General features: G+C 42.9%; 6 protein-coding genes across 6 annotated transcripts; 3 read left to right on the forward strand and 3 right to left on the reverse strand.

Annotated features, from left to right (window-relative positions):
- Positions 1-7,483: 7,483 nt before the first annotated feature.
- MELLADRAFT_105266 (uncharacterized protein) lies at positions 7,484-9,457 on the forward strand (the record flags this gene model as incomplete). The annotated part of the gene is made up of 6 exons (XM_007408383.1): positions 7,484-7,635; positions 7,993-8,122; positions 8,234-8,314; positions 8,361-8,584; positions 8,647-8,658; positions 9,202-9,457. 6 exons carry the CDS (start codon positions 7,484-7,486, stop codon positions 9,455-9,457), a joined length of 855 nt encoding a protein of 284 aa, XP_007408445.1.
- Positions 9,458-10,000: 543 nt separating this feature from the next.
- MELLADRAFT_71536 (uncharacterized protein) lies at positions 10,001-10,933 on the forward strand (the record flags this gene model as incomplete). The annotated part of the gene is made up of 3 exons (XM_007408384.1): positions 10,001-10,027; positions 10,102-10,157; positions 10,237-10,933. 3 exons carry the CDS (start codon positions 10,025-10,027, stop codon positions 10,517-10,519), a joined length of 342 nt encoding a protein of 113 aa, XP_007408446.1.
- Positions 10,934-22,304: 11,371 nt separating this feature from the next.
- Positions 22,305-23,688, reverse strand: MELLADRAFT_34988 (uncharacterized protein; the record flags this gene model as incomplete). The annotated part of the gene is made up of 5 exons (XM_007408396.1): positions 22,305-22,399; positions 22,458-22,532; positions 22,622-22,765; positions 22,832-22,955; positions 23,074-23,688. The coding sequence occupies 5 exons, from the start codon at positions 23,686-23,688 to the stop codon at positions 22,305-22,307; spliced, it is 1,053 nt and encodes a 350-aa protein (XP_007408458.1).
- A 6,564-nt stretch (positions 23,689-30,252) lies between these two features.
- On the reverse strand, positions 30,253-30,833 carry MELLADRAFT_123247 (Hypothetical protein; the record flags this gene model as incomplete). The annotated part of the gene is made up of 4 exons (XM_007408395.1): positions 30,253-30,333; positions 30,399-30,551; positions 30,616-30,766; positions 30,814-30,833. The coding sequence occupies 4 exons, from the start codon at positions 30,831-30,833 to the stop codon at positions 30,253-30,255; spliced, it is 405 nt and encodes a 134-aa protein (XP_007408457.1).
- Positions 30,834-37,914: 7,081 nt separating this feature from the next.
- Positions 37,915-38,777, forward strand: MELLADRAFT_85081 (uncharacterized protein; the record flags this gene model as incomplete). Its single annotated transcript, XM_007408385.1, has 2 exons — positions 37,915-38,714; positions 38,762-38,777. 2 exons carry the CDS (start codon positions 37,915-37,917, stop codon positions 38,775-38,777), a joined length of 816 nt encoding a protein of 271 aa, XP_007408447.1.
- Positions 38,778-56,411: 17,634 nt separating this feature from the next.
- On the reverse strand, positions 56,412-57,280 carry MELLADRAFT_62097 (uncharacterized protein; the record flags this gene model as incomplete). The annotated part of the gene is made up of 5 exons (XM_007408394.1): positions 56,412-56,420; positions 56,475-56,537; positions 56,595-56,654; positions 56,716-57,021; positions 57,089-57,280. 5 exons carry the CDS (start codon positions 57,278-57,280, stop codon positions 56,412-56,414), a joined length of 630 nt encoding a protein of 209 aa, XP_007408456.1.
- Between the last annotated feature and the right edge of the window lie 6,218 nt (positions 57,281-63,498).

A 63,498-nucleotide genomic window follows, 5' to 3' on the forward strand; every position in this document is an offset into this window, starting at 1 on the left:
ACCCATAGGCTATCAGGCACTTAACTACTTGTGCTCCGCTCCAGTAAAAACCCCAGTGGGGAAAAGGTCACGTGCTGGCTGTTTGAATAGTTACAAGTGTTATTTGGGTACATGTGGTGGCGCTAAAGGATGGTGTTATGAGTTTTAGATGGAAGGATTTGGAATGTTTTGAGGAATGGCCTTGTCAGTAATGTTTGCCCATATCCAGCGGCCTTTGAGCCTCCAGGTTGAGTTACAGAATTTGGCGATGTGTTCAAAAACCCTTGGGTCATTGAGGATGTCTGATGTTTCATTTAGTTGGAGTTCGTGAATGGCGTTCGTGAGCTTTGCGCGTTGTTTTACGTATCTGTTACATATGAAGAGATAATGATCAATTGTTTCCATACCCTCTTGGCATTCGCACAAGGGGTCGAAACGTCGCTGATGTTTGAATAGATAGGAATTGAGATAGATGTGATTTGATCTCAGCTGTGTGATGGTGGCGCATTCGTGTTTGTGAAGTTGGCTCAAAGCTTTGAGATGCTTCTTTGGCGATGGTTTGTGTCCCAAGCGTTTGATGTCTTGGGGGCTGAAATTGTTGTCGTCTAGTTTGGACCAGGCCTTGACGGCAGTGATAAAACCTGCGAGAGATGGAGTAGACGTAAAAGTACTTGGCAAGTCCTTTTTTGCCAACGTGTTAGCTATCTTGTCAACGGTGTCATTCCCCTTTACCCCACAGTGACCCGGGCACCACCGAATTGTCACGTTCGTGTTAGTAAAGGCCGCTGCTAGGTATTTGAGTATCTTGAAGGTTTCCTTTCGGTCGCTTAAAGATGCAACGTTGATCGGGCAATTCGTGAGATCCTTGATAACCGATTGGTTGTCGAGTATGATTGATATTCTTCTTGTGTATTGGGTTGCTGATCGTAATGCAAGCGTAAGGCCCAGCTGGACCCCTTTGTACTCGGCTTTGTATATACCGTGTAATCAAGCTTTGCCTAAGTATTGGGCTAATGATTTGTTAGTATTCTGACACCACACTGCAGCTGTGGTGTTCTTTGTTGGTATTCTCGAGCCATCTGTGTATATCACCAGGTGTTCTCTTGAAAGTTTTAGTCGATTCGTTCCTAACTTGGCTAGTTTGTCGTCCTCTTGAATCAGGGTTGAAAGATTCTCAGGTTTCGTGAGTATTGCGGTTGTGTCCACTGGGAGTTGCGTAGTGTATTCATCAAATTCTTTTCCTAAGTCGTGTTGGAAGAATTGATGGAATATGTTTCGATGGTTCTTGGGACTAGACGTCTGGGCCTGTTGGATGATAGCAAAAAGAGGATGATGGTTGGGTTTAGTGAGGGCTTTAGCTATGAAGTTCATCACCTTTGACTTCAGTCGAGTCTCTGGCCTGATTAGGTTCATATCATGTTGTAAGAAAGGTTTTGGGGTCGATTGGAGGGCACCAAGTGCTGCTCGTGCACTGGTGTTGTCGATAGTGGTGAGGTGCGTTAGGAAGTATTTTGGTGGATCCAGAGGCATCCACGCAGCCAACCCGTAGTTGGTTGCAGTGTGGACTGTGGTCAAGAGCAATGTCCGCATGAGGTGAGGAGTTACACCCCACTCCGATTTTGCGAGTGATGCAATGAAACCGGAGCGTTGTTTTCCTTTGGTTAATACATCTTGACGATGTTGGTTGAATCTAAGTTGACTGTCCAAGGTGACTCCGAGCCACTTGGCGCTATCTTGGGGTATGAGATTTTTCCTTGACCCAAAGTCGATGGTGGGTGGGTTCTCGTGTTTTGAAGTACTGAAGATCATCCAGTTGCTTTTTTTCACATCAAAGATTGCTCCGTGGCGTTCGGCCCATCGAGTTTGTCTGAATGTGAGTGTCATCATCTTGGACCGTAATTGATGCGGATCTGGTGCTGTGGCTAATAAAATAACATCATCAATAAATCCTAATGCCTCTGCCCATGGAAGTGGCTTAGCAATGTCAAGTAAAGAAGAATTGTAAATGAGATAGAGAAGCGGAGAGAGTGGGGACCCTTGTGGTAAACCATGTGATACAGCTGTTCCAACAAAGATTGTTTTTTTTTGAAAATCTCGCCAATGTGCAAAACCCGGGTTTTGTCCCTCACTTGATTTTGTCTCTCCGCTAATTGGAAGAATATAGGAAATAATAAACCTGTAATCAAGTTTTGTCTTTGGTTTTAGCCGCTGCGGAGACAACTTTCTCCAAAAAACAGTTGTCAACCTTTCTTGGAACGGCTGTAGTTCAAAAGGGTTTGATTCGAAGCCATTAAAGGCAAGTCGTGTTGATCTGTTGAAGAGGAAATCGTTGATGATGTTCACTGAGGTCGAGTGTAGTCCCATCTTCTCGAGGGTATCAAGAAGTCGTGGGTGGTGGACTGATGGAAACGCTGATTTTACGTCAGCAAACATTGCACCTACAATGTTCCCTTTGCCCCATTCTGCTCGAATGAATGCTACTAGATGAACTAGTGCTTCATGGCTAGATCGGTTTGGACGTCCGCCGTAGTGGCCGTTGTTCAGGAGTTGAAGTTTTTCTACTTGCTGCGAGAGGTGAATAGTGACGAGTTTTTTGTATATCTTGCTGATGGTGTTAAGTAGGGCGATTGGGCGAAAAGCTGAAGGAGCTGTGTAGTCGGATTTCCCAGGTTTGGGAATCATCACCGTCTTTGCTTCTTTCCACCTGGTTGGGAAAATGCCTGTAACTGTTACACATTGGAATAAGGCTAGTATATGTCTACTTACTATAGGCCACAGAGTTTGCCAGATCCAATTCTGGATACCATCGTTTCCTGGTGCTTGGTATGGTGGGCTCTCATTGACAATTGTCTTGAGGGAGTCCTTAGTGAGGGCTGTGAGGATACTTGGCATAGTTGAGCTGGTGGTTTTCGTTTCCTCTGTGAGCGGGAAAGGGATGGGTGTGGTGTCATGTAGATCACACGGTGCTGTTGCTACGCACGTGGCGTAGAACAGTGCTTCAGCTTTTTCTGGATTAGACGTACATGTGATTCCCGAAGTTGTAATCAACGTGTTAATCACCAAAGAGTCTTTTCCTCCAGAGGCGAATTTTTTTGCCTGGAAAAGTGTTTCATGTGTTAGTGTGGACAAGTATTCACGCCAGCTGTTTATCTTAGCTTTATCAACTGCGTGTTTGAATTGGTTCCTGGCCTTCTTGTATGCCATCCGATCCTCGTCACTTCTGGTCTTTTTCATTTTCCTTTCTGTTAGTAGAGCTTCTTTACGCAGGGGTTCTAGTGTGATCGGGTTCCACCACTTCTTGTGTTTGTCGAGTGGAGGTTTCCACGGTGAGTTATTGTCTAATGCTGTAATGATTGTTTCGATAATATGTCGGTCGAATCGTTCAATCTGTTCTCGTGTTGTGAGAGGTTCGATTTTTGGTAGGTTTTGTTGGACTTCGGTCTTGAGTGCAATCTTCTCAACCTTCCTCCAATTCTTCCGAGTTCTAGCACCTCCTACTGGAACGTTTGGTGAGTCGTGTTTTGTGGTTAAGGTCGTGATGATTGCTTGATGGTCGGAAAAGTGGCTGGATAGGCTGTCTTCATCGATGATACATTGTTGTATCACGGCGTCCAGGGGGTCATTCACCCAGGTTTGGTCTATTGATGTACCTAGAGTTGTTCGGGATCCTACCCCAAAAGTAGGGATTCCTCGTGGAGATCTGAGGTGCATATCTCTCCCTGCCATGACATCCACGAGCCTTTTGGCGTCACGGTCTTGAGTGTCTATGTGGGGTGGATTCCATAAGGACGAGTGTAGATTGCTGTTGGTGTTGAGTATGGTCGGTAGGTGTTGGATGTCTGACGGGAGGTTGTTCATGAGGGACTCGTAGGCTGTAAATCCCGAGAAGATTGCTGGATCGTTGTACACGCTTATAGCAAGCAGCGTGAAGCCGGATGCTAAAGTGAGTGTACAAGCGGCAATGTCTCTGTCCATTACGAATTATAACTTCATCATATATTACACAAGAAGAAAACGCCTTCCCTTGCCTAGTTTATTACTAGGTGAGGGAAGGTCTGGTATGGGAGGTGGGGCATCTGTCGCGTAGAGTTCTCTTTATGAGGACTTCTCCGCGTGATGCCCTGTTAGAGGATACGGTAAGAGAGGGAAGTCTCTTTTTTAGAGTTCTCCCTTATGGGTTTACTTACTCGTTCCCTCCCTCTCTTACCATTTCCGTTTTGTTGGTTGTCGATATGCTAGATCTTGATTTACTGTTGGGGTGGGTGGGAGGACAAAAGTTTTATTAGCGAATATTAGTTGTGAATATATATGCTATAATTCAGAGGACGTTTGTTATGAAGTGAGGAATAAGGAAACTAAGATAGATGGAGACTTCTTCCGAAAAGAAAGGAGACAACTAATTCTTGGATTAGTATCCTTTGCCTTCTGGCATTACGATGTCTCTCTTTTTTCTGGAAATTCATTAAGTCTTAATTGGGAAATTTCCAATCTCAGTTTCCCTTTCGGGTTTTTATTACACACGACGTTACTCACTTCATGGACATGTCTTGCATGTCGTGCCTCGTGCAAGAGGCTAGAAACAGATGTGAGTGGGTTGATTTGAGCATTGAGGTTTTTCCTGATATAGAGGCACGCTCTGGGTCGAGCTCCTGAATTTCGTGCTGTGGGTGTTGGGCTGATTAGTGCCCAGTCCTTGTGCTCCTGAGGTAGGTAGTCAACATTGTTGACTGCGGGTTCTTGTAGTGATAGAATAGAAAATAAATTAGTAAACTCCAAATTAAAAAGGGAGTTAGCTGTGTCTGATGAATGGCGACAATTCAATTGGAGAATTGACGTGGTGTCCGGTAAGTTAAGTTTTTTCCTAAGATTTTCTAACATTATAAGTTAGATTCATCGGCTTCTTGGGCGATGATTACAATCTTGGGTGATGAGCTTGGGTTAAAAGGAGGGAGCCCATCTGCAATGCGTGTTGCACATTGGGGATGGAAAGGTGAGTGATTAAGGTCCTGATTATTAGATTCAAACAGGCGCTTGGTTGTTTTAGTTGGATCTAGCTTGATAAGCGATCTCACACATGCGGTACACTTCATAGGTGTTGTTCCTTTTTTTGGGCACGCGTGGGCGTGGTGTGATTCTCCACAATAAGGGCACATAGCTGGTGAGGGGCACGACGGAGCGGTGTGTCCTGTTTTTCTGCAGTTGTAACACCTTTTCGGTGGTTCTCTGCCAGCCTCGGTTTTATGAAGACCTCGACCGAACCAAATTTTTTCCTTTACACATTTCTCAGCTTGCGCTTGTGTCTCAAGGCCAATAAGGATGGTAGAATATCTCTTTGTTGGGTCATCTTTCAGTTTTGGGTTAAGCCAACGTACAAAAGCTGCACCTTGGAGCAAAGTAGGGTTCGAGGCTACAAGTTCCTCCTTATGGCTAACAATGTCCGGATCGAACGTTGTTGGGATAGCGTGTACAAGTACAGTGAAGTGTTCTTGCTTCATTTGTAGGTCTTTTGAAACAGACGGTAGCCACACTTTTTTGGTGGCCCTGACCTTCTCAGCGTTAAGCGCGTTTTCGAGGTGCAGTACTAGGTCATTAGACGGATGTCGTTGGACCGTCTTAACCGTGATGAAGGTTTCAGACGAGTCGTCAATCTTAATGTTGCTGGCTTTAAATGCAGCGTTGAAGCCTTGAATGAGCTGTGTGGTTGACAAAGAACCTAGGGCAACTTGATTCTTGTCAGTTTGGGTGAGTGTCACCGTGTTGGTGAGGCGTTTTCGTGCCTTGGGTGCTTCTTTGTGGCCCGTTTTGGGACCTGACTGGTTGTTACGGTGTTCTTGGATGCAGCAGCTGCGTATGAGCCAGCATTTGCTGAGTTGGCCTGCTTCTGAGTTGACTTTGCAGGTATGATGTGGGAAGTCAATAAAGAGACTTGCTCTGAAAGCACTTCAAGCTTCTTGGTGAGCGAGCTAGCTTGGAAATCGAAGGTCTGGTTAGGACTCATCGATGGGGGGTTCAGCATCGGCGCCGCCGCTCTGTTGGAGCCTGCAAGGGCAGACGCCGGTCTCTGGAAGAGGTTTCTCTTCGTTTGTTCGAATTGATGTTGATCAAAGGCGGCATTGATCAAAACCAAGATATCGGCGCACGAATCGACGTCGATGTGTACCTGTTTGGCTAACCTGCCTTTAGCAGGTAGCTGCATGGTATGATTGGCAACTGTTACCAGCTTAGCCAACAGGACTGTGAGGGAACAATCCTCCTCACAGCCTGGTACGAGCCGAGCCATCCTCTCGGTTCGAGGGGTTCCAGTTATTGACTGGATGTGATCCTGAGCCGAGATTCCGGGGGTGCTTGCTCGAGCTCGTTTCCTTGCGAACTCGGTCAGGAGGGGGACCTCTGATCTTTTTGGAGTCGATCCAAGGATGTCGGAGGTGATCTCGATTTGGGGAAGACCCTGATCCGAGCCTTTGAGGAACGCGGCCACCGCGTCATCATTGTGACTAGACGTGGTCGGGTTCGTCCATCCTGAGGTCGAATTGGAGCTGGGGTCGTCCTCGTTCATTTGACTCGCGTCGGACGCGTCCGGAGCCATCGAGCGCGTGGTGATGAGTGAAAGAAGGTGCTTGATGATGATGAAAAACTTAGGATAATGAAGTGGACGAGGCAAATTTCGGGTCACGTGACCTTAGAAAAAACCTGTACAAAGTCAGAATTCCCCGTACATATTTGTCTTTTGGTCAGCCAGGCCAGAGTGAAATCTTGATGAAGTTAACTTACTTGTTCAACCAGCCCGCTGTTCTGGCATTTAAGCCGGCTAAAATGTCTGGACCCGACCATAGGCAAACACCTAAGAAGAAGAGAAGATTACTTCACTGATAAATCATACGCATTGTCTGAGAGCAGAGACGTGTTCACCCATATCATTTTTTGTGTAATTTCTACAAACCTAGTGGTGTGAATTTCATCAGCTATGTACTGGGTGCTCGCAATCCTCCCAAAAACTTGACACGCACCCCTTTTCCGCCACCGATCGTGAAAGCCTCCAGTGCCGACATCGTCCAGAAAAGGTAAACAAACATGAACCACCATCTCTTTGTACGCGCTTCATGTTGTAGAGGGGAATCGCGGGCAACAACTAGCTTTGGTATTGATCTACCGAAACATGAGAGAAATGTGACAAGAGTAAAAGCTAAACAACTAGTGATTGAAACATACGTTATGTGTGAAACAAGTTTGATCAAGGCGTTACAACTGTGACGTATCAGGAATGAAGTGAAACCGTTCTAATCCCAAACTTCCTACACATTCCATCTGGTCCAAACCGAAAGAAGGTGAGGATAGGCTTGGCGCCTGGTCATCTCCGATGCCCAGCCAGGCCGAGCCGTAACACATGTCTCGACAGACGTACAGGTCGGGTATTTTCGTATCTTTTCACACGTCTGCTATCCGGGTATACCTCTTTAAATGCCGGTTGGCTGAGGCTTTTTGATGAAACACTCCCAGGAATCGGATGACCTTTTATCTGGCCTTCTTCTGCCTTTCCTGTCATGGTTTCATGATTTTTGTCACCTTCGCGATCCGCATGGTGAGGTTTGAACTGAATGAATGGGCAGATAGAGGCGAGATCAGATTATCTTACATTCTTCATGAGTGTCCTGAAGAGTAAGCTGAAGGCGGTGGCACTTACAACTTGAACTCCGATCGGCGTCTTGTGTGTGGTGTTGCAGTTGTGCGCATTGGAGACCCTTATGTGAGTAATCACTGAAGTGAGCTTGATAGGCAATGAAGACAGATGGCGACGAGCTACAATGTTGAGGAAAAATGATTGATGTGCTATCTATGACCAAGAGAAGTGCGATATGAACAGTAATGCCAGGAAGTTTGTCTTGCGCAAAGAAAAAAAGAAGCAGCGATATAGACATTGGCGAGAAGGCCTGAAGTCTAAGATGAGCGCACCTCGGCATTACTAGAAAAGGGCTTGTTCTGCAACCGAGAGGTTTGATCCTTTTAGAAAAATAGCTTTCGGTATCTTGATCATCCTGTCTTTCAAGGTGTTGTAAATCCAATTCAACCAGTCATTAACCACTGCGACAAATTTTCATCAGAGCGAAAGAGAACGCTGATAGGAGAAGGTTTCTTGGAAGAGTTTGTGAGCTCGAGACCCTAGCTGCTAAAAACCCTGAAAAACACATGATCCATAGCGCCATGATCAGTGATTGCAGAACGCTAAATGAATATATCGAACGCTGATCGATTAGAGAGTCTGAGGAAATCTTCAGATCCGAAACAATTGGCGGCCCTCGGTATATGTAAGACTCCTTCTCGAAGCAGTTCTGATTTGGTCAGGGCCTAGCTATATATTAGAAATTCATTTTACTGTAGGCTAGCGACTCGGAGAGAATGTGCATGTGTCAAAAGCCGCTTTCAAGTGGCTCAGTTCCATGGACCTCTTTGGAAGGCTCAAATTGTCGAATGCTACAAAGGTGAAGCGTAGTACTAGTACTTCATACTGGAACAGCATACCTCGTGTGGAGTCTGCAGAAAGTGCGTATGACATCAGATATGTCATAAGGAATTCATGTCAAGTCCAATATTTGTTTGTGGTGGCAGAGTGAGCTCACAAATGCACCCATCTTGTGATGAAATCGGTAAAAATTGGATCTCTTCTCACAGGCGCAAGCGAAAGTATGTATCTAATTCTTACTCCAAGGAATGATAGGGAGTAATTCACTGAGCTGGCTGATCAAAGTGCGGGCATTTTAGCAGACCATGCCCTTCCATTTCTTCTTGTCTTGAGTGGACACTAATTGGGCAATTTGATTCCAGAGGAGGAAAGTAGAATCCAACCGAGGCTGCGTGCACATGCGCTATGTTCCGGTCATGCTTTCGACATCTAATCAAAGCAAAAAAATAGACAAATCATGATGCTATCGACGACCGGACCCCCATGCTGAAAGAAGAGTTCTTCCAGTCACGATAAATGTCTGACCCACAGTGTCTCATGGCTGGCGCAGTGACAAGCTCGTCACATAGGTCCCTGCGAACCAAAACTGCCTGCTGCTGTGACTCGATCATCGCACCTAGGACAAGGACCCTGTTGCAAAGTGGACGCAGAGCAAAAATATAGATGACTCGTACCTGGGTTATGACTCCGGTCATCAATGCGCACAGCTTGCCCCAAATCTAGCTTGGTCCGACCGCAGGGGAGGTATATTTCCCCCCGGTTAGTTACGAGTACCATGATAACGAACGATCAGTGTCGAGTTCAGACAAACCTGGGGAGCATAAAGTGGCGGTGCACTCTTATGGAGCTCCGGTCGCCGATACAACTGCGCTATTCCCGCATAATGTGATAGAGCTTCGGTCTCCCGGGGGGGTTTCTGATGGTCTGGATCTTGCAAAGCCCAGAACATCAGCCTCGTTTCGAAGACTTGAATGTTGGACCATGGTTGTGGTTGAGCACTTGGCGAATGACGCAATGTGATGACTGAACAGCATCGCATGCTTCCGTCACATGTTTCACCCAGCGGTGGTTGCGATAGTTCCTATATGTATGTACTACAACGAATTTCACAAGCTGTCTGGGCGAAGTACATTCTCTGGGATCTGGGCGGTCCCTTCAAGCAACTTGGGGTTATAAAAATTCTCTAGTGGTCCAACTGGGCCCATCCATCATTGATCTGCGGGGGCTCACACAATTTCAATTTGCTCGACATCATCAATCTTGCGAGGGACTGCCGACCTTCACCTCGTCGTACTTTTTGCACAAGCAGTTCACGTATCCATTTGGACCTAACTGTTTTTTACTCGTGCACGGCACCCAGCTCTTCTTCAAAGTGATCGTGCGATCAACAAATTTTCATACCATAGCGTATCTATCAGGCCTGTGGTCCAGCTTACGCCCGAGGGTCATCTGCTTTAGTGCCTTTTCATTCCCATTGTTCTCAAACCCTGACATAGGGTGGGCCTATATAATACGGGCTCTCACCAACAGGACGATTCCACATCACGCCACCAAGACGCGCAATCCCCTCATTCTCTACCCAAAGAAATGGTACATGTCTTTTTGCTTCGTGTTTAAGATTCATTTTGACTGATCGTCTCCATTAATCCAATACTTCAATGCAGACTCAATCTCTTCACTCATCCGTCTGCTCAGACGATAGCCGGTCCACCTGTTCAAGGTGCTTTAATTTCTTAACAGGCTGCGTACCCTCTCGGTTTGAATGCTAACTTACTCTTATCATTGTAATTCTTACGCAGCTCTGGACCGCTTTCGACTACGTCTTCTGAGGGACGCTCTCGACTACACATTCATTACACCCGCGATACGCTCCTGGCTCTCCAAGCGAGTTCACCTGGAAAATATTGCCCCAAGGCCCGAGCGGCCCATGGACGAGGCGAAATCAGCGTCGAACAAAGTACTACATCAGAACCGTCTACCGGCGGCGTCTTTCACGCCAGTTCTACTGCTCGTACAGCCCCTACCTGTGCTGCTTTAACCAGCTCTGCCACCAGTGCTCGTTTCCTTGACATCAAGGCTTGAACTCTATCTGTTTTGATCCCCATCGTCACCTGTAACCCATGTACAACTTTTGGACACTCGTTTTCTCCGTACTTTCCAACACTTGTCCGAACGACGCCTTTTGCTTTTACCTAGAAAAGTTTTATCCGTATGATTACTTTACTTATTTGTATACCAGCTTGATCTGAGTGGATACTAGGGTGGTACTGGAAATCCTTTTTTCTTCATGTCGTCCCGGGCTTTGGAGTCCTCATCTAATGGAAGCTCCAAAAAATTACTTCCTGATCGATTTTATGAATTATATTGTAACTTGTTGCTATCTGATATCTTGTTGCATCTATTCACCAAACTATCAAACTAAACATGTATACCGTCGATCTACTTGCATGGCCATAGATTGCAAATAAATCAGCATTTGAGGAAGCATTCAAACACAGTCCTGCTCCGGCCTTCAGGTTTACATCGCACGCCACGAAGTTGGTATGACGAAACATTTTGTATAGTCTGGCCCCATAATCGGCATTGCTTTGTCAGTCGTATCCGTGAGTAAAAATGCAGCAATTGGAGTGTGCTCTACAGCGAAAGAACAGTCAATGGCAAGACGTCCGTATCTCGTGGCACTCGCACGGTGCACCCCTCTCACAAGCAGGTTAGTTCACCCAGAGAACAGGTTTAGAGCATTAATGATCAACCAGGAATAGTCTAAGGCATGTTGGAGCTTTTGTAAGACTCTGAGAGTTTTGTCCACAATCACTAAGATTAACACATGACGGCCCTGGAGGGTCTGACTCGAAACTGCAACAACCGGAAGCCCAATGGGGCGGCTACTACAACTAAGATAAAATAATACCCCATGGAAAAATGGGAGGGATGGTGGGTACCAAAAATTTGTATCTTAAGTTTAACTTTGTAGGAGGATAGAGTAGAGAAACAGAGAGGATAGAGTAGAGAAACAGATAGCTAAAACCCTGTGAAAAAAGTTGGAGAACAAAATAAGATAACAAATGTGAGCAAAGAGAAAGAAGATTACAACAAAGACAGGTTTTTGTATAACAAGGTAAAGAGCTACAAGTAACTACTGCTGTGCTAAAAACCGTGAGTTAGTAAGATCTTCTCTGGTATTTTTTGGCCGCGCTTTCAACAAACTCAGATCATCTTCAAAAGCCACTTTGCCTGGCCCCGATTCCTGTAAGTTAAAACAAGTTCCAACTACCAGGACCAACCCGGGTGCCCTTTAGTGTCTGCCGAGGTCATGAGGCGGGCTGGAATCTGATGCAACGTTTGGACCACCACATCTCTGGATCATGAAGGACCTACACCACCAGAAGGTTTGGACCAACTTTTGACCAGCCGTACAGGCAGTCAAAAGATGGCCAATGACTCTGCACTGAAAAACTGTCTTCAGGTGGACCTCATGTTGACCGCCCTCAAAGGGTCATTTCCAGTCAGCCTGGCTCCGGCTGTCAGATAGCTGCAGTCTGCCTATGGGCCACAAAAAGTTGCCAACGGCCAAAATCCTTGGTTGAGAGGATCTTCTTTTCCTCCTTTTGGCAAGCATACCAAGGATTTCTGCCAACTGCTCAGCCATGTATGCGCTTGCTGTGCCTACACATTGTACAATCAAAAGCATCCTTATATGTTGCTTCCTCACTGAGCTACATCAAGTTACATTTGTGTAGTTTTGACATGTAGCTTGAATAAGGTCAAGGACTTCCTTGGGTCTATAGTGAGCAGTCCCCTGACTTAGTTGAGCTACATGTGGAAATTCCGTCAGTGGAATTCAATGATTCCAGTTGTACAATATGAGTAAAGACCCACCGTGTATGTGAGTGGATGGTTGGCTGAAAATCTTTGGTGTGCTTGAGGAAAGGAGGAAAACAATATTGTCTCCACCAAGAAGAGCTTAAGCCTTCAGGCCAAAAAGCGGACCTTGGGGGTAAGTCCCTCTGGTGAAGACATACTGATTTGACTTGTTGATTGATAGGTGTTGAGCTTCAAGGGACTTTGTTAAGTTAGCCTTCAATACATCTAGTAGAGCTTCTACTTCAACCCATAAACTTATCAAAGTCCCACACGCACCTCACGAGGCTGAAGCAAGCAAGAGACTTATGCCAAAGTTGTACAAACTCATTGCTCAGGGTTGAAGCTTTTTGCAGGAGAGAACCTTAAAACTCCTCTACAGCCTTTTCCTTCAAGAAATGGATCTCTGGACCAAAGAAAAAGATTGCTTGCCGTTCTTTTCCACACATTGTACATGTCTTTTTCCCGAGGAAGTTGCTCCCCTCATTCCTTAAACACATCTCAAAGTTTGCAAAAAACATTCAGCTGCAACATGTAGCATTATAGTCACACTGCTGCAAGTTCTAAGTCACATTTGTTTTTTCTGTTTGTTCCAAGCAAGGCAGGTTCAGTCAAGCTTGCCTCGTAATTGGACTTCACGACCAATCAAGATCTACTTTCAGCTGTTGCTCTTCCAGAAGATGATTCAAGAACATGGTAGGTTTTAAGAAATGGTAGTTGTCTTGAACAGAGTGGTCCAATGAATCTATTCCTTCAGTTTGTGTATGTTTTCAAGCCTCTAGATACAAGATTGATCACAATCAGAGTATTGAATCATCAAAAAGAGTTTGAAGATTACCATAAAAAGAAATTAAAACCATCAATGAAAATCATCATCTATATACCACAATAAATAAACCATCTACTCCTCTCTTGGAGTCTCTTGGTGTATGTGTGTTTGAGCTTGAAGCTCACACAGGGTGGGGACCGCTGTGTTGGTCCTCCATTCAAGTCCCTCCACTTGCCATTCCTACTAGGCTATGTCAATTAGTCTGGAAGGGAGGTGAGTGGTTGTGGGGACCTAGCGGATTGATGGGAGGTCCTAAGGGGGGAGTCACACCAAATGATTGAGGAAGGGTTCTGTCAGACCCCTCTCTCTGGGTATGGGAAACATGTTCAGAGCTATGATAAGCTCCCCTAACTGCAAATTTGGTGGCTGTGCCCCCAATGGATAAACTCAAAATTTGTTTGAATTGAACCCTTTTTCACATTTAATCAAATCACATGTATGCTATGCGGGCGTTAATCCCAGATGTTTTTATACACTATCTGTTTATATAAGGTTCAGCATACACAGGGAATAGTTTTGGCTCAAGTTGACAGTTTTTAGTCTACTGCAAAATGATTTAAATAAATAGATTCCCCACAATACAATCCTGAGATCTGAATTTTTTCTTGCAACCCTGACTGAGAGGAAAGTAACTAATAGACTACCTAAAAAACTCCAACCCTGAGGGGTGGCTATATAAATAAATACATTATAATATTGCTTGATTAAGCTTCTGGGAGGAATGGTGGGCAGTTTTTTTTGTTTTACAACAACACTATTAAGACTCACAAGGGCCAAAATGGAAGCTCACATAATTTCCTGAATTCTCCAAAAAAGGTTCTTTTTCTTTCAGATTCTTTCAGTTGGACACTTTGGTCATGTTCAGGTGATCAGCCTGTTTTGCTCATGTTTTGCTTCACATTTCTGGAGGAGACTCATTTCCATCTTGGATGAGCATTATTTGACCCCAGATGAGTACTCAGGATTGGCTCATGAGTCGCTGAAAACTCAGAAATTGCTTCAAATTGAAAATGGGCAGATAAACTATACCTTCCACAGGCTTTATTTCTTGGTGAAGGAGCCTGCACAGGGGTTGTTCCATCTCAGCTGCTCAAACAATACTCAGTAGCATCCATTTGCTGCATCACATATGGGCCAGCCTTTCCTCAGACTTTCCTGCTAAGGAATGAAGCCTGACAAAGGAGCCAGCCCAACTGCTCAGTTTATCTCAGCTGCTCAGCTAACCCTAAGTGGCGTCCCCTGGATTAAGCTGTTCACACAATCAACAGGAACTCACCATACAAACTAGGTCTTCCTCAGGCTTCATTCCTCAGCAAAGAAGCCTGAGGAAGGGCTGGCCTATCTTCTTGGCTAATCCTGAGTGACATCCCCCTGTTGGGAAGGGTCCAAGGAATTCCACTGAGGATTAGCTGAGGGGCTGAGATGAACTGAGCAGCCTCTCAGTTAAGCACCAGTGACATCCTTTGAATCCTTCTTACCCCCAGTATGCCACTGAGGTTTAGCTTAGTAGCTGGGATGAACTGAGTATAAGATGGCCCTTGGGCTTTATTCCTGAGCTGAGAAGCCTGAGGCAGGGCTGATCACCCTCCGTGATCCGTCCAAAGGATTCTGCACAGGATTAGCGGATGAATTTAGTTCATCTAAGCCTTTAAGCAAATCCTCAGTGGCATCCCTTGGAGCCCACTCAACAGGGGATACTGCTCAGGATTAGCTGAGCAGATGGATTGGCCCTTCCTCAGGCTCTGTTCCTTAGCAAAGAAGCCTGAGGAAGGCTCAGTTCCTTTTCTCAGTTCCTGTTGGTCATGTAATCAGCTGACAAGGACGAAGAAATAGGAATGAAAAGGGAAAGCATTTGGTAGTAAATTTGAACAAATGTTGGAAAAAATGTTGAGATAGTTGACGTTATTCATGTCCTGTGTGACAAGCAAAGTCTAGTCATCTGTCCTGCGCGACATATTGAATTAACAATATGTCTACTACAGTCCTGTGAGACTAACTCATTTGATTTGTGCTGTGCTTACCAACATGTCAGTTGTCAGTTGTGTGATATTTCTCTTGTCAAGTTTCACTATATGACTCTCCTGGAGCAGCAGTAGGAAAGGTGGTCTTTTTCCTCACCTTTCCTCTGTCTCATTCTCGTGCTGCTCCAGGTAGGTTTTTCTTTTTCTCTCTTTCTTAGTCTCTCTTTGTTCTTGTATGAAATATATACTCAAACCTTTCCTCTGTCTCACTCTTGTGCTGCTCCAGAACTCAAGAGGTTATGAGCCCGGCTACCGCCTGAAACTACTACCTCGTTTCTGTATAAACCTTACTAAATCTCGTTCATCGCTCTATTCAATACATTCCTCTTTCCTCTGTGTTCTTCGATTGTGAAAGGTCCGAAGAACTGCAGCGGATCAAACCTTCTTCATCATGTCATCTACCGATGACAAAGAAATCCGGATCACCGGCATCACCCAGCTACGACCTCCCGGAGACGACTCAAACTACCTTGACTGGGAATTCAAAGTTGAGCTTGCGTTGGAGGCTGCAAAAATTGTCTACACTCTACAACCTATCGCAGTTAAAGACCGTGCTGTCAACTGGGCCAATGATAACACCAAATCTTGCACCATCATCTCGAGAGCCATCAAAGACGGTAATCTCAAGTACATCAAACCTCATCAGAGAGACACTGCTGGGATGTGGGCAGCGTTGAAACTTGCTCACAAGGACTCTACCTTGGGAGGAAGGATGCACTTACTTCATCGTCTAATCACGACTCGTATGGATGGAGACAATATCATATCTCACATCGACAAACTCCATCATGTTTACGAACGGCTGGATTCTCTAATCACGTCTGAAGCTCCTCTTACTGTAGATGAAATCTTTACTACTTCTATTCTTACCTCTCTGCCACTCGATTGGCTACCTGTTGTCACTCCTCTTATGCAGCGAACTTCTGTCAATTCGGCCACTGTGATTCATGCCATCAAAAACAAAGTCACCCGTCGTAAAACTTCCTCCGACCAAGTTATGTCATCTGATGCCATCGCAGCGAAGGCTCTGGCCTCTCAACACTCTTGAGTTAGCAATGCCTCGAGCTCATCCATTCCGAAGCGTAACAGCAAGTACTGTACCTACTGTAAACACCAAAATCACAAGGTCTCGACCTGCTGCACTGCCAGCATAGATGCCTCGGGTTGAGAAATCCGAGGCATCATCGGAGGCAAATCCTCGGACAAACCTTGTCCAAGGTATTTGCCCGAGGTATTTTTTTGCCCTGAGAATTACCTCGGATCAAAACCTCGGGAAGCTTCTGTCCGAGGTTTTGCATCCGAGGATACCTCGGATTTTGTAATCCGAGGTAAACATGTTGGTGGTGCTGGATCAAGGATTCAGATGAGGGACGTTCTTCGTCATCGTCCAGGCAAGGTGGTAGAAACTCGTCCAACAGTTCTCGCTTTACCACTAGAGCCGGTAAAACTTCGGTAGTTACCTTGGAGTTCAGTGATGATGAGCAACACCCAGGAAATGAAGATACAGTTCTAGTTCAAGCCAAGTCAGCGAAGGTGATGTCTGTTACATCCAAACCAATATCGGACTGGAATATCGACTCAGGTTGTTCTCTTACCATGACGCCTTATGAGTCAAGTCTATCTGATCTTCACGACTCGAAGAAAATCATTCAATTAGCGGATTCGTCCTTGATCAAAGCAACTCACTCTGGATCCGCTATTCTTCCGTTCACTGGTTACCAACATCTTCATCAATCTCTTCTGGTTCCAGCTCTTCAAGAACCGTTGTTGTCTGTATCTGCTCTATGTGATGAGGGTTTTGTAGTTGTCTTCAATAAAGACTCCTGCTCGTTCTTTAAACCTGAGGATGTTTCTGTTCAATCGTCTCCTGCTGGGAAAGGCTACTGAAAAGGAAATTTGTACTATCTTCCATCTAAGGTAGAGGTCTCTCAGTCAGACTCAGCTTCAATTGAAGGTTCTGATTTGTCACTTCTTGCTTGGCACCGCAAACTAGGTCATATCGGATTGAAACCCCCCAAAGCCTTCCTCAAATCGATCAACATCAAACCCAGCATCATGAACAAGATTGATGTTCAGAGGTGCAGTACATGTGTTGAATCGAAGATGTCTCGTCATTCTTTCAAGTCTCGAGTTGGTTATCAAGCAACTTCTCCTGGACAACTTATTCACTCTGATGTCTGCAGTTTTGAGGTAGCTTCACGGGAAGGATTCAGATATTTTGTAACCTTCATTGATGGCTACTCAAAGTTCACTATAATGTATCCCATGAAATTAAAGAGTGATACTTTTTCTTGCTTCAAAGTTTTTCGCGCCAAGTTTGAGCTTCAACTTTCCACTACCATCAAAAAGTTTAGAACAGATAATGGAGGAGAATACATCTCTAATGAGTTTAAGTCCTACCTCTCACAATCTGGGATTGCTCATGACCCTGGTCCGCCACATCCGCCTCAGCTGAATGGTGTATCGGAAAGAACCAACCGGACCATCAGTAATCACATTAGATGTTCTCTTTCGAGCTCTGGGTTACCCAAGTCTTACTGGGTTGACGCTTTGTGTTACCTGGCCCACTCTCTCAATTCCATTCCGTGCTATACCCCTGCGGGTTTTGTCTCACCTTGTTCTCTTGTCTCTATTCCTCCTGTTATTCCCTCTCGCTGCCATCCATTTGGATGTGAAGTCTACTTTAAAATCCCTGAAGCTGATCAACGCAAACTTGATCCCAAGGGTTCTTGTGCAGTTTTTCTCTCCTACCTCACAGATGGTAATGGCTACACAGTGTTAGATTTAAAGACAAACAAAATTGTTAAAACTCAAGATGTTGTTTTCGACAATAGTATTTTTCTGTCACATGAGAAGAAACCTCGACCTACACCTACGAGGGATGTAGAAATCCCTTGGCCGGTGCAGGAACCCCCTCGGCCATCTCAAAGGCATTGACGTCTGTCGACTTCAATCTAAAATCCGGCTAGGCGTCCAATTTCCCCCTCTATGTTCAAGGATGTATCACCTTCGCCTCCTGTCCCTTCTCCTGTGCCCAAAAATCTTCCTACAACGACATCTCCCCTTTCATCTCCCAAACACCCTGAGGTAACATCTTCAAGTGTTCCTCCAGCTCCAACTAGACCCTCTCCTCCTACTAGTCTAATCCCCTCTAGACGCCCTTCTACACCCCCTCGAAGGAATCCTTCTTGGTCAAAAGTTCCTTGTGTACAACCGTTGCCCACTCGGACGCCTCCGTCCTTGGCAACTCTGCGGCTTGATCCTATAGTTATGGAGTCAGAAATCAGTACCCAGCCCCAAACACCTCCGTCCCAACCTACACAACCTCAGCCTCCTCGCTCACCATCTCCTCCTCCTGATCCTCCCCCTCCACATCGTTCAACAAGGAATCGTGCCCCTCCTAATCGACTGGGTAATTTCGTGAATTCTGCGTCACTGGCCGGAGAAGATGTTTCCGACACGCCAAAAACATGGAAACAGCTCTTACGTTCACCAAATAAAGATAAATGGTTGAAGGCAGCTGATGAGGAGTTCTTGTCTCTCATAGGAATGGGGACCTGGAAACTGGTACCTCAACCTGCCAAGCGTAACATTATCAAGTCAAAATGGGTTTTCAAGGTTAAAAGGCAAGTTGGCAATACTATTCTGAAACTGAAGGCTCGTCTGGTTGCTATGGGATATGCTCAGGTTGAAGGAGTTGATTACACCGAGGTTTTCGCACCTACGACTCGATTAGAAACTCTTCGCCTTGCTCTATCATTAATGGCCACAAAACGATGGTCTGGTCGTCAGGTTGACATCAAGACGACATTCCTCAACGGGTTCCTCGATGAACCTGTTTACACGTCTCAGCCTCCAGGCTATGAAGATCCTTCTCACCCGGATTGGGTATGTGAAGTCACCAGATCAATTTACGGCCTAAAGCAATCACCTAGGCAGTGGAGTTGTTTTGAAATGCTTTTTGATCACAAAGGAATTTACTGATGAGATTCTTTTCTTTTGCCTAGGGTTTAATAAATTGTGAATTACTTGGAATGTTCCGTCACCCTTGATGGTACTACCCATTTGGCTTGACCTGAAGAAAGGGAAGTACTGTATTATTTGTTTGTGAGAGAAAGGTCCGTATCTCTGTCCCTCTCTTTTCACTTTTTCTAACATGTTCCTTATCTTCTGTCATACTTCTGATGCTGATTTGTGGTTATCTAGTGTGAACCAAGGAAGTTTTCCTATCCTATGATCTAAGATACCTTGAAGGAAACCATATTCAAACCCTTCAACTATGTGAAAACCAAACAGCCCAGGCTCTCAAACAACCTGTGAGGCAGACATCATCAACCTCCGCCTGCGCAAGTAGACACTTGCAAAGCCTACACCTGCCAGGTTGACCCAAATGTGGCTTTAGTAGATACCTGAGTACCCAAGTTGACAGTCAAATGGGGCTGCCAGGTTGCAACCTGGCGGCCCTAGACATAATGAAATTACACAGAATTCAAAAACAACAAGATCTCAAAGGAATCAATATTTTGATTTGTCTTTTTTAACTTCCACAAACAATCTTGCTTTGATTCTTACAACCAAAATCAATGAAGCGTTGAGACTTTGGGGTAAATCTTGAGCTTGGAAAAGTCTTTCTGTTGTCTCTTTACAAGTTTCTATTGAAGGGTAATTGAATAGGTTGGCATCTGTTGGTACACCATTGAACTATTGATGAAGCAAAATACATTATTTAGATTCAGCAACAAATCACCCACTTGAGTCCTAATGAGCTTTGGCGTAATGAATCTTGCCTCAGCTCATCTGGACCAAGTGTCCACAGTGACATTGTAGACATTGATCTGGTCTGTCCTTTGTGAAGACACACATTGGGCAGATTTGACTGCTGTCCGTTTTCAAACCTTGCTCCATTTTGCATCTTTATTGGTAGCTCTCTGGGCCAATAATCTATCTTTGGCAGTGTTCAGGATTGATGATTTCAAGACAGTAGAGGGGTCATTTGCAGGTGTTGACATTGTTTGATCAAACTGATAGAATGTGTTTATCAAGAAGAACATTGAAAAACTAAATATGTTCAAAAACTAAGAACATCCCATAACATGAATTCATGTCAAACAGCCCTGGTAAGTCTTGGTAGTTCTCTTCTGATTGGCTATTGACCATCTCTTGCTCAATGGATTCTGCCTTCCAAATTGTGGCCCATCTTGGCATTTTACACAGTTTTGCATTTCCAGCTACTTCAAGTTTCAGCTTTCATGTTGGAATTTACACGCACAGACAAGCACCTGTCAAAGGTTGACAGGGATGGCCGAAACCAGCAATATTGGAGAGCAGGAATGGGCAGAATCAAGTGAGCTTTGTATAATCCCATAGAGTTTAACTCCACGGCAGTTCCAAACAGACCTTTCCAGATCAGTACCCCTTATAGGGGCATTCCAGGGTCCTTGCTTGACCCAGTCACTTGCTATGCATAGCTTTCTTTCCAAATCCAATCACAGGTGTTTCTGTTTGTGTTTTTTTAATAAATCAATGTTTTTGCTCAAATGTCAACATTTTGAGCATTTGAGAACAGATTCATGAACCTGCCATTGGATTTGAAACAAAGCTATGTATAGAAAGCAACTGGGTCAAGCATCATGAATCTGTTCTCAAATGCTCCAAATGTTGGAATTTGAGCAAGAACATTGGATTTGAAAAACAGTGCTGAAATTCCAAAGGCTTTGACACTAGCCACTAGTTTTCCTCAGGCCAACACCCAAGTATGTCTGCTGGGAATCAATAAGGGTGGGTAAGCTCAGTCTTCTTTTAATCTGGAGAGAATCTGGACAGTTTTTGCAACACTTGAAAGAGATTGATAGGCCCACAATATTGGTGGACTCCCCCACAAGCACTGTGTCTAATGCAGACCAAGATCATACTTTTGGTCTACTTGGATTCTGCCCTCAAGTAAGAAATAGTAGAAACCATTTGAAGTTGACTGAATCAGATTTACAGTAACTTAAGTCACCTCATCAGGCCTCTTGAGAGGTATAGTTTGGATTCAGCCTCTTTCAAAGTATGCACAACACATGATCCACTATGTGGCACAAAGATACAGTTTCACTTACCTTTTCAACTTTGAAGCGCTATGACTCATGATTCATCCGATTCACTACCAGGTACTGGATAATTCATCCCTGCGTGTTCACTCTTTGGAGTTCAGGATCGGGCCCATAGTTAGTATTGACCATGAATGGTTCGAGATATCTATGTAAGTTGAACAAGGTCAGTGGCTCTTTCAGGTAAGCTGTGATGCATACTACAATATCGATTTGAACAGATCATTTCCCAATACAGAATCCGCGAAATCTATTACCAAGAAGATGACCCAAGTGATATGAGTAATGAGAAGAAGTAAAATGTTACCCAACGAGATTTGTAAGTTCACCATATCGATCTAGTCAGAAAAACTGAATAACAAAAAGACAGGAGAGAAAGGAAGCACACGTACATTTCTCCTAGAACTTCTTCAACTTCTACTTCATCTTTTCCATCGCCCATCAATCTTCCTATAATCCAAGCGGCTTCTCGTAATTCTTCGGTTGCAATTACTAAATCTTGCTCTCCATCTTCGTCCTCTCGAGATTTCAAGAAACGATCCAGATGATCTAGGACCTTTTGGAGATTAGTTCTCTGGATAGTCGATGTGAGGATTGGATTTGAACGATTACTCCTGCCCAGTCCGTAGCTAAAAAACTCATACGAAAAACGATGAAGATCAGTCACTCGAGGTACAGAATGACAGAAGTTGAAGATCTTGTCAGTTTGGTACGCACTTGGTTTCGAGTAAGGTTTTCAGATGATCAAGAAATGGGGAAGACCCTGATGAGGTTTTTACACTGATTGGACAAATTGGGATGTCGGGAAATTGAGTTGAATGATTCTTGATAGATTTACTGAGTAGATTTGATTCAACTAAATCGGTTTTGGTGACAAGGATCAAGGAAGGCGTGCAAGCTGTTTGTAAGAAAGTTCGGATTGACTCAAGGTTGGTTTCGTGCGAGGAGTTGATAAAGACAGGTGCAGGAATCAGGTAGAATCTTAGGTCTGCTTTTGAGATACTATGAATTCACCGCGTAATCAGATAGGTTTCTAATTTTTATCTGATAATTGGTGATGTTGCTTACTTTGATTTAGCTCGATCGATTCCAATCTCTTCGATAGGATCTTGAGTATCTCTCAGACCAGCAGTGTCCGATACGATGATTGGAAAACCATCTAAAATTTCAAAGTGAGCGGTTGCTATTTCAGATGGAAGAGATTGGGAGTATCTCACGAAAATCTAAAGAAATTTCTATCACATCCCGTGTTGTACCAGGATGAGGAGATACAATTGAAGCTTCTCTGTTGACTACAGTTGCAGTATGTTCTTGTCAGCTAGGATAGTGTGCCGTAGTTGAGGATTTGAGGTGAAGGAAACAGGGAGGATAAATCTCGAACCTAACCAATTCAATAAAGTGCTTTTGCCAACATTTGGAGCTCCAAAAAGCGTCAGGCGAATGCCGTTCAAAACCTTTTCATGTCGATTTGAATCGTTGAGATGAGATCGAATAATTGATCTTAAGCTTTGAACTTTGTGCGAAACTGGTGTGAAGAAAAGAGAAATTAGATGAAAAAACACATTATAATTTTTTGTCCTTATCACTATACCTTGTTTCCATACTGATTCATCGTCTATTGACCCATCTTCACTAAAATCTATAATAGCTTCACATAAAGCCATAGACTCCAATAAAGTTTTGCGCATAGATTGGTAGACTTGTTTGAATGGTCCCTGTGGCGATCGGATGGGAGATGAATCAGATCAGGCTGATTATAGTTGCAAGGTAAGGGTTCATGTTGATGAAAAGTTGCGACTGTTGAGGGAAGGAATTGCAGTCAATATCACATACATCGAACTGGTGGATTGCCAACTTTCTTTGCTCGTCAGTCTCAGCGTCAATTAAGTTCTTGAGTGCTAATAACTGATTTAAATCGAATTCGGGTTGATCTCGAATCATGCTACGCTCATATCGACGTTGAGTGAATTCGCCAGGTTGAGCAAGTCTAAAGTTAGATAGCCGAGAAAGTGAAAGTATGACAGATTTAGTGATTGCTGGTGATCCATGAAGATGAAATTCAAAAGTTGAAGTTGTCGAAGTTGATTGATGAGGAAAGTTGATCACTATTGCCTCGGGGTCTAATGTCTCTTTTGTTGATGGATCGACAATTCTCCGCAGTTTAGCCGTACGAGGTGGTAATTTCGATTGATGTAGAGGTGCGTTTGAATGTTTTTTGGGGCTTATAGTACTAGTCATCTGATGATAAAGTCCGGCTGCCTGAGGCCCATCAACCCTGATGATCGAAAGTGCTGATTTTGAATTTGTTGGAGTCGCAGCAGCGAAGATATTTTGAGTGTTTGGATCAGAACTCGTATTCCAGATCCCTCTCCTCAGATTCCGAGGAGTTGTTCTGTTCAGATTGAGAGTGTTCTGATTTCGACACAAACCCAGTTGTAAGCTCTTCATCTTTCAAGATGGAATAGTTTAAGGAATCAGTTTGGCTCATCTCTTTGCGGTAGAGATTACGTGTGCTACAGAAGAGGGCTCGGTCAAGGTGAGATCCGGTCGATATCCGGTGGTTCTACACCACCGGAGGCTCCTGTGCCCGGAAATGGTCTCATGCAGCCGAATTCGGGTCGGGCCAAGAAGTCGCCTGCAGACTCAGACGTGTGGCCCCAGATCCACATGTCAGACGACACCTTCGTGATCACTGTAAGTTGCCTTACAGGCCTACGCCACACTCCGCATAGTCGCCGCTGAGCCGCCGCATGAGAAATGACCACATCTGCCGCTGTTTGCCCTTCTGCCCTTGTTGCTCGATCCACAAACGTTGGATTGCTCACGTTCGTAACCAATAACGAAATAACAATCCCTTTTTTTTTATTGCATTGTTTTAAGTGTTTTTTGAGCCGCTAGGCAATCAAACACTATGTAATATGTCCAGCACCGGTAAAACCCCTCTGGCTGTGTCAGGGGAAAGGTAGCTGTTGGCTGTTTCATCTAAGTATACATGTATGAGAGCGGGGAATCATGAGAGAGGCGGTGAAGTATGGGGAGAGGATCAATCCTGGGGTTCAGAGATGTTGGCAGGGCGGGTTTCTTCAGTGATTCTCGCCCATGTCCATCTGTTGGCAAATCGCCAAGTCTTGTTGCAATACTTGATGGTGGCCTTGAAAGCGGAGGGTGTTGAGAGGAGTGTCTTGTTCATCCTGAGTGTTCGTTGTTCATTGAAACCCTGCTGCTCAACGTCGCGCTCAAAAGCGACTCTGGCCTGTGCGTGGAGCTGGCAGATGAAGAGAAAGTGGTCAACGGTTTCTAGACCCTCCTGGCATCTGCAGGTAGGATCAGGCACTTGTGCAAAACGGTGGAGGTATGAGTTCAGGGGAATGTGGCCTGAACGTAGCTGAGTCAAAGTAGCCACTTCGTGCTTCTTGAGGACACCAATACCATCGAGGTGATGCCGACTATTGGGTTTGTGGCCTAGCCGTTTGATCTCCACTTTGGTGAAGGTCTCTGTCTGGGTCGTTCTCCATTCTTTGATTGCAGAGAGAAACGCAGCAGTGTTTGGTGTGTTTGTGAAGGTGCTCGGGAGGTCTTTCTTCGCAAGGCCATTGGTGATCTTGTTGACCGTCTCGTTGCCTGGGATGCCCTTGTGGCCAGGGCACCAGCGGATCGTAATTCGAAGTTGTGGGTAGCTTTGAAAAATGCACTGGAGTTGTTTGTAAGTAGCGTGTCGGTTGTCTAAAGACGACACAGAAGACGAGTTGGACTTGAGATCCTTGACAACACCCTGGTTGTCGAGGATGATGGATGCACGGTGAGTGTGTGGTGTAGCGGTTTCTGATACAAGATTGAGACCAAGTTGAACACCTTGGTACTCAGCTTGGTAGATCCCCTGTGTACGAGCTCGGCCTAGTTGCACACCTGCACTTCGTCTGGTGTTTGCACACCAGGCCGCCGCGGCCGTGTTCTTGGTGGGTATCCTGTAGCCGTCCGTGTAGATGACAAGATGTTGGGGCGACGGTGTGAGGCGAAGCATGTCCTTGATGGCAAGTCTTTCGTCTTCTTGCAATACCGTTGAGTAGTTTGGCGGTCTGATTAAAGACGATGCTGGGTCAACCGGGAGTTGGACTGCATGCTCCTCAAATTGTTGGTAGAGGGGGTGCTGGAAGAAATGATGGAAGGGATTTTTGTGGCTTTTGGGAATCGATAGCTGGGCTTGTTGGATGATCGTGAAGAGGGGGTGCTTCTGTGTTTTTGTCAGCAAACAAGCCATGAAACTCAGAATCTTACTCTGATGTCTAATCTTCGGTGGGGTGAGGTTGAAGTCGTGTCGAAGGAACACTGCCGGTGTCGTCCGTATTGCACCTAGCGCTGCGCGCGCAGATGTTGTCAATAACCGTCAGCTGTTCGATGAAATACTTTGGCGGCTCTGTTGGTGTCCATGCCATTGCGCCGTAGTCGATGGCAGCATGGACCGTTGTTGTCAAAAGTATCTTGAGTAGTTTTGGCGGGATTCCCCAGCCCTGTTTCGAGAGGCCTGCCAGGAATCCTGCCCGTTGTTTGCCCTTGGCTATTACGTCGAGTCTGTGCTGAGCAAAAGTGAGGGACTTATCAATTTTTATCCCTAGCCACTTAGCTGTGGGAGCTGGTTTCAGGCCTTTCCAATTGGCGAAGTCGATTGTTGGGGCATTGTCGAGGTCCAGGTTTTGTTGGGTGAAAAGAACCCAAAAAGTCTTTTTGGTGTCGAAGATGGCGCCGTGGCGTTTTGCCCACTGTTGCTGTCTGAACAAAAGTGTCTGCATCTGCGAACGTAGTTGGTGGGTGTCCAGAACCGAGGATAGAAGTACGACATCGTCTACAAAACCTAGTGCTGATGCTGTTGGTATACTGTCAGTGATGCCTAAAAACGAGGAATTGTAGAGGAGATAGAGGAGGGGGGATAGGGGAGAGCCTTGTGGAAGGCCATGGTCAAGAGCAAAATTGCAGGATTCGAAACCGTTGAAATTGAGGGTTGTCGTCCTAGAGGATAGGAAGTCATGAATTATGTCGAGGGTTTGTGTGTGGATCCCCATCCTCTCGAGAGTGTGAAGAAGACGGGGATGGTGGACCGATGGGAAGGCAGATTTCACATCTGCGAAGAGTGCACCAACTACCTTACCCTTTGCCCACTCGCCCCGAATCCACAATGTAAGGTGAACCAAGGCCTCTTGGCTCAACCTATCAGGTCTGCCTCCATAGTGACCCTGGTGCAAAAGATTCAGTTGTTCAGCCTGGGCTGAAAGGTGTATTGTCAGCAACTTCTCGTAGAATTTCCCGAGGGTCGTAAGAAGTGCAATTGGTTGGTATGAGTTTGCTTGTGTGTAGTCTGATTTGCCGGGCTTCGGTATCATAATTGTTGTCGCACGTTTCCATCCCCGAGGTATGATTCCCGTGATGGTGACACACTGGAAGAGGAAGCAGATGTGGGACTTGACTACATCCCACACCATCCTCCAGACCCAGTTCTGGATCTTGTCTGGGCCTGGAGCTTTCGTTGGTGGGCTGTCATTGATGACCGCGCCCACTGACTCGTTAGTGATGAACTGGAGAAAGGGGGGTGTGATTTCAGCTGACGCTCTATGAGATGACTTCAGAGGGAACTCAAGATGTTCGGTGTCGTCCAAGTTGCATGGCGCCGTCGCCACACAGGTGGCAGCTAAGAGTGCCTTGGCTTTTTCGGTGTTTGAAGTGCATGTTAGGCCATCCGGTGTAATGATGGTGCTGACTAGAGAAGATGGCTTCCGGCCGGAGGCGATCCTCTTGGCTTGGAAGAGGTTCTGGTGGTCGACCTCTGAGAGGAACCTTCGCCAGGAGTTCTCCTTAGCCTGGTCAATGGCTCTGTTGAAAGCGTTACGCGCTTTGGCGTAAGACGTGCGGAGTTCCGTCAAAGGGTTCTTTTTCAGGTCGCGATGTGCCTTTGCCGTGGCTTTCCGTAGTGGCTCAAGGATCTCTGGACGCCACCAAGCCTTGTGCTTCATGTTGGAGGATTTGTGTGGCGAGTGTTTGTTGAGGGCATCCGTGACTGACTGCCAAAGGGACTCGTCGAAGGCCTCTATCGCGTTGTGGTGATCAGAACCCACCATCACCCTCACCTTTATATACACGAAGAAGGGATTGAGAGGCTCAAAGTCTTACTCACTGAGAGCAGATTTCAAGCTCGAGTCAGGTTGATAGGCAACAAAGAGTACCAAAATCTTAATCATGTTCATTTCATTTTTTAGGAGATACTAGCACAACTGTGCGGCAGGCGCCGCATCATTGAATCAAATTTCATTCATGCAGCAATTTGGCAACATTTACTTGTGAGCATTTATGGCATCAACCAATCACTCTGCAGTCTTTCCATGCAAGCTTTTAAACATTCCCAGGTGTGCACACATTGCACATTCAACTTCTTATATATGCCATACTAAACACCCCATTCAATAATCAGAGCTCACAAATAAGCTCAAGAATTTTGACAGACAAAACAAAAGACACTTAAAACAGATTACTACAAACCCCAAACCTGAAATCATATCCTTGTGAAGAAACTCAATAATGTGTACAGGTCAATTGGGTTAAAGAATGTTACATTCACAATCAACAATAACCATGGAGTCTGTCTTCTGTTTTTGTAACTTCACCAACAATACATTTAAGACTTGATTTATCTATGTTTCTTTTGTTTGATACATTTTCTTCTTCTTCTTCCTCAACTCAGGTATATAATATGTATGAAGCCCATCTAATAACAAACCCAAAGAGAAACCCAATAAAATCTTTCAAACTTTGCAAGAAAACCAACAATCATACATAGAAAAAAATCGTGTCATCTCCAACACTCAGGTCTTCTTCTCAAAACAGCACAAACTTCATCTTTTCTCAACTCATTCTTGTCAATCCCCAACTTGTTTCTCACAATTTTATATTCTTTGTTTTATTCTTCATCAAAATGAACTTCACAAACTTTAATAATATACCTTTCTTCTCACCTTGATTATTAAACTATTTTCTAAAGACAAAAGTTCAATAGCATCAAATAATCTGTTTGAATCGACTTCACAAATTTTTAAATTTTCTTTCATTTATGGGATACAAAGTTAGATCTGGGCGTTTTTTCCTAGTTTCCCAGTTTCCCAAATACAGCCAAAAATGCAAACTGGGAAGCTGGGACACCATGGGAAAGTTCCAAACACAGCCAAAAACAAAAACTGGGAAACTGGGAAAAAATCCCAGATTTAACTTTGTATCCCATAATTGTATTGATCTAACCATGCTCAACATCAAGTTTTAAATTTGAACCTCCATTTAAAGTTATAGATCTGATACCAATCCCTTAACAAAAAGAAAAAATTGTTCAAAAAAATTTACATTTTTTCTGCTTCAAATCAAATCTCAGACCAAGTTTCATTTCCTAAAACCACCACGAGTACCAATCTAATTTCCATTTTTAGGAGGATCAGGTGAAAATTGAAAAATAGGTTGAACTACTTTTTCTTTGATAAATATATTGTATTCAATAGACCTACAAATTGTATGTGCTAAAATTGGCTTAATTTCTAATACTTGTGATATAATTTGTTTTAATTTCTTTCAATCATTACAATAACAAAGTTGAAAATTCAGTCTAAGAGAAAAAACTGCAATTCTTTCCTTCCGTTTATTTTTTGTTGTGGGTTTGGTGATGAACTGACCATTGCATCTGACTGATCATATCCATTTGTATTCATTAGGCTTTGGAGGTATCTTTTTATAAAACTTTCATATTCTTCTAGTCAATGAAGTATATGATCAATACCATTGAGACTATTCCAAAAAACCAAAGAGTTAAATGAATAAAACATAAACCAAGTGAAAACATTGATATTTACCTTGTCTAATCAACTTGTAGATCTTCAACTATCAAAATGATACCTAAACCTAAGTCCAATAGACTTAGCATTGCTTGCATTCAAATTAGGTAATGGAAACAAAACCATTCCATAATTCAAATCAATCTTTTTTATATGAAAAATTCATCATTTCATGTCCAAATCTATACATACACAGACAAAAATAAAATGAATGTTAGTCATTGAGTATATTCGAGAAAGAGGGAAGAAAGATCAAATGACCTGCTTTAAAATTGACAAATTGTTTGAAATGCTTTTGAAGATTCAAGTCAATTTTGGATGAGTTGGATTTATGGGATATCTTACTGGTTATGGCCATTGAATTTGTTCTTCAAAGGCTGAAATTACATGACTTTAGACAAAGAACAACTTCAAAATAAGTATTTTGATTTGCTACCCAAAAAAACTTGAGAAAGTGTTTTTGAGTGAGTACCTTGAAATGATTTTGATTATGATTATGATTTAGATTGAATCAATTAACTTTTTGAATTGATTCTAATATATTATTATCATTTACGTTTGATTTATATTCAAAGTCAATCAATTTAAAAACTCTATATTGTTTGATAAGCTCCACCAAATCATTTATAACACATTCAATCTTTCTGTCATGACAATCATCTTTTTTTTTGTATTTCTGAGAATACCTTTGGCTTGGGTTTGATTATCTAATGATACTGAATGATATCATGGTTTAAGGGCTGGAGCTGGTTTAACCATTCAATTGGGGTGGTCAATGTGTTGGTTGATGGTATTGATGTAGGGTCTTGAAGTTGATTTATAGAACCTCTGATCTAAAATGACTTTCTCGGGTTGTGTTGTTTTCGTTTTCAGGTTCTGGACGGATTGTTCACTTGAATCTATTAAACTGATCCGAACCGATCGAGATCTTGTAAACTGTAGTTATGATCCAATCAGTGAATTGTTCGTGAAGCGGACTCAGAACTTGTTCCCAATCCACATCATGTCTAACTTCTAATCGATCGATTGGACCGATCAATTATTTAAATCACTCATTGATGGTATCAATTTTGCTGCTTTTAATAATTAGCCTGGTTGTTCTTCTAATGGAATCGCTCGTCTTGGACAAAGTGGATCGATGTAAAATAATGAATCAGATTGAAATCCACAGAAAGAGCGATTGTGATGGTCTTCCTCCTGCTATTCCTACTGATTGTGGGAATGTGAACGTAGCCTGACATTTAAAGCAGGATTAGAGTCGAGGAAAGTTGTGTGTCGTAAAGTTTCAGATTGACTTACCTCAATGGTTTTGCAATATGATGGACTGATATTGACTTGATCTAAACCTGATTGAACATTCATAAGTACAAGTACAGGTCTACGCCATCTAACTGATTTAGTTGGATCTGATTTCAGTTCAGATAGGTGGTGTGGTACCAGGTAGAATTGAAGCTGGAAAAACATCAAATCAATAATTATTTCCATCAATATCAGAGTGGGATTGAAATAACTTAACTTGTTCATGAAGTGTATCAAGTTCAATTTGAGTTTGGATTTGATAATCGGTCAAGTTGGATGATATCGAATAAAGGTCATTGGAGCTTGAAGTTGATGATTTGTTCCGTTGAAAGTTTGAATGATTTGTTTTTGAATGTATTGATGATGGACTTGGTTTGTTTGTTTTTGAAATGGTGTAAAAAGTGTTGATACATACTTGGATTCTGGCAGGTACATGTGGAAAGTGGGAGGATAGGGTGGTAGGTTGGTGACAAATTAAGTTGATGAGAGGAATGGGGAACAAATTGGGGGTGAGTCGCGTGGAAATCAGGTTAAATCCGGTGAGCGTGTAAACCTTCAATTTTGGAGTACTGATTGGGAGTTTAATTGGGTTTTGCCGGCGAACGCGGTTTCCCTTTAACATTAATGATCTTATTTGATAAAGTTAAAGCATGATAACGAGATATAACACGGAACGAGAATTGGGGGTTGAAGTAACAGACAAGACAGCAAATTTGAAAAAAGGGGATCGAACAGATTCGAGTCCGAGAAAGGGGTAATAGAAAAGTCACCTTTCAGGTTTAAAGTTACAACTAGATCAAAACTGCATCTCGAGATCGAAATAGAGTAGAGTAGGATGATGATAGAAGACTGAGTCTTAGGGAACATACAGAACAATAAGTTGAAAGTATCAAAAGAAGCCTAATAATCGAAAAGGTGGTGATAGTCTAAAAATCAGAGATAAAGGATCAATAAGAAAGTTTGAAAGAGGAAGTTAGAAAGAGGTTAGAATCGAATGGATTATAGTCACATATCTGAAGAGATCAAGTTAAGACTCACCTCTTGGCATGCAAGATCATAACTTGAGATCGAAAATAGGGTAGGACAGTCAGATTGCAAGTGAGACGAGAGGCTTGAGGTGAAAGTTTGAAGGCTGCAGTTGAAAGAGGCTGGGATCGAAGATGGAGAGTAAAACTAGAAGGGGATAGAGGATAAGAAAAGAGAAATGAGTTTGAAATGATGAGCGATATAAGAGAACAGATAAGAGAAAGAAAGAAAAACACTTACATATTGCATAAGCGATAAAACAAGTTTGAGACTGATCGGTCGGAAGAACACGTTAAGGTTGAAGACTGAGGACGCGTAATGAGCTGAAATCAGGTGAGTGAAAGGTATAAGAGGGGGTTGCTCAAAAGGGAAAAGAGAAGGGGGGGCATCCAATTTTAGGCATCCGATAATTGTGTATCGAATTTTTTGTGTCCGATTTGTGTGCGAGTCTGGTTGTGTGTACGAATCAATTAGATTCAAATCAAAGTGTGTTGTCTTCTTTCTTTGTTGATCTGAACAGTCGAAGAGAAATCGCGCTAAGTGTCCAAGTCGTGCTAGTATATTTGTGTAATTGAAAGACCTATAAAATAAAGTGTTAGCGTGTTGTTATTGTAAAGGATACTTATTACTTTTTATTATTAAAAGTCAAATTGAGATATTGTGTAGAAAAGAAGGAAGTGAAGTTACCTTTTATTGTCCTTGAATTAGTTAAAAGGGTTGTTATTGTTGTAGACCGGTAGAGTTTCTTTTGAAGATTGGTGGATGCTGAGTTGGTTACAATCCAGTCGTCAAGAAGTCGAAGTTTTAAAACATCAATTCAATAAACCCGCCTCTTGATACAAGTCGAGGCCGGGTCGAGTCGGGCTCTGGAATTCATTCCAGTCCTGTACAATTGTGTTACAACCTTGCAAAAATCAACAAACTTGAGTTTACATATCTCTATACTACGAACTTGTGAAAAGTTGTGTGTAATAGTGTTAGACTCCGCTCTGTGCTGCGCATCCAACCGTGTGGTGTAAATTAGGTTTTGGGAAACCTTAAAAAGACAAAGAAGTGAGAGTAGAGACGCCTCATCTCAAATTTTGAAATCATTTTTGAAGGACGAGGGCAGCTTCACAGCGCCTGTAGTTTCATCCGCTCTCACGAGTGGTGATTCTTCCCCTCTCCGGCTCAGCCTACGCTACACTGCGTAGGAGTTCTACAGCGTCGCGCGTAAGGAGAGGCTGGAGCTGTGGGAGAGTGGTCATAAGTTCAGTTTTGAGCAAAATTGGCTCTACCTTACGCCAGTTCTTCAGTCGTTTGGTGCTGGACTGCGGCGGTAAGGATGGAGATGTAGCTGTCGAGAAGCATGTCACCAGTGCTTGGTGGTCTGACTGGTGGTTCAGCACATCATTGTTGTCAATGAAGCACGCGACAATGGCGTCGTCAAGGTCCTCATTGACCCAGACCAGGTCAATCGAGGTCCCAAGCGTGTTGTCACAGTGCAGGCCGAAGGTGGGCTGGCCTTTTGGGGATCGTAAAGTGAGGCCCCATTCCATCATCAGCTCGATGAGGTGGTCCGCTTCTTTGTCAATGGTCTTGCTGTGATCGGGATTCCACAGCGGGGAGTGGAGGTTGGAGTCAGCTGTGCAGATGATGGGGAGAAGTTGTGTTTTGAGGGACATTGTTCTCAGGATTTCGTCGGATGCGAGGAATCCGTCAAGCGTCTTGTGTGGATTGTAAACACTTGCCACCAAGACCTTGAAACCGTCGATTGTCAGAACGCCGGCGGCGACATTTCGTGATGGGTGATGGATTGGGTTCAGTTCGGGGTATAAGTCTTGCCTTATGTAACACCTCGTATACACTAAAACTTCGGCCCTGACCCGAAGATAGAGAAGGCTGTATCATCCAAGTCTCTCTGTTATCACTGCCAGATGTAACTCAGATGCATTCCATGCATCTGGGGTCACTCAACTACTATAAGTTTCCCCACAACTTCACGCTCACAAACTGCTCACAATCGAATCACAAGCTCACAATGGCCTGGACTCGGTATCCAAATTCAGATTGATATACTCAGGATCACAACTTCACACATCCATCCACACAACCTCACAACTTCACAAAATCTATACCTGTATAATCGCAAGCATAGAGCTACATAATCATCCCTACCCAACAATCCTCAATCTTATGAAGTCGACTCACAACTTCACACTCACACACCTTCCTCCCTTCCAACACTCTACATACAGCAAACGACTTCGATCCCACTTCTTCAACTCTGCGCCAACCTAATCTCATACCAAAATCATGCCTCGCCCTCGCAAAGGTGGAAACTCGCCTTCAAATCGTCCTAGTGGTCCAAAATCAGCACGAAACACACGCAGCTCAGCACCCGCCACTACCTCATCAAAGCCTCGCCAGACCCGCAAGAAGGCTCCAGGCAAGAAGGCTACGATTCCAAGGAAGAAGGCCAGGATTCAAAGCTCCAAGGGTCAATCGGACTCTTCATCTGATGAGTCATCCGAAGCCAACGCAAATGAAGGTGAATGGGAGAACGACGACGAGGCCCAGGAACACGCACCTGATACCACCATTCCCCAATCAGGTGTTCCTCACACTCCTACACCTCAATCCAACCCAACCAAGAAAACAAAACAAGAAGCCGAAGCCTCACATCAAAATCACTCTTGAAAATTATCAAGACTGTGACTTAGATGTCGCTACTATCGATGCACTCCTTCATGACAGAGCTTGTAAGACACGGAACCGAATTGCATCCAACATTCAAAAAGAACTGAGGAACCTTCAATTCCTTTATCACCGAGCCAAGAAGCTTTTGGCCCTAGCTGCACACTGCAGTGAACGGACAATCAACAAATTTCTGTTAGTGACTCCCCCCGTCTGTAATGTACCGTTTGGTTCCACCGACGTTTATCCCTTACAATCACCAGGCACGAAGTGAGCGTGCGAACCAAGCACACATTCTACCGATGTTATTTAAAGTATAGCAAAAAAAGCTCAAGTGCTCAAAGTTGGTTTTTTTCCCAACAAGCCTCATCTGCCACACATGTACTAACCCTCCAAGCTCCACCTCCTGATAGTGCCAGCAAGGAATGAGACAAATGGATTCAAAGAGCAAAACAGTCACCTTGGCAACACATGGTCCTCATACGACAACGACAAGAAAGACATCTTTCATGATCGAATTTTCTTTCCACTTGGATATTTGTCATGCGGGTGGGAATTACCACCAGCTGAACCACAATCTGAACCCCTAACAGCCGAAGATATTGAAAAGTACCTACCGATATATAGACGCCTAGTTAATAATGACAAAGTAGCAAAAGATCTGGGCCAACAAAATTTGGGCCTCACCTACCCACAGCTCGCCAAAATAAGGGAATCACCGAGGTCCAAAGGATTGATCACGAGGTACGACTTGTACTTGTACTATTCACATACAAACTTCAGCTGACAGTATGTCCTCCCACCAGCTCCAGATTCTGAAAATACGCTATGGCATGGATTACTCCCTTATGGCTTCCTCGTGGTCACCGGACACCAAAAACCGCAAGGCGCAGTGGAGTCACAAGAGTTCATCATGCAATGACTGGATTGTACTCAGTAATGGCACCTGGCACCTCCTTGAAAAATTTGTGCGCCAGGTCACACAGTCTGACTCAGACATCCGTCCCAAAAAAGCCAAGAAGGTCCAGCCTAGCAATGAGATAAAAGGACAGCTCATTGCTGCATTGAACTCGCAAGTTGGTACGTTTATTTTCACTCAACTTAACTACATCATCACAAAGGAGTATTACTAACAAGGTATCATCACAGAAAAATACCTTCAACCACCCTTATCCCACCTGGACTGCCACCCCAAGACCGCAAACCCCCACGTTGCACTTGAGAATAGGGTATTCAAAGGTGGCATCAAGCTTCGCGTGGTACGAGCACCACAGAGTCAAATGACTGATCTTATCCTATCAACCAAGTTGCAGAAGATGACGCTTTCAACTCATAAGCTATGGTTGGCCGATATTCAGGCTGGACATTACACGGTTGTCCGAGCAGCGGCTTCAGGACTTACGGCGGCAGAAGCAGCGCTTGATGATGAACCTATTGAAGATGGCAAACATTCAATCACCACGCAGTCATTAGAAAGTAAGGTCAGAAGGGTTGTCAAACCAGCGGCTTCAGGTCTTACGGCGGCAGAAGCGGCGCTTGATGATGAACCTGTTGAAACAGAAGAAGGTGCCATCATGACTCAATCCTTATCCTTAGGAATCACTGAAGCATAACACTCAGCTAGCTGACTCAATCATCAAAGACGAGACATTCCTGAAAATTTTTCACTTTTGTTCAAAAATTGCTCTCTGTGACTTGCGGCAGAGATAGCAATTTCCTTGCTATCTCTGCCGCTCTTGTATTGTATTGTCTGCTTTTCTAGAGTGAAATTCAATGATGATTGAGTCCCCTCCAATGTGAGCAAAAATGAGTCTTACAAGATTGGCATCAAATCTCAAGGAGACACAAATCTTCTGCTTCACAAAGCTCATTACAGGTGCAACATGATGAAACAAACATGTGCAACTTCACCCCAACATTTACCTTACCAAGTTCACAAAATTATTTGTGAATTTTGTGAACCGTGCTCTAATTACCAAAATATAAGTAGAGAAAGTCACAAGGACTTCACAAAGCTTCCACTACAAGCTTCACAAGTGTACTTTTGTACTTTTCATAGTTCACAGTCAGTGACAAAGTTCATCACAAACTTCACAATCATGCATCACCATTTCACAAATAAGAGACCACGCTTGATTGTGATCTGTGTGAACCTGCAGCTTCACAATGTTCACACCCCTGCTTCACAATTTAAACAAAGTTCACAACCAAGCTAGAAAATTTTGTGACAAAGTTTACCTCACAGGTGAACTTCACATCCAACTTCACAACTTCACAAAGTTCACAACCACAACTAGACCAACATCCACAAACAATTCACAATTCATTGTGAACTGCGTGAAGCGTTCACAATTTTTACTTCACAACTTCACAAAGCTCACAATCACAATTTGATCAAGATCTACAGTCAAAAGTTCACAAAAAGTTCACAATTAATTGTGACTGTGTGAAACCCGCACTTCACATTGTTCACAATGTTCACAATGCTCACAATCAAGCGTCAGAATTTTTACCAAATTTACAAGACTTCACAAGTGATGAAGAGGTGTGAACCCACAACTTCACAAAGTCACAAAGTTCACAATCAGGCTTCTCAATTTGTACAAGTTCAACAGTTTAAGTTTGAAAGACATCAATTGTGACGTTTGTGACGTTTGTGAACCTTCCTTCAATTCACATTCCTCGTTCACAATCACCAACCGCACAACAGATGTACCTCTGGGCTGGGCAAAGGTGTGAAGCGAAGTTCAATTGGATTGCATATCTTCGTCTTGGTCAATATTGAGAGCATCATCAGCATCTTCATCAGCATCATCATCCCCCTGCTCATCATGGTGGACTTCTAGTACACCTCGTAAACCATAGAAACTCGGAGCGGTACCGAGGAAAACGAGTACTTTATCCTTGGAGCGGCTCCCTACAATGGCAGCAGATGTGTTTCAGATGGCTCAGATGCCTCTGAGGTCACCTCAGAGACATCACAAGTCCCTCGTCACGCATAATCTAATCACTCAAAGACTCAACTAACCCATCATCAACATCTCATGAGAGCCCCCCAGGCTCTCTTAAGCTTCGTGTGACATATGTACATACAGAAACAGTAAAAAACAAAAGTCCCAACCTCCACGCAGCTGGGTCACACAGTCACACAATCATCACCCTCAGGCCACCCATTCATGTCACACATGTTACTCAATCACTCACGAGACACATATTTCATACTCACCTCACGCATCTCATTCACGGCAATTCACATCAATCACACAGTATCTCCACGCAGCTTATCAAACACCCGTACACTCATAAGGCAAACATATGTGATATTTTCATACCCAACCCACGAATTTCACTCATGGACTCCCACATGAATCAAGCAGTGGCTGCACAAACCCTATCAAACTACACTTGTAGAACAGAGATACGTAACTTGTACTCACCTCACGCAGGTCACTCACGCAGGTCACTCATGCAAACACACATGCATCACGCATCACCACGCACCTTATGAGACCACCATGTAACTACACTTCATACCCACAACAGTGGGATCACTCACTACCACTCAGGTCCTTACGCCCTGTCCTCACGCATATCACACATAAATATCACGCAGCATACATATGCGGAAACACACACATATTCAGACATGTTGTGTATATGTAGGGTATTAGGTTTACTAACCTAATACCCTCATATTGTATCACCACTCACTCGGAGAATCAAAACACATCATCACCCATCATCTCAAGATCTCAAGAACTCAAATTACATACATCGACAAAGTAGTTACCACAATCTAAAAACAAACTCACCAATGCCTCCTCGTCGATCCAACAAACCTGCCGATGGCTCCACGAAGCAAACAGACAAGAACACTCTGTCTTCTAGACGGCCACCCCCACGGAACACCTCACCTGCACCTGCAGCTCCTCCTACGCGACCTAATCGAGGTAGAGGTCGAGGCGGAGTACCACGTACCAACAGGAGGCGACCAAGCTTGACCGCTAGCGAAAAGGCCCTTGACGATGTCAAACCATCACCGAATGAGGAAGAAGACGACCATAAGACCTCTGTCCAAACATCTAAACGGCCACGTCGACGGGAAAAATCACCTGAAGCACCTGCTGAGCGATCTGACCAGGCCTTGCTCCGTTTGTCTAAGCGTCTACGTCAAAGTGAACAAAAACACAATTCCCCAGATTCACCAGACTCAGATTCCGAGGAAGATAGCTCTCAAGAAGAGGATGAAGAAGAAACTGAGCCATCTGACTCTGACCCCGACTCTGAATTTGATGAACCCAAAATACCAATCACAAAAGTCAAAAAACCTGTCAACAAGAAAAGTCCTGCACCAGTTAAACCCACGAAATTTGACAAACCCACGAACACATCGAAAGATGATCCTCATCGTGTCACCCTACAGAACTACACGCAATGCGACCTTGACGAAGCAGCCATTGATGAACTACTTGCAGATAAAGACCACAAAACATCTAACCGTCTCCCACCCGACATGCAAACTGAGCTCAAAAATGTCCAGATGCAATACCGAAGAACAAAGAAACTGTTTGAACTGATGGCCCATTGTAGCGAGAAAACTGTGAATGAATTTTTGTAAGTCACCCCTTCAATTACATCAATTCATTGCGTTATTTGAATAGCACCAATCAAGTATAATTCTTTTTAGGCATGAAGCAAGTGTGCGTACAAAAAGGACTATCTACCAAACCTTTCTGAAGTACAGTATTGAGAGCACAACAATCACAGAGAGTAAGCTGTCATTCTCATACTACGCCAAAATCAAAACTAATAAAATTTCATGTTTCTCAAGTGCCTGCACGCAATCAAAGTGAGGGATTTGGTGACCGCAACCAGCACCTAGGTTCTTTTTGGACCAATCTCTAACCTCACCAAAAGGACATATACAATAAAGAAGTCTTCTACATCCTTGGTGCTATGGCATGTGGACCCTCAATTCCAGCTCAGCACGACGGCTCAGTAAAGCTGACAGATGAAGAAATCCAGCGCTACTTACCCATCTTCAAGGAGAATGTTAATCTGGGAAAGGTAGCCAAGGATCTGGGACAGGGAAAATTCGGACCTGATCTTCCTACCACCAACCAGAACAAAGGGATCAAGGAGCTTGATAAAATTGATAATGAGGTGCGCCCTTTCCTTTGCAGTCACATTAATACCGTCACACAATTCATTTTTGGCCTTTGTGCAGTTACAAATACTCAACATACGGTATGGAGTTCAGTACCACCTTATGGCTTGCTCTTGGAATCCTCGTACCCGTAATGACAAGGCACATTACAAAAATGAAATCTCCTCTTGTGATGATTGGCTTCACATCTCCGGAAAAAAGCACCTCCTCAAAATTTTTGTGCGTGAGACTATCAAGGCTGAGAAACCTCGAGCTATAGCAAAGATCCCACAACCAAGTGACCTTATTAAGATGCGCTTGACCTCATCCCTCAATCAGCTTGTTAGTAAGTACGGGTCCACCTCTGAACTCCAAATTTCTATATGATTGACAATAGATTCCTTATCCCCTAGCTCAACACTTACAGCCTCCTTTTGGACTCCGCGATTGCCACCCAAAAACTGCGAATTCACATCTCACCATTGCAGCAAGAACATTCTCAGGTGGCGTAAATCTTATGGTTCAGCGCACATTGCAGAGCAAGATGACGGATCAGATACTGGAGAAACCTTTTGAGAAGATGACACTTGCCACTTACAAGATGTGGAGTGAAGACATATTGGCTGGAAATTATAAGATAGTAAAAGTACAGAATGAATCACCACCTGATCTTAACTTAGCAGAAGATGTTCAAGATGATGAGACTGATCTCCCTTCACATGAGGATGGCAACTTACGGAATGTTGACCTACCTAGTGATACTGTGGACTTCACGCAATGATAGCCAATTTTACTTCTGTTTTCCAAAATTCATTGGTTAAATTTTCTTTCTTTTTGTTTTTGTTTTGTAATGTAATTTAATTTGCCAAGAAACACACTAAAATTATTTCAATGTGCTATGAGTTCCCTATCCTTGTTTTTTACACAAAAATCATGTTCACGCATGCAACACACTCATGAGTACTGGATGTATCACACATGCGTAGTAGCTGTATCACACAAGTGTTACTCATGCGTGCTACATCTAGTCCCCATGCGTGCTACATGTATCACACATGCGTGCTACATGTATCACACATGCGTGCTACATGTATCACACATGCGTACTAGATGTAGCACACATGAGTAACACATGGCTATGACTCAAGATACTGATGTGTCCTACCACTAGTACTCATGTGTGATACATGTACCACACATGCGTACTAGATGTATCACACATGTGTAACACCTAGCTATCACTCAAGACACACATATGTGACACATCTAGTACTCATGCGTGCATACATGTATCACACATGTGTAACAACTAGCTATCACTCATGACACTCATGCGTGACTCATCTAGTACTCATGCGTGCATACACGTATCACACATGTGTAACAACTAGCTATCACTCATGACACTCATGCGTGGCATATCTACTACTCATGCGTGCATACATTTTTCACACATGTGTGACACCCCCTCAAATTATGATTACATGACAACATCGGCACCTTCATCTTCGTCAGATGAAGGATCATCTGAATCTTCCATGAAAGGCAAACCTGCCTCACCTTCCCCCTCTCCATCACCTGCCATACCAGGCTCATCAACTGCAACTAGAGTTCTGCCTACAAGAACTTCCCACCGCCGGATGCAGCCAGCCATCATCTCCTGCCATTGCTGAAACAGCGTCTCATCAGCCACTGAATTCTGTACAAATCCTTCTGGGGCAGCTGTACGACTTAGCAGACACCTTATGTTGGGGGCCCAGTGCAGCCATAGTCGACAGGCCTGCCGCAAACACCCATGATGCAATGAACACATCATGTCTATGTGAGTTGCCCACGGTGCAAGTTCTACAGTGGAAAAAAGCCAATATATCAACTACACACAACAGCAATCTTCAGCATTCGAAGAAAGAAACCTCACTTCCTTGTTCAATATCTTTTTCAAAACGGTCCACACGGCCTTGATATTCAACTGCCCACCTCACAATCTGCCTAGCCTCCTTGCTCAACCTGCGAAGCTCCTCTTTGCATCGATTCATTAGGAGGAAAGCTTGAATACCTTCTTTAGTATCTTCATCTATGGCCCAAGGCTCTTGTGGGTGAGTAAGGTCCCCACAATCTAGAAAGGGGTCCCCAAACTCCATCCGCTCCACTTCCTTGAAAGTAGGAGTTGCTATTGGGTGGTTAGGATCATATTCTTCATTGTAGCTATTGGCAAGACGTAAATAGGTACCGAGCTTCTTGCGCAAATCTGCATTCTTGTTCTTCCGTATCCTGATCAGGTATTGTTGCGCCCTGGTACCTACATCATTTGGGCCGTATAATGAAATGTTATATATATATACATATAGTCTCGAAACCTAAAGTGACTCACCTGACCTGTCACTAGACCTCCTGCAATGCTCCATCACTGTAACTTTAGCATTATACAGGTTGGTCTTTGCCAAAATAATCTTGATTAGACATTGTGCTCGAACATCTGGCCAAATTTGGAATACATGGTCAGTTTCAACAAACTCGCATAAAATAAATCTATATTGATTTCAGACTAACCTTTTGGTCTAACTGCACAAAAATAAGGTGAGCCAAATTTTTCTATAACCATGGCTATGGATTCCTCAAGGAGCACCAAAGTACTTGGCAGTGCAAGCATCTGTTTCCTATTTTTGGGGTCTCGGATAGTCTTATTCTTCCGCTGCAATGCTTTAAACCTCGCCCTGAATCATACAATGGGATTGTATTGTCAAAAGTTTATTAATTATTATCCGTCTGGATTAAGTGTGGTACTCACTGTGCCTCAACAAGTCTTTCTTCAAGATCAAGAAGTTCACCAAGTTCGTCCAAAAAGGACTGTCGCTTTTTACTCATGGCCTCAAGCTGTAGGTGCTTTTTCCTATCCCATTGCTCTTTGAAGTACAGTAGATCCCAATTGCGCTTCTTCTGAATCCGGTTGAGCTGAGTTTCAACCTCAAACAGTTGCTTATTAGTTTTGTCAAGTCTACCAAGGAGTTTTTTGACTGTAACACACAATAAAACTTCAGATAAGTAATACTAGCCAAATTGGCGGCGGGCGCCGCACTTGTAAGAAGGGCTCATCTTAGATGTATTTGCAAAGAATGCTGGAGGATATTTTGGCTCAAATATCTCCCAAAAAGGCAAGCTTCAATGTCAGGGGCAATTGGTTGGATGACAGTTTAGAAGAATCTAGATCATAAAACAATGTTGCTCAATGGTTACAGTGTGAGTAACACAGTGCTAGCCTAAGTATATTACATAGTCAAGGCAACTAAAATAAAGCAAGCCAATCTGAGAGGGCTTTTACTTTAGATCTTTACGGCAGGCAGCAAGCAACAGGATGGGGATGAGGCAAGGGGTATAGAGGCCATGCTGCTTGTGAGTCTTAAATGTGGTGGGATCAAGTTTTGCAAGGAAGGATGGTCATTGTGAGCAAAGTCAATGTCACATACCCCTGGGACAGGGTGATGATATCCTTGTCCTAAGCCTAACCCCTGTCACTGACCCCCTAACAATTTCAATATCAGAGTACCTCAAGTATTGTTTTGTCTCAGTATATGACATGTTATAGAATATTTTTCACTTGGGGGTTTTTGGGTTTACTTACAACCACATTTGCTTAAATTTACATTCTTTTACTCTTGCTTCATCTGGTGTTATTGTTGCACATTTGACTCCTACTGCAGGTTTGAAGATAGATCCTTCTGTGCACATTCTGACTTTATCATCTGGTTTGTGTTGATTTTAAATTGACAAATTGTAATCATTAATTGGTAAATCTATGCACAGTATAAGTAAACCAATTAAAAATCAAGCCTTCCAAAATTTTGAGTTACATTAGGGCAGTCCAAGAAGAGAAATGTGAGCCAAGTGGTTGCCGAGTTGCAATCAGTCTTTTTAGGGTTGCTCAATCCTTAAAAGTCCTGATTGCAAAGTGGCAAATGCTCTAATTTTATATTTTACGGCTTTGTAAAGTCAGAAACACTGTCCCAACAGTTTTTTTTGGCTTCTTTTTCTTCTCTTTGGTTTTGTACAGATTTTTTGTTAATGAAAGAAAAAAACCTGGAGAAAAAAAATAAGGAAAGAAAAGGTTCTTTTTTGACCACAAATCATTAGAATCCAGGAACAAAAAATACAAAGAATGGAGGTACATTTTTTGGCTCAATTGTCCCTGTCTTTTGAAAATTCAGGTACATGATTTAAAAGTTTTAAGGCTGATTACAAGATCGCAAGACTGTGAACCAACTCTAAAGATGGTTCATGACCTTAAAGTTTTACTTAAAATTTACAGAGCCCAAACAAAATGTAAAATATAAAAAAGGGCTGTAGAAGCCCTTCTTGAACAGCCCCATCATAATTTGACAAAAAAAGTCAGATTGAGATATCATTAAACCTCTTTATTTTGTTTTGTTGCCAAGGGGTAATGATCCACCTTATAGATTTTTTATGGTCAAGGAAAAGGAAGAAAATAGTCTACATTTCATCAGCATTGATTTCCATCAACTTATTCTTGACTTGCATCTCTGGAAACTGAATTGGAAAATAATTATATATGAATAACATGAACCCAACTAATCCTACATGAACCACAAAACCCAAATCCAGAAACATTCCCAAAAGCCTTCAATCACACCAATTCTCACACAATCTTTTTAAGTGTAAAGCAGAATCTAATCTATTTTCAATTAGTCCATATAATTCAGTTAAAAAGACCCAATATTCTGACACAATCAAGTTGCTTTCCAAATAATACATCATTATTAGTTTCAAAATTTGATTTTTGTTCTTGTGAGTAAGTTTCAAGTGGCAATGAGATTTCTAAATTTGTCAATTTTGCCCACCATTGTATTGATCAACGGAAAGAAATCCAATCAGTATCAAGATCAAAGGAAACCACAGCATGGATTCTACTTACCATTTCAAGCACACCAAGACCATAAACTTAAGACCTACCAGACCCAATGTTTAAAGCAGAAACCTTACCTAACCTACCATTTTTCAAACTTTTTCCAATCACATCTTCATTGAGTATACTCATTTTTAAATGTCTTATATAAAAATTCCAATACAATTCTCAATGAAACATTTGATTTTCATATGATGAAATTAAATATTTAGAAGGAATTAAAATTTTTAATTCAATTGTACTTGATAAATTCAAGTGATTCCACCAATGTTTTGTTGGTTGTGATAATGGTTTTCTCAAGTTTGAAGGTAAAGCTGTCAAGGTTTTGAATGAGGATGATTTGGCTAGGAGTCAAGATTCTATTGTGACTTTGGTTCTATTTATAAGAAATCATACTAATTGATTTACTCTGATCAAACAAATAGCAAAATTGAAATCAACACTTCTTTATGAAAATAACAAATTGCTTTATAAAGAATGGATGAACTCAACTGATTCTTCTAAAATCTTTGGTATTCCATCCAATATTAACCCAAGCACATTCTCTAACCAGACCTTAACACAATCCAATTCTAAACAAACATCAAGTTCATCATTCCATTGATTTATAAAACTTGCACTTTCTCTGTTTTCATTCTTGACTCGATTCTTAGTGAATTGATTGATTCTTTTCTTTCAATTGACATTTTAGGTGAAAATGAATATTAAATTCTAGATTTACATCTAGAGTTATTTTTTTAATCTAACTAAACAACCATGCTACAAAACAAAAAAGAAAATCATCCCACTCAAAACTCTCTTTCTCTTTTCAAGATCAATTGAAGTGATTCCTTTGATCACATTTGCTCTGGAGTATGATGATTGAATTAAAATAAGAAAAAAGATGGATCATTCTCTTGTTGTGTTTGACAACTTGATGCATCAGAACAATTTTATTATGCATGTTGATTGGTTTCTGAGAAGTTAGGTTGACATGAGATCTTCGGCTGTGGTTAGCAAGTATTGGAGTGTGTCAGGGGTACTTAAACTTGTTGATTACTAAATCTACATTCAAGAGTGTGATACAATTGGCTTCGGGTTGAGATTGAGAGGATCTGAAAGAAGTAGTTAGCGGGCGCCCGACTGATCCGAGGGCTTTCTTCATAAAGAGCTCGGCTGCAGTCCATGTTTTTGTATGAGGTGGATCAATTAAACTCAATGTTGACCGATTATAGATAACACATGATTTTGGAACATATTTGTTCAGTCGTGTACTCATTCCGATTGGCGTGCTTGCATCTGAGGCTGAGGAGGATAAGGTACAGGGTGATAATTTGACTCGATTAAGGAAGTTGTCTCCATTTGATCGGCGATGATGCCGATGTTTGATCTTGACAATGAGTTTTGTTATTGAGTACATCAATCAAATCAAAAAAACTCAGAATGCAATGTTGGTGTCATTGAATAGACTGATCAATTTGATATTTGTTTGTATATCAAGTTTGATTTTGTTTGAAATACGAGATCAAAAAGATTTGTTTATAATATCATTAGCGGGTTTGTGAACATTGATGTTTGATTAGAGTTACGATTCTTTTGAACCATCTTAATTAGACCGAGATAACATTTGGAGTCATATTGATATATTGTCTATAGTTTGAGTAATTAGTAGATCAAGGTTGAAGTGCGAAATGATATGAGGTTTCAGCTTTGTTTTGATTGTCTTTTGATGAGCTTTTTCTACAAAAGTGAAATGAATAATGGTCAGCTTTTTGAACAAAAGCTAGCAAACAAAGTTGAGGAAAATACCTTCCTAATTTAGATTGTCCACTCAATGAGCGCAAGATCACCACCTATGATACGTGACCAAGAACTGAAGGAAGAAAGGTTTATTGGTCAACTGTTATTTGAAAAACTGACTGTGCAAAAAAACTGGATATCAACAAACCCTTCTCAATGAACTTGAAGGATCAGTCATCAATTGATCACATTCAAGTCCTAAGTTAGGAACGACTTCAAGTATGGAAGTTAAAGATCAACGAATCAAAAATCGAGTCTGATCAAAAAGTGGTGGATTGATTTGAGCGTAAGATTGCTAATGCATTGATTGATGTAGTTAATGAAGCTACTGATAAGATTAGATCATGTATAATTTTTTGAATTTTCTGAATCAGTTGGATGGTCTCTGATAGATTGTAATGGTAAAATTTAATTGGATCCTTTATTGCTTTGATTGTTTGTCATCTTTTAAATTCCAAAGTCGAAGATCCTAGAAACACAATAGAGGGAGTCAGTAAGATTGATCAAGAATCTTTCAAGATTTGCTATTGATTGGTTTCACTTGCTTTACTTGAGAAGATCGTTCTGGAGATAAGTTCTAGTGAGACTAATTCTGGAATCACACTTCTATCTGGCATACGACGGTTTTTCATGAATAGTGAGATCAAGAAAATCGATTGATAGTAAGATTACATATGGGTATACAGGGAAGGCTATGACCCCTCTAGCTTCGACTTCAGTCAATGGTGATTTGGGGAGTTATTGACGGATATGATGTGTTGAAAAGATTGAAGTTGATTTAGGAGAGTTTGGTAATGCTTGGATCGGTTTGGTGGGCGAGGTCGTTGAGCGAGTAAGATGAGAGATGGCTTTGAATGGTGTTGCTAGAAAAATGAATATGTATGGCTCCTGTCAGTGAACGAGACTGATATAAACTTCAAACTTGAATGTGAGTATGATATCGAGACGGATAAGATAGGCCTGAAGGTTGAATGAATTACCTCAGTGTTAGAAGTCTGAGTGTCAATTTGAGCACTGGCTGATCCAGATTGGATGACCTATTTTGATTAGGATTGAAAGGAAGTTGGGAGGGCATTTTGTTGATGTTGTTGATGTTAATGACTTAAAAATAAAAAAGTGAAAAGGTTGAAATAACTTACTTGAGGATTGTTAATGAAGTTTTCAAAAGTTGAACTTCAATTAAAATGCAATCAACAAATTTGTGCCATTGCTGATATTATTGTTTTGGAAATGAAGTTGCGTTGAGTGAAATGATTGATCATCTTCTCAGTTTTGAAATCAAATGATCGATTCCGGCAAAGCTTTCTCTTGATCTGTGAAAGCATTTGGTAATGAGTAAGTTGAGAGATCAGGAGTTGAAGATACCAAGTCAGACCTAGATCAAACCTATATCGGTCCCGATGAGATAGAATGAAAGATATAAGTGGATCGTGTGGTATGTATGCAAAAAGGTGCGATTGCTGTTGGCATTAGGGTAAGTTGGAGGATTTTGATTGAGTCAAGAATTGGTTTTGATCCTTCAGGAGTAATAGGGCTACATATGATGCTGATTTTCAGCTGGTGTTTGAAGCATTGATGATCAGAAGTTTTGATGATCAGGAGATTGCGGAAGTTAATTGTTAGAATTAGGGAGATGCAACAGGATTTGCACTAACTTAGAGAGAATGGGCCCTGGCTGGCGCTATCCGGGGTCCTACATAACATACATACATAGGATCCACATTGGGTCCTTCAGGAAAGTCAGCTAGATGTGGACGACTGGCAAATTTGGATTGTCAGATATGGTGAAAAGAGGCGGTGGAGCAGGGTGTAGCCACCAGCTGATCTGAATTTTAAATTGGGGAACTGCAAATGAATCCAAAAAGGTTTCTCACCCATGTGCAAATCAGCATGAGCCCCGTTTCCCGCGGGCTTGGGGATCTCCGGCTTCCGTACCGTCGGTACGGTGCCTCGGGCTAGGTATCTCAGCCCCCCGGCACCGTACCGACTCCGACGGAGCGGGGACCGGGCAAGAGTATGAGGATCCCCGGTTTTTATCGGGGAACCGAGCTATAGCAGAGAGCTGTAGAATCGAGGGCAGATAGGGAGAAATGAAAGGTGAGGAAGGCCTCGTAACAACTCATACATCAGTATAAGGAATCAAATACAATGAAATACCTGTACGAAACAGTAGAATATCAGCCGGAACTTGCTCGTGAAGCAGATTTATGAATTTTTTTGATCTAGCAAGCTCTACCGACTAACACTCGACGGGGAACCGACAGGGAACCGATATTTCGGTAGGCCCCCGATTTTCGGTGGCGGGGGACGGTCTGAAGACGTACATGAAGATCCCCGACGGGGAGGGGTCGGCTCGGAAGCCGGGATGCATTTCCAAAAAGTGCTCGGGGTGGATTTTTGCCGGTCCCCGCTCCCGAGCGAGCGGGGCTCATGCTGATGTGCAAAGACTCAAAACTTGCACTAATGGTCATGAGTTGATCTATGGATAAACAAATTCATTGTTGACCTTTAACTTGTAATGATTTGACTTCTGCAAACAGGCACAGACCTGTTTTTGCTCGACCTCTTTCATTGAGGTGCAGGCAGAGAAAATTAAGGGCAGTCAGCCGGTGTTCCTTGGTCGAATATCTCAAAACTGCAACCAGAACTGCAAGCGCAGCCCAGATGCGTTCCATTCCTTCTCCATCTGAAAGACCCCAAAGCTCATTGAGCCGGGGGTTATATTCTAGCTGGCAGGACCATTGATGAACGTAAGAGTGGAATAGACTGGTTGCAAACATCAGGCGATCCTTGGCACACTCTTCAGCAAATAGTTTACGCTGTTAGGTCAAACCAAACTTATTCAATGAGTATCATATACACATTGAACACATAAAAATCAAGGAGACTTACATTCTCAATGCTTTTGCGGGTGTTGCAACCAATGTCATACAGGATGGCTACCTTTTGCCCATCTTTACCGGGTGGTTCCAGTCCTGGATGAGTGGTAGTCTCGAGAATCCATTCTATCAGGGTGAGGGGATACACAAGTCTTTTGCATGCAAAATTTCAATGAACACACATCATCCTTTGTTAAATTGCCAAAAAAAAAAAGGTGATGGGTGCTGACTTTTCTCTGCTCTGTACAATGTTAATAAATCTTAATATTTGATCATGACGGCATCCCATGCCCGCAATTCCTGTCTCATCATTTCCTTTCCAGTCCTTCTTACCTCTGACATCATTGGCTGCCGTGTGTTGTTGCGTACAAGGATCCTGTAAATGCACATTTGATGTCAGAGTTGAATGACGTTTTCGATGACTACCCACCAAAAGCCATAATATGACTCACTACCATCTCTTCATCCGCATTTTTTTTTCCACGTGGTAAATTTGAATCCATTTTTTGCCGCATTGATTCCAATTCTTCAGGAGGGATAAATAGGCTAGGGGTGGGTGGAACTGTCCGTTCCACGCTGGCTGCCAGATGCCGGCGGTGTTGGAAGTTGCAATCCATGCAAACTACAACATCTGGCTCCCGGTTAGGTAAAGAAGAAACACCCGGCCCAAAACATGCAGGACAAATGCATTCCATTTCGGCTAAGACGGTCAGCTGCAATGCAATAACTGTTGCTTTTGCCTCCAGGGTCAACATGGCTCGATAGGCATCTACCGCTTGAGATAATTGCCGGTTCCATTCCGTGACCTGTGCCAAAGGCCATTAGTCAGTATTTGTGCAACTTGTTTTGCCTATCAGTGTTAAATTTTTTATTTAAAAAAGAATTACTTGCTTATCCTCACCATTAACAAATAGTGGAAAGGCAGGATCTAATACTTTGTTCCAGGCTTTGCTGAATGGCGAATAACGTTGTGTGCAATACTTCCATAAGACATGGTAGGTACGTACTAGTCTAACAGATATTGCAGTTTCTGGCTTTTGAGGAGATCCACCTATGTACCCTGCCTTGAGCAATCTTACTTGGTCATTAGGCGAGCAGTTGCAAAAATCGATTTCCACTTGTGATCTACCTGGAGTTCGAAAGAAGTAGTGTGATTCCATCAGTCCTAATATTCTGAGTCAGTATTACACATATGTATATGTGTGTGCCACCTGCGTTAATACTTGAGGGAAAGAGGTTCACACATGCGTATTGGACCCTCACGCAGGTCAAATACGCACCAATGACTGCGTATTAGCGGTTCACACATGCGTGATGGCTTTTCACGCAGGTCAAAAACTTGGCAATGCCAGTGAATAGACACTTTATCATTCTTTAGTTCCTGAAAGAAAAAAGGCTGTACTCACTCAGAATGTCGAGTACATCTAGCTTTCTTGTCTCCTTCCGGCAATTACAAGATGGTTTCCAATCCTTCAGTGCGAGTATAGGATCAGCCCATTCCTTGGTCTTGACCTTACAGGAGAGGTATACTGGAAACATGGTATCATGTTTTAATTTCCACTGTTCCTCCTCTCTTTGTCGGCGTCCTTGTTCAAATCCTACATTGATATTGTCAAAAAACTCGTGGGGGATAGGGTCACAATTCAGGTTGTTGATGTTGAACACTTCTGGTGATGGTGAGCGACCTTCTTCAATGGCTTGAGGGTCATTGAGTGGAAAGTTGGGATGGAGATTGGTCCCTGCAGCATCAAGGGCCCTCACATTCGCACTTCCTTCGGCTCGAGCTCGGCTTCGACGCTTCCATTCCAGGCACCTAGCATCAAGGTCGGATACAGGTCGGCAATTGAGATTGGCGGTGCGTTTTTCCTTGCGTTTGGATTGCTTCTTGTGTTTCGCCATAGTTGAGTCAGAAATTTTAAAGTTGATGTGGGGATTGAGTGCATTCAAGATTTACATGCAGGCTGTGGTGGTGGCTTGCTGCTTCTAGAAAATCCGGATTTTCACCATTCAAATATTTAGCGTGCATCTTATCTTATGTCATACATAGTGTAGTACCACATATGTATGACATAAGACTACAGTATTTATGACATAAGTTATGTTTCACGCTAAAAAGTTGAGATGTGACATATACAGTCACATCATTTCACATCACCATAATATGCAAACACTATTGATGTGGCAATCAATGCATAGCTGAACCCCACGCGTGCTTAAAACAAGTTAAAGCACGCTTAAGTGCAAGCTCACAATCACAACAAGTGAAAGATGATTACTGAAAGTGTTAAGTTATGACTACGTGGTGAAATCACTGCTAAATAGCAAGTCAATATGTGTTGCTAAACACGTCAAAGAACTTTCTTTGGGGGGCAACAAGTGTGTTGGTTCCAATTCAACATTCAGAAGAAGGTTTGGATGTAAACTAAATAAGTTATGCTGTCAAAACTTCTTGAGGTCACGTATAAGAGACTGTTTGTCATCAAACTCATGTAGTTTTCAGTCAGTATGAAAATGGAAAACACGTCCTAGCCACATTGTGTAGGAGTTATCACAAGAGTCTCAGTCCAATTCAAGGCTCAGAACACGGTTTGGATGTATACTGAAAATGTTCTGGTGAAAACAAATGTTTAAATCACGTATAAGTGACTGTTTGTCATCAACCTCATGCCACAGTCATAATGTGTTGGAAAACACGTGAAAGTAGCATTGTCTAGGTGGTAAGAAGTGTCTCTCAGTCCAAGTCAAGACTCAGAACAAGGTATGGATGTATACTGAAAAGGCTCTGGTGAAAACAAAGGTTTAAATCACATATATGTGATTGTTTGTCATCAAACTCATCTCAGTGACTTGTTAGTCATAATGTGATGGAAAACACGTGAAAGTAACATTGTCTAGGGTGTACCAAGTGAGGCTGAGTCCATTTCAAGACTCAGAACAAGCTTCAGATGTATACTGAAAAAGTCCTGGTGAAAACCAATGTTTTCATCACGCAAGTTTGATGACAGTTTGTCATCAAACTCATGTCACAGTCATAAGTTTGATGGAAAACACGTGAAAGTAGCATTTTCTAGGGGGAAACATGTTGTTCTGAGTCCAATTCAAGACTCAGAACAAGCTTCAGATGTATACTGAAAAAGTTAAGTTGTTTAAACTTGTTTAACTCGCGTATAAGTGACTGTTGGGCATCAATCACATGTTTATGACTTGTCAGTCATAATGTGATGGAAAACACGTGAAAGTAGCATTGTCCAGGGTGTAACAAGTGACTTTGAGTCCAATTCCAGACTCAAAACAAGGTTTGGATGTATACTGAAGAAGTTCTGGTGAAAACCAATGTTTAAATCACGTATATGTGATTGTTTGTCATCAAACTCATGTTAGTCATAATGTGATGGAAAACACGTGAAAGTAGCATTGTCTAGGGTGTAACAAGTTACTCTGAGTCCAATTTCCGACTCAGAACAACCTTCAGATGTATACTGAAAAAGTCCTGGTGAAAACCAATGTTAACAATCACGTATAAGTGACAGTTTGTCATCAAACATATGTCAGTGACTTGTCAGCCATAATGTGTTGGAAAACACGTGGAAGTAGCATTTTCTAGGGGGTAACAAGTGAGTCTGAGTCCATCTCAAGACTCAGAACACGGGTAGGATGTATACTGAAAAGTTTCTGGTGAAAAAAAATGTTTAAATCACGTTTCAGTCAGTATGGTTTGCAATCCTACAATGCACATACTCTTGCCAAGAGTTACATATGTTACACATATGTACCTATAGCTTCATATGCGGCTACATCACCACTTCCACAATCCACATGCTCCTGCGTATCCTGCGTGAGTGAGGGTGCGTGCGGCCTGGTGAGGTATGGTGACTAGGCTGCGTGAGAGTGAGTGTAACACAGAGGTTCTTCACTCTCAGGCAAATACCTTGTAAATTTAATATTATGAACTTCCAAACAGAAACATCATATGAGAGAACAAAATTCCTAATTAAAAGGAAACAAAGCAATGGTTTAGATAGAACATAAGAGATAATCTAATTGATCTTAGTTACAACTTTGGGCGCTTTAAAAAGTGCCATCAATTTGGCTTCTCTTTTCAACTTTGCCTTCTCTTTCTTGATACCTTCAATTGCCATTGCCCTCACTTCCTTAAATGCAGTCTCTTGTTCATAGGACTTCACACGGGATTTACGATATGCTTCCCATTCAGAAGCAGGCATTCCTTCTTTATCTTTTTCCAGTAATGAGATGCAGTTGACAAGCATTTTTGAGACTTGGCAGGATGAGCCATAACATGTAATCTTACATTTTGAAGGATGTATTTCATCACCATTTTCATTATATGTAATAGATTGGGATGTGTAATGCTCAATCTGTGACATCGGGAAATAAGAATTCCCAGTCAGCCTAATGTCCTCCCAAAAACCAAACCCAAAAAAAATCAGACTCACCGTAGAATCCCAAACAGTCTCATATAGACCATTGCAGCGGTCATAGTCAATTACCACATCAAACTCCGGTACTATGAACATAGCTCCACAGATGGAACCTTTATTTGGCGAACCCTCCAATTGATATGGCAAACCTGTCTTACGGTCAATCAGGCAGTCTATACCAAAAGAATATCGAGTATGATCTTTATCCTCGTGAGGTTTGTTAAAGAATCCATCACATGTAACAATTAAGTTGGAAGCAAACACTAGACCATTGGGTGTATCTTGCCATTTTAAATCATCAAAACCAGGTACTTTTGCATCAAAAGCCAGTTGAATGTTCGATATGAATACTGAAAAAGCTAAAGATGCAAATCTTTCGGCGAGGAAGTCGCGGATTTGGTGGAATTTGGCCATAGTTTCCTTGTCACCCTCAATACGTTCCAAATTGGCTGAAGTAAAATCATTGATAGAATAGGGACCTATGAAGCGAAGTTGCTGCATGTCAGCAAATTAAAATACAATAAGAAATTATGATAATTAATTACCCAAAGAAAGGCCAGGATCCGACCCTCCTCTCAAGCCTGCACATCCCATCCAACCCCAAAAGATTCCCATATCCTGATAATCCTGCGTTGCTGCATTGGTGAGACATTTTCTTCTTGATCGGGCAGCCGTGAAAGTAGTCAAAATGGCTGAATCAAAGGCTTCCTTATCTGAAGGAGATAGATCCTTGAACTTAGTACATCGCACCACCAATACGAGTTCTAGAGTAGCGGCATTGATGATTGCCACAGTACCAGTATGGATTATGATGGGTGCTCTATCGAAGAAGAAGTGATCACTCTTTTGACTCCATCGGAATATGAACAGAGTGTCGAGAGGAAGACCAAGTTCAGTGGTAAGACGAGCCTTGAGTTGAGTTCTCTTCGTATGCCGTCAAGGGTAGAGTCTCCCAAGCCCTTCGTTGTAGTAAGCCTTCCAACGTTCAGTGCGCCTTTTGATTGCTAAGCCTTCCAACGTTCAGTGCGCCTTTTGATTGCTGAGGGTGAGGTCTTGGATTTGAAATTAGATTTTTTGAATCCATATTTTGCGGCTCTTTGTCGTCTTTTTTGGCGTGACATTGTAGTTGAAGTGTTGAAATTTTGAAAGTTGAAGACAAAAAAAAATTCAACAAACAGCGAGCCGTATGACCAGATGGATTGTAGCACGGAGGCCGACAACACTCTAATCAAGCAACCACGACGGTATGTATTAAATTTTAATTATACTATCAAGACTTGTTTCAACGTGAATATTGATGATAAAAGCTGGCTAGGGGTGGAGGAAACCAATCCGGATCTGAATGTGTAATGGATGAGGAAATCAGACTTGGGAATCTGTGAGTTGATCAAGATCATAGGTGCTAGGGACTTACCCAGAAGTAGAGATGAAAGGTTGAAGTAAATGCAAACAACGAAATCGAAGGGCAGAATCAAAAAGGAGGATAAGTTGAACGATAGATGGATGAGTCCAGAAATTGTGTAACTGACGAGTGGGAGAAATAGGAGGGCAGGGGGAAACCATTTGACCCCCAAGTCAAGTGGTTTCCCCCTGAATCGAACCCAAATGAATCGATTTCAATTGATTCAATTGAAACAATTGAATCAATTGATTCGATTGTCTCAATTGTCTCAATCGATCTCAAAACAATTGATTCAATTGAAACAATTGAATCCATTGAGACCGATTGAAACAATTGATTTCAATTGATTCAATTGTTTCAATTGTTTCAATTGTTTCAATCGATTCAATTGAAATCAATTGATTCAATTGATTCAATCAGTCTCAATGGATTCAATTGTTTCAATTGAATCAATCTACTCAATTTTCCCATGAGTACACGCAGCGTAATATGCAATCATGCACCTGCATGTGCTTACGGCACACACATGTGTGTGCCTACAATACACGCAGGGACACCTATGTTACACACATGGGTGTCCCTGCGTGTAACTCATGTGTGTGCCTGCGTTCCATGCATGCAGGTACCTGTGTTACACGGTGTACGCCTGTGTGACACACATGCGTGTTCCTGCGTTACACGCATGTGTACGCCTGCGTGTGCCTGCGTGACAGTCATGGGTGCACCAGCGTTGCACACATGTGTGTAACTCAGGCACACGCAGGCACACGCATGCGTGTCACACAGGTGTACACATGTGTACGCTGTACTGTATGCTCAACACACTTGCATACACTCTCATACCTGGAATCTTACATCAGGCAGAATGAAGCTTTGAATATTCCACGAATCCACGAATATTTAAAGCAAATTAGCCATTTAAAAGCATTAAATTTCTTTTTCAAAAAATCAGATCCCACAAATTACAAAAATCAAAAGATAACAAAATCAAATAAAACAAAAAATCGAGTAAAGGAAAACATAAAAAGAAAATACTGTAGACATATTTGGTCTCATATTATTTAATCTTCAGCTTCAGACAAGTCAGATGACTCGTCTGATTCTACCTCAATTGAAGTACCTCTTTCTCTTTTGAAAGGTATACCCTTTTGATTGACTTCCCTACGCCAATCACACCAAACTATGTTGTTACGATCATATCTTTCTTCCCACCCGGATGCGCATTGATATCGTAAATCGTACCATTCAGGTGCAGGTAAAGGTATTGGTAGATCAGGTCGAATCTCCATAGTTAAAGAGCAGCAATGGCAGGAATTTAACACTCCCAGGAAGATGGGCTCGACATCTTTAGGAGAGGTGAAGAAAGGATAGCAAATGCCGGAGTTTGCTGATACGTCGGAGTAGCAAATGACGGGCCTTTTGTAGGTGTTTGCAATGATACATAAACCACCAGGTACAGGATAGTATAAATCGCGTTTTGCAGTCAGGCCTGGGTGCTCGAGTATTTGAAGCATCTTCTTGATCCCAAATGCAGGTGTAGCTATTTTGGCCATGTTCTTGGTGTACCATTTGATGTTCTTCCTGACCTCCTGAAGCATCTCGGATCGAACTAAAGGTGCCTCCTTCATTGGACGTCCCAGAGACACTGCAACTGATGCGAAGGCACAAAGACCAAATGGAGGGACATCGATGGCGTTCGTCATGAAGGGGTATAGGCGTTCATCTAGTGTTTCCACAACAGTGAAAGGCTAAAAGAGCTAAAAGAGGGTCAGTCATCAGGAAATAACTGAAGATTTGTATGAAATGCATACCGGTTTGGCTTTCCCTGGATTGGTCGATGCTTTCTTCGTGAGATTTTGTGATTTCGAACCAGCCTATTCACACAAATTCAGTTGATGACAGTATCGAAAATGGTACAATACTAATCATACCTTTTTCAATGTGTTCTTCGCACTGGTAATGGTACGCTGTTTCTTAGATTTTGGTTGTTCCTGTACAAGTGATAATCTCAGTGATCCTTGAAAAACTCAGGAGTGTATGAAAGAGACTAACTTCATTGGTGGGGTGGATTCTTCTACTCGATTTTCGTGTTGCCATTTGAGCTTGCGTTTGAGCTCTTGTGGTTATGGGACTCAGAGAGGGCTGTGAGTCACGGGAGCCTCCTTGATCGTGCATAGGTTTTGATTTGGTTATTTTGGAGGTGTTAGCCTTGATAGGTGAAGTCAATTGCTTTTGAATGTTGATGGTCAAAGTGGATTGATCTTCAGGAACCAATTGAGATGATATCGAGTTTCTTTTGGTATTTTTAATGATATTATCGTGGTGAGCATCTTCTTCCAGTCCTTTGTCATCGGATTGCTAGAAATGGAATGAGGTCAGCTTGAAAATCATGTGTGAGCAATTAGTTGAAAGTTAGGGTACTTACGTTTGATTTGGCTTCTCGGACTGAAGTTGGCTGGGTAGTAGATACATCCGGCTGCTTGGATTGTTTCAAAATGTTGGATGCGTGGTGGGTGATTTTACCTGGGGGTGTGGGTTCAGGAAGTTCCGTTCGATCTTGTGTTTCCTTTATTGCAAAGAGGGAAAGGAGGAGGTCAGCGAAATTCAAACTTTCCATAAATATCAGACTCAACTAACTTTTGCTTGATAATCTGAATCCTCATCACTTGATTCAGAGACGTCTTCATCTTGAGATTTCTGGACAATTGGCCTTCTTGAAATTTTTGGAGGGAGTGCGGAGGATGAGGTGAGAGTACTTGCTAATCCTTGGCAACGTCGAAATCACACCGCATCATATAGCGGAAGCGCTGTGAAAGCGCTGCGGGACTTCCGCTAAAAATAGGGGGTCTTTTCATAGTGGACATCGCACAGCCCTATCTGGAAACCAAAATTTCCTGTAGTGGGTCATGTGCAACGCTCGAGCTTGTATGTAACATGTCCACATGCATAGCGGTACACATAGCGAGCGCTATGACCTGTAATATACTACATATACTACACATGCCCTCCACGCCCGAACCTGTATATGTCCATGCCCTCCGCCCCAGACCATTTACCCCTCGAGTACCCTTATTTTTCAACTTACACCCGATCCACCCTTCAACAAGTCTTCAATCACCTCATTCCACCACCCCACCCTCACCGTTTTTACCTTCAATTCTCCACCATTTGGGCGAAAGTTATCAAGAGCAGCAATGACAAGATTGGGTCTGAGTGTCACTTGGTGTCACTTGTAGGATTACATGTAAGTACCAATCGACAAGTATAAAAGCTGTTTGATCAATTCACTGACCTTTCTCCTCTTGCCACCAATTCCAGTTTCATTGTTGGACCACATTTTCCCATCCAATTACATTCTATCTATCTCTTTTCCATCCTAATTATCTTCAACTGAACCATACAACTGCATCTCAAATTTTTCCAATTACACTGCTACTGTGTCGTCATGGTCCCATCAACCTCTCAGAGCAAACCAGATCGACTGATTCGATCAAACTCTCGGATCAATCTGGCTCTGCCGTCTACTGCCCCAACCCAGTTGCCTTCAGGGCGATCACTCCGGCCAAGGACACCAGTTAGACCATCTCCTGGCTTTGTCTTTGCTTTGCCCGACGCTCGACGATCTCTTCAGGTGGCATCTCTGACTCCCGGTCCCTCACATTCCAGCTCTCTGTTTGGCCCGATTGATCAGCTCTTTCTTGCTGTCCCTGAAGATGAGGACGATCTATTGGACCTTCAATCGCCTTCAACCGGAAAACCAAAGTGTCAGACCAAAAAACAGGTGACAAAGAAGAGAAAAAAAGTAAGCTGTTTAATCTTTTACTTTCCTTTGTTCTCAACAATCGCTTTCAATGATTAATTGATAAATATTATAATTTTCCATTTATAGGACGAGACAGTTCCTGACTGCGTAGATATTGATCAAGATTCTGGAGACGAGATCATTCCGAGGAGACCCAGGACTGGTATCAGGGCTTCAAACCTGGCTCGGGTTCAAGAACTACTCAAGTACTTTCACCCTCCGATCTATCCTAATGGCCAGGTTAGTCTGTTTTTGTTTTTGTTTTTGTTTTGAGTTTAGATACTAATATATGTTCTTCAGACGTCTGGTGATCCACGGCTTTATAGGTGTCGGTGGTGCCGTGGTCGATTCCTCAAGGGTTTGACTAGCTACTACAACCTGTACGGGCATCGGGATGGAAGCAAAGGTCGACCCGCTTTCCCCAGGCGGTCGGATGCCATAGCGGCCGGTTTGGATCTTCCACCGTCGTGGGAGGAGCTGCAGAGATTGGTGCAGGCAAACAAATCAGGAACTCTTGATCATTTTATTTCTAAGGACAAGTTTAGTGTCGATCTTCTCAACTTGATGTGTGTCATCTGGGTGATTCGTCAAGCATTACCATGGGCTCGATTCCAAGACTGCTCTTTACGAGCAGCTTTCCGATTGGCAAACGTGTCGGCAGTATGGGCAGCAAACGCTGCCAAGCGTCTTTACTCGGGATTGCAACAGACGGTTCTGGAAACTATCAAGGTTCAAGGTAAATCTTCTTCTTGATCAAACTTTTGCCTATGTTTCTATCTTTTGACTTTATGATTCTTTTTGTTCTTTTCCCTCCTTTTCTTTTCTTTATCTCTTGGTCATCATCTAGAACAATTCAAGCAAGTTCTGCCTGATTCACGATGGCTGGACCACCCGTCGGAGCCGGTATGCCTTTATCGGAATGAATGTAACATTCATTGACGATAAGTGGGAGTTCCAGACATTCCATCTTAGTCTAAAGCTGGCCGCGTGGAACCATGCCAGTGTCCTACTTGCACGACCAGTGGCCCGATTCCTCATCAAGCATGGTCTACATGATAAGATAAGTTTTTTTTTATCTTTTTCCATTATCATCTTCAAACTTAAACCTGATTGGCTTTGTTTATCTACATGTTAGCCCAAACTACCGATTCGGGATCAAACAACCGCACCCTTGCTTATGAATTACAGCGGATGTTTCAAGAGGCTACCCCGAGTGTCGACTGGCCAGCAGGACGTATGCAGATTCGCTGCTATGCTCACAAGCTAGCCCTGCTTGTTAAGCACGGTCTAGCCTTGATCGGTCTTGATCCCGGCCACACCAAGCCAACCACCCAGCCTCTTTTCAACGTTCCCACCCCTTCCATCACTCTTAACGATGAAACTGATGCAATGCAAGTTGAAGAAGACAATGAAACTGAAGATTCGGACGCTAGCAAATCTGGCAATGGCACTCGCGACTGTGAATCTGACAGTGACGGTGACCACAATGACCAAGTATCTCAATTCCCAGACCCTGCTGCCTTACCTAGTTCAAGAAGCCGACCTGACCTAGTGATTCAAGCAATCAAGAAGGTAAGCTCTCTCTTCACACTCTTACCAACTTTCTTCATCTCGATACTGATTTCAATCTCTGCAGATCGATCGAGTAAGCCGACTGATTGCTCGCCGTCCATCTCGACGTCTGGAATTCCGCAACCGTGCTAAGGAGTTGGGTAGGACTTTGCGTTGTCCTATCCTTGGTGAGTCCAGCAAATGGAATGGCTTGCACCAGAGCCGATCAATCATGGTAGATGGAGCCGAGGTAAGACTTCCTTTCTTTGAGCTCAGTCGGTTTGAAGATCACTAAGAAATCACTTTATTTACAGGTTATAAATCAGATGTTAGCAAATGACGAGGAGGGTTATTTTGAGGAACTATCAATCTCAAAAAGCGAATGGCTATGTGCATCTGCTTTGAATGAGGTTATGGAAGTGAGTACTTTGATATCTCTCTCGATCCTTCCACCTTATATTCATTTACTGATCCCTGATGTCTTGACTAGGTTATTGTGTTAGCTACCTCGAGGATCGAGGGCAATCATTCCACAGCAGCTATAATTTTACTCGACTATCACCGTGTCAGGACATCCCTTCAAAAACTCAATTCTTATACTCCATACGCCAGCCTTCAAAAATTGACGTCAAGCATGATCAGTCGCCTTGATTCTTACGAGTCAGAAGCTCTTGAATGTGATGCTATTGTAGTCGCTACCGTCCTGAACCCTCGACTCAGGATGAAGTTCTTTGAACTTCATCATCCATCACATGTCACTCGCATCCAAAGAATTGTCAAACAACATCTGGATTCTTATTCAATTCAATATCAAGCTAGTCATCCGGTCACAACAATCACCACTGTCCAGCAAGATAATACTGTCACTGATGACGAATACAATGTATTTGCTTCTATGGCATCTGGACCTAACAATGATACCAAACAAGAACTTGAAGGTTACATATCAGGAAAATTTCCTCTTACCTGTGGCACACTTTTGTCGTGGTGGAAGGTACATATTCTTTCTTCATCATCTTATCTTTAACTTCAAAATTTCTGACTGTGTCTTATGCTTTAGGATAATTGTGGCGCATTTCCTGTCCTTGCCCTCATGGCTCGTGACTTTATGGGTTGTTCTGGAACAACCTGTTCTTGTGAAAGGATCTTTTCAGGTGCAGCTGACGTGTGCGGGTCCGATTGATTGGCTATGACTAGCCGTACCATTGAGCGATGCGCTTCGTCTCGGGAGTGGCTCAAGGCTGGGATAAAGGTTCCTGGCGAGTTCTCTGAGGCTCTTACCTTGGTGGAGAACATGGAGAAGCGATGACTTGATATCTCAATTATTTTTTCCTTTTCTTAATCATCATATCTTTTAGTTTACCTTCAAGTTAATTACTCTCTTTAAGTCAAAGTTTTCCTTTTTTCTTTTCCTACACTCACTCCCGATCTCACTTTTCAAGTCTCACTTTTCTTTTTTTTTCTTATATCTCGATCATTTAAATTGCCTTCTACTTCATGACTATCTTTAATACAAGTTATTTCTTCTCTTTTTTTTCTATTGCTCTACTCTCTTACTCAGTTGTTTAATGGTTCTTGTATATGTTTGTCACTTATTTTTTAAAGGATCCCGGTATCCCCACCACCCCCCCTTGGTAGCCCCACCACCCCCTCCCTTTCACAGCTAGTGAAAGCCTTACTTACCAGTGACACAAGCTGTGACAGTAATGTCCAGTCGCACTGAAGGGTCTCTGGATTTTGTTTTCTCAAGTTTGCTCACAAAAGATCCTCTTGGCTCAGCAATTCCATCATTCAATTAGAATCAAGTATTGAATATGAATAACTGGATGACTTGAATCAATATTACTCCGACCAATTGAAAAAGACGACCGATTGAAAACCAAGATTGAAGATCAGTGAGTCAGACCAATTCAAAATCAATGTACCATAACGATCGATTTTTTTTAGAGTGTCATCAACTTGTAAGGTTCAGAGGTTGAACCTTCACTGTGATCGTGGGGACAGCTTTGACAGCAAGGGATCACCTATAAAACGTCTCTATGCAATTCCAAACTGGCTCCGAGTAGGAGAGTCTCCTCTAAGTCAGTATCCCACACTAATAACCCAGTACAAGAGAAAGATAACAAAGAACTAAATGATCACATACCTGGCTCCGAGTAGGAGAGTCTCCTAAGGAGAAGATTCACTCGGGAGCCAGGGCAAGACTATAACTATGATCTACTATCTAAACCCATAACCTCTGCCACGCCTCTGCCTGTAAGGCCATACCCTTACACCCTCCCCCTCTAAAAAAAATCCTCCAAAACAAGACAACAAAACTCAAAAAGGAAAAAGAATAAAGAAAAAGAACCGGAACCGCACAAAACAAGCAAAGCAAAAAAAAAAGAAAAAGAAACGAAAAGGAAATCATCCGCCGATTGAGTTCGTGAAGTGAAGTCGTGAGTAATTCATGATTAAGCGACCAAGTAAGGGATGAGCTTGAAGGCAGATAAAAAAAAAGAAACAGAGAGAAAGAAAGAATGGCATAACTCGCCCCAAAAGCATTGGCATAACTCGCCCCAGAAAATTGAACTTGATGATTTGAACTAAAGCAAAAACAGAAAACAGAAAGAGAAACAAAGAAACCACAACCAGAAACAAAAAAAAGAAAGTAAAAAAAAAGAATCTTAACCACAATAGAGCAGTGCTTGAGCATCCTCCTTGAGATTCGCGCCGACGGTCGTACCATTCTCCTGGTGCAAAGAGTACAAAAACGGTCCAAGAATGTGCTCACAGAGTGGCCATGGAGTTGTTTTGAAACGGTGTAGAGGTAGAGGCGGTGCGCATACTAAGGAGGGTCACTTACTTTTGGACGCTAGTCCCCTGCTAGACTGCTTCATCTTCCCACTTATAAGGCTTGAGCTTCGAAACGTGGAAAATCGGATGGGTCTTGTCGCCTTCAGCCAATTGGAGTTCGTAATTACGCCCGTCGTTCATTACCGTTTTGATTTGGTATGGTCCATCATACCGCGCCCTCAGTTTCGACACAGGACGTCCTTTTCCTCCAACGACCTGTTGTCTATCATGGCTATCTATTAACACCCAATCACCTTCTACCAGCTGTTCACTCCCCTTCCTCCTCTTGTTGTATTGAAGAGCTTGGTCGACCCTACTTGCCCAAAGTCTGTCCCTCCAATTCGCCCACTCGACTCGCCGTTTTTCAATCCACCGATGCGCATCACTGTGTTGAAGTTGATACTCTAAATTGTTGGGAAAGAGTCGTGGTTGGCGACCGAAGACGAAATGAAAGGGGCTGACTCCCGTCGACGAGTTCAAAGCGGAATTGATTGCAAATTCTACAGTGGGCAAGGAATCCAGCCACTTAGTATGTTTCGCCGCTGCCAAATGTCGGAGTATTTGACCCAAGGTTTCGTTGGACCTCTCGCTACGCCCATCGGATTGTGGGTGATACGACGTAGACAGTTTACCTTGACATTCAGGCG

The sequence above is a fragment of the Melampsora larici-populina genome (assembly GCF_000204055.1).
Source record: "Melampsora larici-populina 98AG31 unplaced genomic scaffold MELLAscaffold_12, whole genome shotgun sequence".
NCBI classification, from domain to species: Eukaryota; Fungi; Basidiomycota; class Pucciniomycetes; order Pucciniales; family Melampsoraceae; genus Melampsora; species Melampsora laricis-populina.